The sequence below is a fragment of the Drosophila obscura genome, unplaced genomic scaffold, assembly GCF_018151105.1.
Source record: "Drosophila obscura isolate BZ-5 IFL unplaced genomic scaffold, ASM1815110v1 contig_75, whole genome shotgun sequence".
Lineage (NCBI taxonomy): Eukaryota > Metazoa > Arthropoda > Insecta > Diptera > Drosophilidae > Drosophila > Drosophila obscura.
Window position 1 is genome coordinate 1,195,942 of NW_024542867.1, and position 70,312 is coordinate 1,266,253.

General features: G+C 44.5%; 7 protein-coding genes across 9 annotated transcripts; 2 read left to right on the top strand and 5 right to left on the bottom strand.

Annotated features, from left to right (window-relative positions):
* The first annotated feature begins 12,996 nt into the window (after window positions 1-12,996).
* LOC121405165 (eukaryotic translation initiation factor 4 gamma-like) lies at window positions 12,997-14,031 on the top strand. The gene has a single exon (XM_041595772.1). It carries the CDS (start codon window positions 12,997-12,999, stop codon window positions 14,029-14,031), a length of 1,035 nt encoding a protein of 344 aa, XP_041451706.1.
* A 2,897-nt stretch (window positions 14,032-16,928) lies between these two features.
* LOC121405143 lies at window positions 16,929-18,194 on the bottom strand. Its single transcript, XM_041595750.1, has 2 exons — window positions 18,132-18,194; window positions 16,929-17,852 (listed from the first exon to the last, which is right to left on the bottom strand). Exons 1-2 carry the CDS (start codon window positions 18,182-18,184, stop codon window positions 17,150-17,152), a joined length of 756 nt encoding a protein of 251 aa, XP_041451684.1. The 5' UTR covers window positions 18,185-18,194; the 3' UTR covers window positions 16,929-17,149.
* A 1,379-nt stretch (window positions 18,195-19,573) lies between these two features.
* Window positions 19,574-20,320, bottom strand: LOC121405166. Its single transcript, XM_041595773.1, has one exon. It carries the CDS (start codon window positions 20,318-20,320, stop codon window positions 19,574-19,576), a length of 747 nt encoding a protein of 248 aa, XP_041451707.1.
* A 3,969-nt stretch (window positions 20,321-24,289) lies between these two features.
* Window positions 24,290-26,125, top strand: LOC111081943. Of its 3 annotated transcripts, XM_022378114.2 has the most exons (7): window positions 24,290-24,410; window positions 25,087-25,139; window positions 25,200-25,223; window positions 25,285-25,320; window positions 25,389-25,594; window positions 25,713-25,899; window positions 25,958-26,125. In XM_022378114.2, the coding sequence occupies exons 1-6, from the start codon at window positions 24,391-24,393 to the stop codon at window positions 25,833-25,835; spliced, it is 462 nt and encodes a 153-aa protein (XP_022233806.1). In that variant the 5' UTR covers window positions 24,290-24,390; the 3' UTR covers window positions 25,836-25,899; window positions 25,958-26,125. The 3 variants fall into 3 exon arrangements, with proteins under 3 accessions (XP_022233806.1, XP_022233805.2, XP_022233804.2); XM_022378113.2 differs by lacking the exon at window positions 24,290-24,410 and having other exon boundaries at window positions 24,723-25,139; window positions 25,744-25,899; window positions 25,958-26,124; XM_022378112.2 differs by lacking the exon at window positions 24,290-24,410 and having other exon boundaries at window positions 24,723-25,139; window positions 25,958-26,123.
* A 2,183-nt stretch (window positions 26,126-28,308) lies between these two features.
* Window positions 28,309-34,638, bottom strand: LOC111081942 (polycystic kidney disease 2-like 2 protein). The gene is made up of 8 exons (XM_041595688.1): window positions 34,007-34,638; window positions 30,000-30,909; window positions 29,710-29,941; window positions 29,432-29,659; window positions 29,124-29,366; window positions 28,820-29,067; window positions 28,706-28,759; window positions 28,309-28,631 (listed from the first exon to the last, which is right to left on the bottom strand). Exons 1-8 carry the CDS (start codon window positions 34,452-34,454, stop codon window positions 28,523-28,525), a joined length of 2,472 nt encoding a protein of 823 aa, XP_041451622.1. The 5' UTR covers window positions 34,455-34,638; the 3' UTR covers window positions 28,309-28,522.
* Window positions 34,639-37,471: 2,833 nt separating this feature from the next.
* Window positions 37,472-38,479, bottom strand: LOC121405167. Its single transcript, XM_041595774.1, has one exon. The coding sequence runs from the start codon at window positions 38,477-38,479 to the stop codon at window positions 37,472-37,474; it is 1,008 nt and encodes a 335-aa protein (XP_041451708.1).
* A 29,339-nt stretch (window positions 38,480-67,818) lies between these two features.
* LOC121405168 (vicilin-like seed storage protein At2g18540) lies at window positions 67,819-68,622 on the bottom strand. Its single transcript, XM_041595775.1, has one exon. It carries the CDS (start codon window positions 68,620-68,622, stop codon window positions 67,819-67,821), a length of 804 nt encoding a protein of 267 aa, XP_041451709.1.
* Between the last annotated feature and the right edge of the window lie 1,690 nt (window positions 68,623-70,312).

The following is a 70,312-nucleotide window of genomic DNA, read 5'->3' on the forward strand; positions in this document are numbered from 1 at the left end:
TGCCATTTGTTACGCTTGTGCAACTGTCGCAGGTACTCTGTCCTCCAGCGCGAACAGAGTTGCTGGTTGAGAGCCTTGAGATGTTGCCAGCGGTTTAGGATGGAGGAGGCGCTCGCTTTTATTTCGGGTTCCGCCACGGAGAGAAGCGGCCCACCAATCAGGAAGTGGCCTGGGCTTAAAGCCAGTGGATTAGTTGGATCCTCAGACATTGGAGAGATTGGTCGCGAGTTAAGACAGGCCTCTGGTCCTTCGAGCCGGATCTTCCCCGTCGCCTTCCCTATAAGAAATCCAGCCCTCAGGCATCGGCGCTTCGACATCACCACCAGAGGATCCTAAGATAAGTACAACTTCCGTGTGCCACAAATCCCTTCCATTCGCGATTTGTGTTCCAAAATTCCGAAAAGTCCGAGTTCCGCGATATATGTACATATATATATATTCTTATATATGTACTTATTTCTTCCTTCTGTGCCATCCGTTTTCCGTGTCGCTTCTTTCTTTTCGACACCGCCATATTATCGGCGATTCCGGCCGTTCTCCGTTCCTTCAACTCCAACTACCAGTGCAACGGTAGTTCTTCAATTCCGTTTTTTGTCTGTGCATTAATTGTGAAAGTAGTTAAAAGTAAAAATATTCAGCAAGGTCATTCCAGCTCACAACAACAACTCCGCAGCTGATCTTCAGAATTAATTCCAAATATATACACCCATACCTACGCACATTCCACAAGTGCATTTCATACACAACCCACCCCAATAAACATACACCTTGGCACACTCCGATTGCAAAGAGAATGCAAATAAAGTGTTTTATTTCCATACATGTACATATATATACATTTATTTCCATAGTTGGCGGCAATATATCCCTGCAGTACCAGAAGTGATCGATGACAAATGTCAACTTCGCGTCATTCAGCCGTTTTTCTCTGCCGCTGCGGCCGACGAGCAGAATATGAAGTCGAGTGCGCGATCGACGCGTCGATCGCGTCGTTTTTGGCTAATGCCGTAGCAGAAAAGCAGGCGAAGAGTACGAATAGCGCAGATTCGTTTTGGTGCTTGGTTTTAGTTAAAGTAGTAGAAAAAGCAGCAGAAAAGGCAACAGCAAGTTCCGAAACGAGATCTGCCAAAAGGGACGGTCACGAGCATCGATTTGTGGGGTCGTTAAATTCGCAGTTATTGGTGGGGGAATATGAATTAAGGGAGGAATGAAATTTAGGTTTAAAAATATATGTTTTAAATTCGTTTTAACAATTCCGTAGAATTTTTGTCAAAATTTTCAAGCGAGTTGTCCGACCTAAAGGCCAATGGCCTCACCATTCAAAATAAAACGGTCAGCTATGAAATTCGAGCGGTTGTTTGCGATGCTAATGCTAGAGCATTTGTTACAGGCACACCTGGAAACCAGTCACGGCGGTACCAAATGCTTACAGGTAGCACATAAAGTGGATTCTACATTAACTTAAAGCACTCGTTGTGCAGAGTTAATAAAAGATGAAGCTTTTTCAAACAGAAAGTACCCGAGTCAGCATACAAATGATTTTTTATGGTTCAGTCCGCTTTTGAAAAACTTGGCGTTCGTATGATAACCCAAGTCCTCCTTGATTGCATGCACCTGGTAGAACTGGGTGTAATGCGAAAATTTTTGACCAGAATAAATTATAATAAAGTAGAAAGAAAAATATCGAAGGAAAACAACACGGAAGCCGAGAACATTGTTGGAGCTTCCAAACTGGAAAAGCACTGAGTTTAGGGCATTTTTGTTATACACTGGCATTGTAGCTCTTAAGGATACAATCCATGAAGAGCAGTGTCGCGTCAAGACGCAATGTTTTTATTTGGAGAAAATTTGAAGTCTAGTGTAAGATAGTTTAGGGCGAAGCGGGAGCGCAATAAAGCTCTCTCTCGCTCTTGGCGAATTCGCCCCGCTTCGCCGCCCTAGATAAGTTAGGCTTAAGAATTTTTTATAACGAGAAGGAAAAAAGAGTCGATAAATAGTTTGAATGAGCGCACGTCCCTTTTTTAGTCTCCCTCCGTCTTTCGTTAAATATATAAAATTTGCAGCCACCAAACTCGGTTTTTTTGTTAAAGTTCATTTAGAAAAACTATTCTAAAATTTCATGGCGCCCCCGGGTGGACTCGCAAATTAATATAGCAAAAAAAGGAAGAAAGTGACAGTGACACGAGTGGTGAACAAAATATATGTAAATCATATTGAATATTAAGTGTATATAATATACACCTGCCCGCGTCGCGTGTGTGTGCAAGATCAACCCCCCAAATAACACACCTAAAACTACCGCGACGGACGGCTAACAAACATACAACAAAAATACCTAGCGATCTCAACCACCGAGGGATATCCATTCCAAAAGACATTTGCCACCTGCCAAGGAAAGTGGAATTCCCAGGATCTCTTACATACATACTAGAGGTATTTGTGCAAAAAATTGAAAGCTCGAGCAAAGACAAAATCATTCAAATCTCCTAGTTACTGTCTTGTGCTAAAAGAAGTGCACCTCGCTTTCAATTCTTGGCACATCCGTATGACATAGTAGAGCTAGATTTGCATGTATTTAGTAGAGTTTGTACATATATTACATATATCACATACATCATACCATCTTGGACGCAGAACATATACAGATAATTTATAACTGCAATCACTGTCGCCCCTTTCCCCCTTTCTCGTTTTCGTTGAGCAAATATATAGTTGGGTCATTGGCCAAGTGCACACATACCAACGTAGCAGCTGCAGCGGTGAATTTTCGTTCTCGCTTTTGCTCGTCACCGTTGCTGACCGTCGTTGTTGTTGGTGTGTTCTTGCGTTTGGCGCGTTTAAGGCAAACCGTTCGCCAAGCGACGCGCTACCCTGTAATCGTCGGGTATATAGTTTTGGTGCAAAGGATCCAACTGTCAATTTGTCAAAGCGTGCCTCGAAATTCAATTGGGTGTCTATCGGTCGGTCAGCCAGGCCTAGCATACACAAGCGCCAACACAGCTTAAACACACACACATGTGCATATGTTCACAGCTTCAGCGGTGAATTTTTCGTTTTCGCTTGTCACCGTTGCTGTTTGTTGTTGTTCTTGTGTGTTTTGTGTTGGCACGCCTGCGTAAACAGATCGCCAAGTGCCTCGATACCCTTTAATCGTCGGGTATATCGATTTTTCGCCTCATTTGGCATCGACACCCTAGGTCCGTCTTAAACAGATCGCCAATTGCCTCGATACCCTTTAATCGTCGGGTATATCGATTGTTCGCCTCATTTGGCTTCAACACCCTAGGTCCGTATTTAACCGATCGCTACGTGGTGCGATACCCTCTAGTCGCCGGGTATATTGTTTTCGACCTAATTTGGGTACACCTTCCTGTTTCGACAATTTCCGCCGCAGCAAATAATATTATCGTGAGAAAAGCCCTGATTAGTGATTCACTTAAGTATCGAGAGTCAAGATGAATCCCAAATCAGATCATAAGCCTATTCTTGAAGAGCTAAAAAAGAAGCTCAGCTCCCGTGTCAAAGGCATTCGCCGACTATCGGACCGGCTGGAAGCTGGGGAGATTCCGCTGCAGTTGACAGAGCTCGAGTGCAGACTCGACGTACTGAAAGCAACTATAGCCAAGGCAAGCCAAGTTCAAGAATCAATCGAAGAAATAGATAGTGACGATGACTTTGGAGCCGAGTTGGAAGAACTCTCGATTGTAACCAAGGCAAAGATAATGTCGCTTATCGACGCCTTGAAGACAGCCAGTGATACAATACCTTCAGTATCAGCTTCTGTAGCCCCAACTCGTGCTCGACTTCCGAAGTTAGCCCTGCCAAAGTTCAGCGGAAAATATTCGGAATTCAAAGGCTTCATTACTTTATTTGAGACTCTTGTTCACAATGACGAAAGCATTCCAGTTATCGAAAAGTTTAACCATTTGCTTTCATGCCTCTCTGGTGAAGCGTTGGGCGTTCCAAGTAACCGAGAGCAATTATGAGAAAGCCATGGCTAGCTTAAAACGGGTCTATGATAACGAATGTCTGATCTTTATGAACCATATTGCTGCCCTATTTAGTCTTCCCAAAATGACCCAGCAATCTGCATCGTCCTTAAGGAACCTAATCGATACCACTTCATCGATATATGGTTCCTTGTTGTGTAGCGATGACCAAAAGCTCGAATGCAATGCTTATTCATCTCGTCTGAACAGAGTCGATCCGTGACCAAACAAAAATGGGAAGAACAGCTCGTTTGCAAAACTTAATTGCAGTCAGCCTCGGCCGAAGACCGGCAAACCAAAGCAGGAGCAGAAAGCTGTGCCAAGCAAGCCTCACAATCGGAGCTCATTCGCGTGCTCTACTCGATGCTAAAAACCAACATGTAGTTACTGCAATGCAAAAGACCATTTGTTGACTACTGCAGTCCATTTGCGCGGCTTGAGTGATGCAAAGTTCGAGTGTCAAATCGGCATCGCTCTGCATCACTGCTGCAACGGCCCTGTGTACGATGCAAAGCTGGCAAGTGTCGAGTGTGTGGCCGCCACATCATGCCTTATTGCATAGGTACACAGTTGTGGATAAAAGTTTAGCGTACCATCACCCCCAGGCCTCCCCCCTAGTCAGAGTAACCCTTCCACTTCGCATGCACTCCATGCGACAGCTTGGATAGGTAATTCGGCAACGTCGATCGTAAGCGTCCGAACTAAAATGGAGGTATGTTTGGCCCGAGCACTGCTTGACTTGGGTCACAAACTAACTTCATAACTGAGGACCTGGCACAGCGCTTACAGATCCGTGGGGAGTCGTGCATCAACTTGCTTGGAATTGGAGAATGAATTCCAAGTCAAGAAAAAGTACACACGGTGGTGAAGTCGCGAATCATGGTAGTGAGTTCTCGGTCGATTTCTGGATTCTGAAGTCAATCTCGGGATACCACCCTGATCACGCACTTAATGTGAGTGACTGGAAAATCCGAAGAACCTACCCTGCAGACCCATATTCTCAAGCCACAAAGATAGATATGTTGTAGGTAGAGTCATTTTCGAACTCATCGGTTGGTCAAATTAGACAGGTCCTGATGACTATCCAACTCTGCAGAAAACGCTTCTCGGTTGGATTGTGTCTGGAAGATACAGTCCAAAGGTGACTGTCACCCAGGAAGCGAGGAACTGTCTGAGTGGAGAAGAGTCAGTGGTGTCTATCGACAACACACTACAAAAGTTTTGGTCACTAGAAGAATTGCCATCTTCTAAAAAGCCTTTAACTCCTGAACACAAGTTATGTGAGGAGCATTATAGAAAGACTACTCAAGTCTTGCCTTCAGGTCGGTTTGAAGTACGGCTGCCGTTTAAATCCGATCCAAATTGCTTAGGCAATTCCTTCGAGATTGCTAAACGGCGGTTTTTGTCGCTCGAAAGAAGATTGTCCCGCGACCCTGAGTTGAAGAAAATGTACTTGGAATTCATGGAAGAGTACCTCTCCTTAGGTCATATGTCGCCGACTGACAATACTTTTCCTTCTGCTCCACACTACGTAATTCCACATCAGTGTGTCCTTCGGCCCCAAAGTACGTCCACCAAGCTTCGCGTCGTGTTCGATGCGTCGTCAAAGACGTCCTCTCAGGTGGCCTTGAATGACATTCTGATGGTCGGACCGACTATTCAAGAGGAGTTATACTCAACGCTGCTCCGCTTCCGTCTGAACAGGTTCGCCCTGACTGCCTATGTAAAAAAGATGTATCGCCAAGTGATGGTGAATGAAGCGGACAGGCAGTTTCAGTTGATCGTGTGGAGAAGAGACCCATCTGAGTCCTTGAGAATATACCAGCTCAACACTGTAACATATGGGACTGGACCTGCCCCATTTTTGGCTATTCGGTGTTTGAAAAGGTTGAGTGAGTCTGCAAAGCTCTCATTCCCAAAGGCTGCTAAAGTTATCGGGTCCGACTTTTATGTCGATGATATGTTGACTGGTGCTGGTTGCGTGGAGGAGTTAAAGACAATTAAGTCTGATGTGGCTCAGGTTCTTCAAACGCCAGGGTTTGAGCTGACCAAGTGGTTCTCGAACTCACCTGAAGTCTCAGCATCCGAGAGCACAGTTAAACCGATAACGATCTCGGACTCGGAGTCAACCAATGCGTTGGGAATATTGTGGCTACCGCATGAAGACGTCTTTAGGTTTCAAATTGACAGTTCAGTCATGGGTCTCCGAGCGACAAAACGGAACATATTATCGGTGACATCAAAGCTGTTTGACCCCCTTGGTTTGTTAAGCCCCTTGGTAATCAAGGGAAAGATCCTACTGCAGGAGCTGTGGCTTAACAAACTAGATTGGGATGAGTCAATTCCAATGAATCTGGAAACCTCTTGGAACTTTCTAAAAGAATCCTTGGGTCAGCTGGAGAAGATTGCCATACCTCGCTTTGTGCATACTGATCCCATGTCACCGATACAAGTACATGCCTTTGCCGACGCCTCCATGAGAGCTTATGGAGCATGCGTCTATATCCGTAGTAAGACTGCAGAAGGTTTCAAGGTCTCGTTGTTGACCGCAAAGTCGAAAGTAGCGCCGCTCAAGACGAAAACGCTTCCATGGCTTGAGTAATGTGCCGATCACCTTCTCGCGGATCTCTGTCACCGACTCAAATCGCTACTCGAGGTGCCGATTGAACGAATGGTATGTTGGTCGGATTCGGAAGTGACCCTTCATTGGATCCGATCCCACCCTTCGTCGTTATCAACATTCGTTGCGAACCGAGTAGCTGAGATTCAGGAGTGGTCAGATGATGCTACGTGGCGGCATGTTCCAACTAAACAGAACCCAGCAGACATAGTTTCGAGAGGTTGTGACATTGAGGAGATTTCGCAGTCGATCTGGTTTAGTGGACCAGCGTTTTTGAAGGAAGAAGAAGAGAGCTGGCCCAGAAATCCCCACTTCGAGCTTTCTGAGGAAGAGCTGAAGCTGGAAACCAGGAAGACAGCGGTCGGACTGACCGTGGCCGCTAAATCAATTGATTTTGTGGAGATAATAGAGGGATACTCGTCGCCCCTCAAGAGTGTTCGTTTACGTGTTCCGCTTCATCCGAAAATGTAATGACAAAAGTCTTAAATTTGAAGTCAGTCCGTCACCAGTAGAGTACGATGAGGCTTTTCACAAAATTGTCGAGCTGATCCAAAAAAACGAGTATCAGGAAGAGATCGAAAGGGTTCGTAAAGGCACCAGGTTAGGCCCCAGTCTTCAGCGATTGAATCCCTTCATCAACGAAGAAATGGGGACTTGGTGCTCCTTTTCGTTGTTGCGAGTTGGGGGGCGACTAGTTAACGCTCCTATGTCATACCATGCCAAGTTTCCTTTGCTGTTGACAAAACGCTCGCAGTTTGTGCAGACTGTGAGGAATGATATCCTCACACGCGTGGACCGGACCCTAAGGGGTTAAGGTCTATCCGGGTGTCCGGATAACCGGATAACGGCGAATTGCCTGGGAGAGTCTCGCTCAAGGGAGGGGCAACGGAGAGAGCCGCGATCGGAGGGCGCTACCAGGGAGAGTAAATGAGCGCGGAAGAGAGGCGGGATAGTGGGATCAGGCCGGCAGTGGTCCAGCGCATGACCTTTTATGGACATGCGATCACGCCAACAGCGGGGTCCCGTTGCGAAGCAAGTGGAAGGCAGAAGAGAGGCGGGATAGTGGGATCGGGCCGGCAGTGGTCCAGCGCATGACCATTTATGGCCATGCGATCACGCCCCACGTTGGGCGCCAGTTGTAACGAACCGGTTTTGTCCGCCATGTGTGCGCTTGGCGTACTCAGCGGTCGGTGGGTTCGCTGCAACGAATTTGGGTGTTGCCCGGGGGACAAAGCAGAAAGACTTGGTTGGCTTCTTTATACACGAGTTCTTTATTAGTATCTTAGGAAGTACGCTTAAGGACGACAACTTAGCCTATTCTTTGGTTTAGCACTATGATCACTGTCACGTTTGGTCCTTCTCGCCCACTCGCCGTTCCTCGGAATCCCCAAGCGTGCACTGTCGGCTCTGAGAACTGGTACGACAACGACTCCTAGCGTTAAGCCCAAGTCCGCCGTACTCAGTTCGCACACGACACGTTCGCTCTCACTGGATCCTTCCGTTGCGCGAGCGGTACACCAGGTCCTTTCTCTTGACGCTTTTTGGGTAACTTTCTGACTCTCCTCGATATTCGCTGTCACACGCACTTGCACTCTCCGCACTTGACTGGACTTGACTGGACCTGGTTCAGTGTGGCCTAGCCTTTGGACTGCAGCTGGAAGGTACGCTGTCCGAGATGCGCCGGGCATTCAAAGACTGGGTGGAGAACCATGAAAAATTGCTCCAGGAGGTGAGAACGCGGAAGAAGAGATGGGGAGAACCCTTCAAGGATTATATGGTGGAGAAGCAGACGCTCATCCGGCCATTGAAGTGCCCACCAGAGGAGGAGTTGGAATTAATCCGAGAGAACAGCATGCCGGGCCTAAGGATGTTCATCCGACCACATAGATGCAAGGATCTGGAAACGCTGATGACCCTGGCGGATGAGTTTGAAGCGCTGGAGAGGGATCGGGTGGAATTCCAACGAGAGGACCCGACGAGTCGGGCGAAGGCCAATAACCCATTCACAAAGACGGCCGGGCCGGAGGTATGTCGACGATGCAAGGAAGAGCCAGTGACCAACACCACCAAGTCTGCGGACCGAAACCAACGCCATCAACGGCAGAAGAGCAGGTAAACACCAACGTGGAGGGGGATTCGTAAAGAACCCCGCACAAGCATGTCGGCGTTGTGGGAGTGACGCACATTGGGCGCAAGCATGCTCAGGGCGCCCACTGACATACTGCTGGCGGTACGGCCAGGTCGGCGTGATGACATGGCAATGCTGCAAACGGGCCGGAAACGCCCCGCGACCCAAGCCACGAAGGGCCGTGCCGGGGTCGCAAGAGGAGGCCCCAACAACCTAGTCGGCGGACTCGCCGAGGAGGAAGTGCAGCTATCCGCTGTGGTGGTGATCGCAGGAAATCGCACGATGGATACCGGGGCCACCAGCAGTTTCATTAGCTGCGAATTGGCGGAGCAGCTACGGGGAGTCGGACGCGAGCACGAGACGAAGACACGCGTGCGGCTGGCGGACGGCCACAGTCAAGAGGTGAATACACAACTCGAAGTGGAAATGGCCTTCGGAGACAAGAAGGTGTGGATGTCGCTGCTCGTGCTACCGGGCGTGATCGACGCGTTGGTCCTCGGCTGGGACTTCCTGACCGCAGTCGGCGCAGAGGTGACCTGTGCGGGGCACAGGGTCGTGATCCCTGCGAAAGGCCGACAGGACGGACGGCCGGAGGAGAGGCTATCCGTGGCGGTAGTGGAGGCCATCGCGGCGCCCTCGACAGACGGAGAGGGGGTGACCGAGTCCCCAGAGGAAGGGTCGAGTGAGGAGACGCGGGAGAAGGAAACGGTAGAAGGATTCCTCGATCGGGAATTGGCCGAGTTCAAGGAGATGACGGGGACGGCCAACGTGGCGGTGCACACGATCACAATGAGGGATGCACAGCCCATCAAGCAAAGATACTACCCCAAGAATCCCAAGATGCAGGCCGAGATCGACCAAAAGGTAGACGAGCTAATCGAGCTGGGATGCATTGAGCCATCGCGGAGCCCCTACAGTTCGCCGATCGTGATGGTCAAAAAGAAAACTGGGCAGTGGAGACTGTGTGTCGATTTCCGTCAGGTTAACGCAAAATCGGTCAAGGATGCCTACCCCATGCCAAGGATAGACTTCATCCTGGATCAGTTGAGAGAGGCTCGCTTTATCAGCAGCCTAGATCTGAAGGATGGGTATTGGCAGATTCCCCTGGAAGCGGCCAGCAGACCGATTACCGCCTTCACGGTGCCAGGAAAAGGGCTGTTCCAGTGGAAGGTGATGCCATTTGGACTACACTCCGCATCTGCCACATTTCAGCGCGCACTGGACAGTGTAATTGGACCCGAAATGATGCCCCATGCCTTTGCCTATCAGGACGACATCATAGTCATAGGAAAGACCCAGGAAGAGCACCAGCGGATTAAAGGGGTGTTCAGGCGTCTAAAGAGGCAAATTTGAGGCTGAACATCGGAAAGTGCCAGTTCTTCCGACAGGAGTTGCGATACTTAGGACACCTGGTGACGGGGGAGGGCATCTGCACGGATCCCGAGAAGGTGGCAGCGATAGCCGAACTACAGCCCCCAAGCAGTGTCAAGGAGCTACGTCAGTATCTAGGCGTGGCCTCGTGGTATCGAAGGTTCGTACCCGATTTCGCCACATTGGTACAGCCACTGAGCGCGCTATTGAAGAAGAAGGCGAAGTGGGTGTGGACGGAGGCGCAGCAGCAGGCGTTTGAGGCGGTAAAAGGTCAACTGGTGGCAGACCCAGTGCTGGCCTGTCCAGATTTCAGGAGGAAGTTTGTGCTGCAGACGGATGCCAGTGATTACGGGCTGGGCGCGATCCTTACCCAGGAAACCGAGAGAGGAGAAAGAGTCATCTCGTACGCCAGTAGAACGCTCAAAAGTGCTGAGAGGAATTACTCGGCGACCGAAAAGGAGTGCCTGGCCATTGTATGGGCCATAAGGAAGTTAAAGCCGTACTTAGAGGGATATCACTTCAAGGTGGTCCCCGACCATATGGCGTTGAAGTGGCTTAACAGCATCGAAAGCCCAACAGGAAGAGTCGCCCGGTGGGCCCTAGAACTACAATAGTACGATTTCGAGATTGCGTATAGAAAGGGACAACTCAACGTGGTGGCCGATGCGCTCTCCCGGCAGCCGCTGGTGGAGCGGTGTATGAGAGTGGACGACGAACCAGTCGGGGTCTCTGAAACGGTGGCCCCATGTGCGTGGATAGCGAAAGTGAAGGACCAAATCAAAAAAGAACCCGAGAAGTTCCCCGACTACGTGGAGGAGGCGGGGAAGGTGTATAGGCACATTCCCCACAGAGCCGGAGACGAGGAAGTCGCGGCCTGGAAGATGTGTGTCCCGAGAGACCTACGGGACCAAGGAAAACCACGACACACCGGAGGCGGGACATTCCGGAGGAAGGAAGACCATGGCGCGCGTAGCGGGCGTAGAGACGTGAGGGCCTACGTGAGGAAGTGCGAGGTATGTTTAAGGTTCAAACCAAATCAACAACAAGCCGCCGGAAAGATGCTGACTCAGGTGCCCGAGGAACCCTGGGTGACGGTGTGTGCGGATTTCGTGGGACCACTGCCCAGGTCTAAGCACGGGAATTCAATGCTGCTGGTGCTGGTGGACAGGTTCTCGAAGTGGACAGAGTTAGTGCCACTAAGGAAGGCCACGGCTGAGACACTCACAAAAGCGGTACGAGAACGCATAGTGGCGCGATTCGGAGTGCCGAAGGTGATAATTACGGACAACGGAGTCCAGTTTACAAGCCGGATTTTCAAAAAGTTTCTAGAGCAGATGGGGGTCAGACACCAGTTCACGGCACCATATACGCCCCAGGAGAATCCCACGGAACGCACGAACAGGACGGTAAAAACCATGATTGCGCAATTCTGCGAGGGGGACCAAAGATGCTGGGACGAGAAGTGGCCAGAACTCATGTTGGCAGTGAACTCGGGCGTGTCCGACTCAACAGGGTACTCTCCTGCATTTATTGTCCAAGGCCGGGAACCACGTCTGCCAAAAGCCCTATTCGATGAGGAAACAATAGGGACCGGCCAGGGCACGCTCACGCCGGACGAGAACGCAAGCAAGCTGAGAGAATTGTTTCAGTTGGTGAGGCGGAACCTGGAAAGGGCAGCGCAGGACCAGGCGAGGTTCTACAATCTGAGGAGAAGGCCCTGGAAGCCGAAGATCGGAGAGGTGGTGTGGGCGAAACAACACCATTTATCAAAGGCGGCTGAGGGGTTTGCAGCAAAACTGGCGCCAAAATATGCGGGTCCGTACACGATAATGGATTTCGTGTCACCCGTCATCTGCCGACTGAAGAGCGCCAACGATAATCGGATGAGGACAGCCCACATTAGCGATCTGAAACCGCAACCGAGGGAGGAGGGGACATAAGGCATACCCCTAAAGAAGTTCTACACGAAGGCGAAAAGGAAGAAAGGGAGGAGCCAAGGCCGCGGCGAATAGCAGGATCGGGCGTGAAGATATCTGGAAGAGATGAACGTTAACATCGGAAGGAAAAAAAGAAAGGTCAATGATACCCGACAGGTTTGGAATCGCGGATACGGACGGTGAGGTGCGTCGGAGTACACGGTGATCCCAGATGGGGGTCCGAGGAGGGGCCAATATCCGGATCCACTCCAGGACACCAGGGGCGGTTTTCGAGCGTCGGGAACGATCAGATCGGATGCCGCCCGTACGCAGTCTGCCGGGCGGGGAATCGGATGATCCTCGGGTCCGAGCTGCTGTACGGGGGGACGTCCGGAGTGCGATCGATCCGAAGACGGAAGAAGCTGACCGGGTGGCGGGCCGTCATTCGGCAACCCGGGCGAAAGGCCGGAGGGCCTGTTGTTCGCGGGCTGGGAATGATGGTCAGCATCCTGGGGTGAGTCTGGGGTCGGGCTGGAAAGAGAGGAAAATGAGATGTGGGATCCCAGGAAGCTGGATAGTTACCGTGTACAAAAGCAAATCCACTCGGTGTAGTGATCGAACCACGCTATGGCCGGGAAAAAGGAAGGAAAAAAAAAAACCTAAAACAAAATAAGTCGTGAGATAAAAAAAAAAAAAAAAGGAGAGGTGGACTTATCAGAGACAAGTGTGCCTAACGACCCTGAGACGGCTGTGTAGGGTTAACGCGGCGAATAGGTTGGATAAACGGTACTTGGTCGTCTCTCATTGGTAGAAGAAAGAGAGACTCAGAATAATGAGAGAGAGCGAAGTGAGAGGCTCAGGCAAAGCCCCGTTAGGCGGAACGATGGACACGGACCCCAGGAATATAAAAGGGGAGCGCGTCCGTCACTCGGTTTTTTTCGCGCACGTGTCAGGAAAAAAAAAAAGGTTAAGATGAGGCAGCACATGGCGAGATATTTGGCGGAGCAACAGAGCTTGATGCGACGGGGATATTATGCCTCGTTGTCCCGGAGCCAGCGACGAGCGAATCGGCTCTCGCAGGATGGCGAAGGGCAACGGAGGGAGGCGTCCCCTGAGCTGCAGCTCCTTGCGTCCCCACTGATCTCATCGGAAGGGTCAGTGGGAGCCACAGGGTCGCCGCTGGTGTCTCCTGGGGCCAGCGAAGCCGACAGCGACGTGGTGATGACAAGCTGGGAGCCAGCCCCCAAGAAGGCTCGACCAGTGGCGAAGCGGCCCTCAACAGAGGCGGAGGAGCGACCGACGGTGAGGCGGCCACCGACAGACGCCGAGGAGCGGGAAGCCGAGGCGAAGCGGCCCTCAACAGAGGCGGAGGAGCGACCGACGGTGAGGCGGCCACCGACAGACGCCGAGGAGCGGGAAGCCGAGGAGAAGCGGGTCGCGGAGTGGCGGCGGCGGATCGCGCTAGAAGCAGCAAAGGAGGCGCTGCGACAGCGGCAGGTCTGGGAGGACGCGCGGGCGCTGGCGAAGAGTCTGAAGGCCACGCAGGAGGCGGAGCAAGCGGCCGAGGAGGCCAAGGAAAAGGCCCGGCGGGAGGCGGAGGAGCACCACCGGACGTGTGTGCTGGAAAAGGTGGCGGCCGAATTGCGAGAGAAGGAGCGGCGGAGGGCCGAGGAGAAGAGCCGCGAGGAAGAGGCAAGGCGGGGCGCAGAGGAGGAGGAGAGGCCACGGCAGAAGAAGAGTGGCAGGAGCGACTACGTCGGGCGGAAGAGGAGGAGGAGGGCCTGTGGCAGCCTTCCCCTACGACACCAGAGCCCGAAGACCGTGGCCAGGCCGCGCCGGACGAGGAGGAGGAGGAGCTGTGGCAGCGACGACCGCGGACCGAGGAAGAGGCGAGGTTCCCCGAAGGAGGACGGGGGCCCCAAGCCTCGTCCCAGCAATAGCGGCCGGGAGCGGACGCCTCGTTGCAGCAGCAGCAACACCAGTGGTAGGGACCACAAGGCGCGGTGATCGGGCCGTACGTAACGCAGGAGGTACGTACGGCGGTGCGGGGAGGAATGGTGTGGCACCACCAAATCCTCCACATCACCTGGGCATCGGGGCCGGCACCTAGGGAGCCGGAGGCTCCGGAAGAAGCGCGGGTGTGGGAGGAGACGCCGGCCCGACGGAGCAATGGCCGCGACCCAAGGGGGCGGTCGGCGGCAGCGGAGCCAGCAGCGGAACCGGCAGCGGCGAGCGCGACGGCAGAGTCGGCGGCGGCAGCGGAGCCCACGGTGGAACCAGCAACGACGGCAGAGTCGGCGGCGGCAGCGGAGCCAGCAACGGCGAGCGCGGCGGCAGAGGCGGCGGCGGCAGCGGAACCAGCAACGCCGGGCGCGGCGGCAAAGTCGGCGGCGGCAGCGGAGCCCACGGTGGAACCAGCAGAGGCGAAGGCGGCGGCAGAGTCCGCGGCGGCAGCGGAGCCCACGGCGGAACCAGCAACGCAAAACGCGACGGCAAAGTCGGAGGCGGCAGCGGAGCCCACGGTGGAACCAGCAGAGGCGAAGGCGGCGGCAGAGTCGGCGGCGGCAGCGGAGCCAGCGACGGCGAGCGCCACGGCAGAGTCAGCGACGGCAGCGGAACCAACAGCGCCGGGCGCAGCGGCAGAGTCGGCGGCGGCAGAGGCGACGGCGGCAGCGGAGCCAGCAACGGCGAGCGCAGCGACGACGGCAGCGAAGGCGGTAGCGGAGCCAGCCGCGAGCGCGGCGGGAGTATGCTCACCTGAGCCATGGGAGCGGGGTCCGTGGCAGTGGCCCGCGCCGGAAGCCAGGCGCGCAAATCCAAGGCCGGAGCGGCAGTTGTCGTGTCCGGAGGAGCGGGAGAGACCGCGGGCGCCCATGCAGCGCCAGGCGTCGTGGCCGCAGGCACAGCTAGGGGCGGAGGGCCCACGCTGGCGGCCCGTGAGACGGGAGGAGTGGCCAGGGGCGGTGGAGCGCGTCCTGGCTCGAACGAGGTTCACCTCGAGGCGCATCAAGCGGCTGGTGAACGACGGAGGGGTCCGGTACCGGGTAACGGTGTCCCGGGACCACCAGGAGGTCTTCCGAGAATCTGGGGCTCGGTAAAAACATAATAGAGAGATTGAGAATAAAAAAAAAGAAAAAAGGAAAACACAAACGGAAAGCAGACTTACGGGGAAGGAGGGGAGGCCACCGCGAGACGTGGCAGAGCGGCGGCAGAGGCCGGCAAGCCACGGCCGAGATGAATGGGGCTGCCGATACCGCACGGTGGTCAATGCGCAGGTGAAGGCAAGCGATCCGTGCCGGTGTCTAAAGGATGGAAAGTGAGAGAGATGGTCGATGTAGAAGAGTGTAAAGGCACTTACCATCGTCCATTAACAATTCCTCGTTGCGGAAGTGGAGTACGCACGCGGCCAAGAGAGTGATATCGAGTAGGACAGAAAACCATCCCTACATCATATCGATGGCCTATATGCAGCCCTGTAATAGTCGCACGCGCGTGCGCATTTCACCGATCCGGCAGCACCCCATCAGGTAAGCCCGGCAGGGGGTGTCAGAACGCGCCCGGTCCAGCAGAGGGCGCCAGAACGCGCCTGGGCCGGCAGAGGGCGCCAGAACACGCCCGGTTTAAAGGCGCGGGCGGCCGTTTGAATGTAGAATTTAACGGCCGGGTTTACAAGAGGTCGCCGAAGGGAGATTTTTTCGTTGGGAAAGAAAGGGGGAAGTGTGAGGAATGATATCCTCACACGCGTGGACCCTAAGGGGTTAAGGTCTATCCGGGTGTCCGGATAACCGGATAACGGCGAATTGCCTGGGAGAGTCTCGCTCAAGGGAGGGGCAACGGAGAGAGCCGCGATCGGAGGGCGCTACCAGGGAGAGTAAATGAGCGCGGAAGAGAGGCGGGATAGTAGGATCGGGCCGGCAGTGGTCCAGCGCATGACCATTTATGGCCATGCGATCACGCCACCGGTTGGGTCCCGTTACGAAGCAGGTGGAGAGCATCAGACGAGCCGATGGAAAATACCGCCGACGACTGGAGGAAAGTCCCGTTGTTGCCAGGCAGCAGCGATGCGGCCGTGCGCCAAGGAGGAAATAAAAGGAGGCGCGCGACAGCGGCTCGAGACAGCGAATATCGAGGAGAGTCAGAAAGTTACCCAAAAAGCGTCAAGAGAAAGGACCTGGTGTACCGCTCGCGCAACGGAAGGATCCAGTGAGAGCGAACGTGTCGTGTGCGAACTGAGTACGGCGGACTTGGGCTTAACGCTAGGAGTCGTTGTCGTACCAGTTCTCAGAGCCGACAGTGCCACGCTTGGGGATTCCGAGGAACGGCGAGTGGGCGAGAAGGACCAAACGTGACAGTAATCATAGTGCTAAACCAAAGAATGGGCTAAGTTGTCGTCCTTAAGCGTACTTCCTAAGATACTAATAAAGAACTCGTGTATAAAGAAGCCAACCAAGTCTTTCTGCTTTGTCCCCCGGGCAACACCCAAATTCGTTGCAGCGAACCCACCGGCCGCTGAGTACGCCAAGCGCACACAAGGCGGACAAAACCGGTTCGTTACAAGACCTATGTTCGCAATCTGCATCAAACGAATTTTCATGCCGGCCCACGAGCACTTGTGAGCATCCTTAGGCAGCGTGTTTGGATAGTAAACGCTCAGGAGGTCTGCAGGGCAATGGTCAGGTCGTGCATTCGCTGCTTTAAATGCAAGCCTCGACTCCAGACCCAAATGATGGGAAATCTACCCGCAGACTGGCTCCGTGCTCTCCGACCATTCGCAGTATGTGGCGTTGATTTTTGTGGCCCAGTCTATACGACACTAAAAATTCGTGGTAGGCCCCCTTATAAGACCTATGTTGGAAGCTGCCGAGCTTTTTCGGCAACTCTGACTCCAAATTTACAATAATTTACTCCGTTGGTTAAGTTTACAAATGTTTTTTATTTTCACGACGGGTTACAAAGGTTTTGAGGCCGTGGCCGTGAACTACGACTCGATGCGTTCGACGAATATTTGGACTGCACCGAGAACAGGGCGAAGCAATGCACTATAAGCAGTACTGGCATATGTGCGTGTGTACGGGAGCGTACTGAGAGAGCGATAAGTATAAGCACTATAAGAGATGATGTATGACTATATGATATTAAGAAGAACTATTATCGGCTGCTGCTCCGAACATACTCCCCCCGTTGAAAGACTAGGGCTTTTAACAGGATCCTCAACGGGTAGGACGCACAGCTTGTTGACAGCTCGACGAGTGGTTCCAGACGGTGTTCTCAGGACGGCAACTCGCACAGTGCCATCAGCTCCAGCGATGATGTCGATCACCCGTGCTAATGGCCACTTCAACGGCGGCAAGTTTTCGTCCTTTATACAGACGATGTCGTTGACTTGGATCGATGGCTGCGGTGTGCGCCATTTGGCACGGTGTTGTAGCAGAGTCAAATACTCCTCACTCCAACGCTTCCAAAAGATCTGCTGAGCACAGGCGACTCTTTGCCAGCAATCTAGTCTGTTAAAGTTTAGATTTGTAACATCTGGCTCGGGAAACTCCATCAGCGGACGACCAATTAGAAAATGTCCTGGTGTAAGGACGCCAAGATCTTCAGGGTTTTCTGAAATTGCGAGAAGAGGACGAGAATTTATTACAGCCTGGATTTGGCAGACCAATGTCCGCAGCTCGTCAAAGCCAAAGAGTGACGATCCCAGGGAGCGATATAAATGCTGCTTGGCCATCTTCACTGCTGCCTCCCACAAGCCCCCGAAGTGGGGTGAGCGAGGCGGGATAAACTTCCAATTGAAGCCATTGTTGATGCAATGATTATGAACTGCATCACGATGCTTCTCGCTCATAAACAGCCGCCGAAGGTCCTCCAACTCGTTCCTTGCGCCCACAAAATTGGTGGCATTGTCCGACCAAATGCATCGGGGTATGCCGCGCGTGGCAACGAAGCGTTTGAGGGCACTCAAAAATCCAGCAGTTGTGAGGTCCTTCACTAATTCCAACCAAACGGCCTTTGTTGCAAAACAGATGAAGACGCTGATGTAGCATTTTGTAGGCGCTCGAGTGCGGCCATCTGGCTTGTAATAGAAGGGACCACAGTAATCGATTCCAGTGACGCTGAATGCAGGCGAATCCTGCACTCGATCCTTCGGTAGGTCAGCCATTATGTGTTCCACAAGACAAGGTCTGGACCTGCAGCAGATGATGCATTTCCGCAACGCTCGAGCAACAGTTTTCATGCCGCCGATGGGCCAGAACTGCAAGCGAATGTCCCTCCCCCTGGTGTGCTTCTGAAGTGCTGTGTGGCGACGTCAATGGATGATCCCTGGGCAAAATTATTGGGTGGCATCGAAGCCAAGAGTTGAGTGCCGCAAGCGACCACCAACACGAATCAAACCAACGTCATCTATGAAAGGCGAGAGAGATATAATGCTGCTGGAGGACTCCACACAGTTCCCCTTCCGCAGAGCACGGTACTCGGGATAAAGGTGGGCGCGTTGAATGATGCGACACAACAAGTGCGATCCTTTGCGAAGGTCTTCAGACGAGAGATCAGGTGACCTTTTCTTGCTGACGAACTTATGAACATATCCGAAAATGCGCATCATGACTCCGAATGAGTTAATGTGCTTAAACGAAAGCGAGATGTCGACACGCTCAGATGACAGCAATACTCGATGCCTAATTTCCGGAAGACTGAGTTCGGGCGAACAACGTTCAGGCCAGCTACTTCTTTCGCCTTGCAAGAAAGAAGGTCCATTCATCCACAACCTAGGCTGCAAGAGCTCCTGAGGCGCTGCTCCCTTTGAAAGAATGTCAGCCGGGTTCATTTCAGTTGGTACATAGCGCCAATCCATGCCCCTCGTAAGTTGCTGTATTGCGGAAATCTTGTTAGACACAAACACGTTGAATTTGGATGGTTCCTCTCGCAACCAAGACAGTACCACAGTTGAATCCGACCAGCAATGGATCGGGCAGTCGAAGGTATCGATTTTCCTAATTTCGCGAAGTAAATTGGCTAACAGGAACGCTGCACATAGCTCAAGCTTAGGCACCGTGAGGGTTTTCAATGGTGCAACTCTAGCCTTCGAGCAAAGCAAATGTACCTCATCGGCGGTATCCCTAAACGAACGAGCGTAGATACAAGCCCCATAGGCCTGGAGGCTGGCATCACAAAAGGCATGCAACTCAAACCTTGCCTTAGGTTGAAGTATATAACGCGGAAATGTAGCGTTACCCACAGTAGCGAAGTCCTTGCAAAACTCAGTCCAAGCCGATTCCAGTGGCTGAGGAAGACTTTCATCCCAATGCAGCTTGTCTCTCCACATGCGCTGCATGATGATTTTCGCTCTGGTCAATGTGGGTCCAATCAATCCCATAGGATCATAGCACCGTGCAATGGTTGACAACACCGAACGCTAGTGTGCTTGCCAACACCGATTTGAGGTGCAAAAGTAAACAGGAACTTGTCCCTCTGGGGTTCCCAGATGAGTCCAAGCGCCTTGGTCACATCGCTGCCATCATCGAGCTTCAGAAAACTTTCCCTTTCTGCCTCAGGGACCACGAAGAACATCAGGAGAGTTTGAACACCATTTCCTTAACTGAAAATTGCCACAAGCAAGAAGCTCCGTGGTTTGACGCATAATATCCAGCACTTCCTCGACTGAATTTCCTCCAGAAATCATATCGTCTACGTAGAAGTCCTGTAGAATGGTTTCCGAACCCAATGGATACGAAGACGACTCATCCATGGCCAGCTGATGCATAGCTCGAATAGCTAAAAACGATGCAGGCTTAGTCCCATAGGTGACGGTGTTTAGCTTGAAGATCTTTATATCGTCGTCAACAGAGTCCCTCCACAAGATGCATTGGAGCATGGTATCGGGCATTGAGACACGCACGCACCTATACATCTTACCGATATCGCCTGTAAGAGCAATGGAAAATGTACGAAATCGAAGGAGAGTGTGAAACAGCTTGGATTGAATGGTGGGACCTGACATAAGCAGATCATTCAACGAGAGACCAGATGTGGTAACTGCAGAGCCGTCAAATACGACTCTCAGCTTTGTCGTGGAGCTATCCTCTTTAATGACGCAATGATGCGGCAAGAAATATCTGCACTTGTGTCTATCTTCATTTGGAACCAGAGACATATGATCAAGGGACAGGTACTCCTTCATAAATGCCGAATATTTCGAATATAAAACTGGATTACGCACGAACTTGCTCTCCAAATTTTCCAACCGCCGCTTTGCTTGCAAGTAGGAATCGCCCAAGGACTCCAGACTTCGCTTCATGGGCAAGCTAACAGAATATTCTCCTTAGGGTAATCGAGTGTGATGTTTGACAAAGTGGTCCTCGCAGTGCAGCTCCTCCTTTGTTGCCCTAACGATTGGCTCAAAGATGTGCTCCACTTCCCAAAATTGACGAACCAACTCATCGAGCCGAGTGCTGTGATTGATGTCATCCGAAGATTGGGTTGCGATGAACGACGAGTTATTGAGGGCCGAGTGCCCGCCACCAGAAAGAATCCATCCTAGATGTGTCTTCTGCAGCAACGGTAGTCCAGGCGCCAGCTGAATTTGCCCCACACACAGCAACTCGAAGAAAAGTCCGGCTCCGATGAGCAGGTCAATCCGCTGTGGCTTATGGAACGAAGGGTCAGCAAGCTGGATATTCGACGGTATAGGCCAACTAGCAGTGCTAACTGTGATGCTAGGTTGATGGTCCGTGATCTTCTGGGCAACGACGGCAGTGATGCTAGTGGTGAACTCTGAAATCCGCGATTTCAGAACGAGATCCACCGAGATACCTTCTGTTGGGAAGCTAGCATCTCCTATGCCAGAGACAGCGGTAAGCGATTTGGTTGTTCGAAGTTTTAGCTGATTAGCTAGACGACTAGTTATGAAATGCAATTGCGATCCCGAATCCAAAAATGCGCGACAGGGTACGAAAGTTCCAACGCTGTTTTTTACGAGAACGACGGCAGTGGCTAAAAGCACAGCATCAGATGGACTGTGGGACATAAAGGCTTGAGGCAAGGAGGGCGATACTGCAACCATGGCGTTACGACTTGGTTGTGCTGGTGAGGCTTCAATTGGAGGAACAGATTGGGCAGCCTCTGTTGGACGAATGAAATGCAAAAGAGTGTGGTGCTTTGATCGGCAAGTGCGGCAGGGACCTGATCTACAATCTCTCAATTGATGGCCTTTTCGTAGGCAATTTAGTATTAGGCATAGCAAGAGCCTCTTGGCTTCCAGGCGACGATCATTCGGCGATAGAATTGCAAACCGTTGACAATTGGCAATCATGTGATGAGTACTCTCGCACAGTTCACAAGAAACTGGAGCGTTCGATGCTACAAGCTACGTACTCACGGTTTTTCCGGACTTGCCAACCTGACCATCTTGTCCTTGTCCTTGTCCTTGATCCACATTTTCAAGCGTGCGACATCTTTTTTCCAAGAATCCAGACAGTTTCTCCCAAGATGGCAGCTCTTGATTCGACGAAGACTCCTCCCATCTATTTTGAGAGGCTTTGTCCAGCTTCTGAAGAACAGTCTGCACGATAATGCAATCCGCCACTTCTTCCTTGCTTGCAAGCGACTCCATAGCACGAATATGCGATGTAACTCTGTCGGTCAATTCCCTCAATCTGCCCACCGATGCGTCAGCCTTCTCCAACCCAAATATCCCTCTGATGTGTGCCTGCAAAATAAAACGTTTATTATCAAAGCGTCGCTTCAGAATGTCTAATGCTATGATATAATTAGCTTCATTTATTTCCAACGAGCTGATGGTATTCAGGGCTGCGCCACTCAAGCAGGAACGTAGATGCTGCAGCTTTTCGATAGGGCTCAGCTCAGACTCCTTGTCAATAATCGCGGTGAACATTGAGAAGAAATTGGCCCACTCCGTATAAATTCCACTGAATTTGGGCAGCTCCAGATGAGGTAACCGAGATCGATTAGACATTATGACGATTGACTGCGATTCACTAGAGTTGGCGTTGAATGTGGAACAATGCTTATTGCTCGAGCGACTTCCAAGCTCGCGCTGAAGAATGGTCCTCAACGACAATATCGACGAGTCGAATTTGGCAGGAATTTCACTGGACATTGACTCGAAATCCAAATCCTCCAAACTGGTGTGTGCCACAACAAAATTTGACTTAAGCTCCGTCAATGATTCCAACAGCCCTCGCAAGTCGTATTCATCCATTTGACGCAACTTTTCACTATCCATCTCTGTGCGTATGGACTCTAGCCGATCGAAAATAGCTCTAGCCTTCAGTCTCATGAAGGAAATACGAGATACCGGAACAGGGACTTGGGTGCTGGCTGCATTCGCACTAAAACTTCCGCCCGATGGAGCAGCGCCAAATGTCACAGAATCACTTTCATTGTCCATAGCAAACGATCCACTCTTTCTGCTATTCTTTTTCTTGCCCATGGTTTTGGTTATAGAAAACGGTTGACGCGGAGGGTGCTAGTCGATCACAATTAAATATTATTACGCAACGCGCGAGTTCAAACGAGTTCAAAACGAGTTCAAACGCCTTTGCGTTCACTTTTTTGGCACTTATATATGCGATAGGTATGCACCGGTAAAAGCAACGAAGCGACGACGGAAAACCAACAATTACGCAAAGAGAGATGTACTCTGCTTTCGAGTTCGAATTTCAGAGAGTTATTACTGCAGCCTCTCACAAGAGCTGGCTGAAGCAAACGACCAAAGAGGAAGCGAAGCTAAGGTCGGTCACACCCTTTACGTTAAACCTTTGGATATGTTTTTATAGGCAAGTTGGCAGCAACTCTACTCAATTCGTGTACCGGGTACAGGTTGGCCGTGGCCTGAACTAACTCGATGCGTTCGACGAAATTGCCAGCAACAGGGCGAAGCAAGCACTATAAGCAGTACTGGCATATGTGCGTGTGTACGGGAGCGTACTGAGAGAGCGATAAGTATAAGCAGTATAAGAGATGATGTATGACTATATGATATTAAGAAGAACTATTATCGGCTGCTGCTCCGAACAAACTACATAGCGTTATTTGTCTGTTTTGCGTCCAAGGCGGTTCATCTAGAAATTGTCTCCGATCTAACGACTAACTCCTTCTTATTGGCTTTTCAAAGGTTCGTTGGTCGTCGAGGATGTCCGCTCCGCGTGAACTGCGACAACGCGACAAATTTCGTCGGAGCAAGTCGCCACTTCGACGAACTGAGGAGGACGCTGGAGACGGAAGCGGACTCAATTCGAGAGTTCGCAGCGAGAAGCGGCTGCGAGTTCGCCTTCCTGCCACCTCGAGCTCCGCACATGGGTTGACTGTGGGAAGCAGGAGTGAAGTCGGCCAAAAACCTCCTGCTGAGGTCGGCCGGAAGCGCGCTCTTCACCGCCGAGGAGCTGGAGAGCGTGATGGTGGGCATCGAGGCGGTGCTAAACTCGCGCCCTCTGGGATCAATAAGCCCCGACCCAAGCGACGGAGACGCCCTGACTCCCGGGCACCTGCTGACAGGCGGGCCGCTCATCGCACCCCCAGCACCCCGGACCCCGGACCAGGAGGGTCTGAGTTGCTTAAGGCGATGGCGGCTTTTCTCGTCAGCCAGGCAAATGTTCTGGCAGCGATGGTCCCGGGAGTATGTGCTGGGCTTGCAAATAAGATGCAAGTGGCACCAGGAGCAGCCCAACGTCGATGAAGGCAACCTCGTCATCGTCGCAGAGGACAACCTTCCGCCCCAACAGTGGCTCCTCGGAAGGGTCGTCGCAACACACGCCGGGCAGGACGGAAAGGTCAGGGTGGTCGACCTCAGGACGAGCAGCGGAGCGGTCTACAGGAGGCCGATCCATAAATTGGCGCTTCTGCCGATGTGTTGAAGTCCCACAGGCCTTCAACGAGGCCGGTGTCGCGTCAAGACGCAATGTTTTTATTTGGAGAAAATTTGAAGTCTAGTGTAAGATAGTTTAGGGCGAAGCGGGAGCGCAATAAAGCTCTCTCTCGCTCTTGGCGAATTCGCCCCGCTTCGCCGCCCTAGATAAGTTAGGCTTAAGAATATTTTATAACGAAAAGGAAAAAAGAGTCGATAAATAGTATTGAATTCGAGCGCACGTCCCTTTTTTAGTCTCCCTCCGTCTTTCGTTAAATATATAAAATTTGCAGCCACCAAACTCGGTTTTTTTGTTAAAGTTCATTTAGAAAAACTATTCTAAAATTTCAAGCAGTATTACGTATTTTTATAGCTGCACTGCGCATATAGACTACTCTGCTCGGAAAAGCAACGCGAAATTAATATAGAAAAAGCTCAACAAATGTTGAATCTTTTTGTTGAGAATTTTCCTATTATTTTTGGAAAAAACAGTGTGTCCTACAATGTTCACGGATTACTTCACGTAAGGGAAACTATTAAACAGATCGAAAATCCGATTTGAGGATCGTCTTACGCTTTTGAAAACCATTTGCAAACTCTGAAAAATTTTGTCCATAAGCTAACCCATATCCTAGAGCAAATTTTCAGAAAAACAGTCGAAGATAGGTACGTGGCTCCCGGAAGACAACAAATATTGTTAGTAGGCAGGGTTCTCAAGATTGAGAACTGTACCCTTAAAGGTAGTAAGCTTTTTAAGAGGAGATATTCCTATTCAAATCGAGTCATTTGAAGAGGAATTAGGAAAATTTGTATTATAGGTAGTATGCCAAAATTCGACTCAGTTAGGTATATATTTAGTAAATTTAGAAGTGCCAAATATTCAGAAATAGTTTGCTGTAGAAGATTTTAAACGGAAAGCCGATGCCATGCCATATCAGGGGGAAATAGTTTTAGTTCCATTTTTGCATTTTGATTATGTTTTTGCTATTGTTACTTATTTTAAATTGTATGTGCTATGTTTTTTTGTATTAAAAAAATCAAAAGGAGGTGTTTAGTCCGTAGGCGTAGTTTAATTGCGAATCGTGCATATCTATAGTGCCGGCGCTATAGATATCTTTGGAAGATTCACCGGACTGTTTCGAAAACAAAAACAAAAATAAAATTATATTGTATTAAATGTATTTAAAAAATTTGTTTAGTATGGAAAACGAACAATCCAGCAACATCAAGCGCTTTGAGTTTGCTTCAGAACGTAAGTATACCATTCGTGTGTTTCTTATAATAAATCAGTATTGACCTATTGTTTTTCTAGAACCTCAGCCACAGGAACAGACGTGTAAGTATATGCATTTTTGATGACGTTTTGCATTATTTGTAAAATACAAATTTTATTACAGTGACATCAGAGGAACGCATAATTGCGGCTTTCAAAAGTAAGTTGTAAAACCTTCTGTTCATATATTTTCATTTATTCTAATGTGTTTTAATGTTTAAATTTCAGAAGAAAATAATGAACTCCATAAACAACTCGACTCGCTGGAAAAAAAATTTGACGTAATGGCGGAAGCTTTGGCGGGGGCGGTGGCCATGTTAAAAATTGGGGTAAAGAAATATCCAAAAGCCCCCAAATGCCACTTCCCAATAAAATCTAAAGTTGAATTAGAGGCAATGAACAACGCCATATGTGAGGAGCTCATCGAATTCTATGTAAGTGCTACATTAATACATTAATGGACAACTAAGGGCCATATTGGCCTATGCGTGGCCCCGTGAGGGCCGTCTGGGTTAACCTAACCTAACCTACATTAATATCCTCTAATTGCAGTTTTATTTTGTAAATTTTTGTTGGTTCTTAGACAACGAAGGTGAACAATATTTTGGGAACAGCGCCATCGTTACCAAAATGTTTGAAAAATGTGCTCGACGAGGAGGTCCTACTGGAGTATAATTTAGACGGGCGTCAGGAAAGAGCTCCCTAAAAATTTTAAAAAATTTGTATAAAGCCCTGGAAAGTAAGTCCAAGTATAACCAAAACATAAATAATATATTATTTAATTCATATAATTTCAGTGGCTATGCAGCTGAAGATCCCGAATGAGCCAGCTGAGAAGACACTTCGAAAGGCGGTGCACAATATAAAAAATAGTGCAATCCAGAAGGTATCCATGGCGAAGAAATTTAAGACTCAGGGCCAGCCAGATGATACCCAAATTTAAATTTAATACAAATAAACAAAATTAAATTTTAAAAAATGAAACCCAGCACTTATTTAGCCCTTATTTTATCCTAAAAGTCATTGCTTATTAAGGCCTTACTTTTTAAGGGAAATTCATCGCTTATTAAGGCCTTATTTTTTAGGAAAAGTCATCGCTTATTAAGGCCTTACTTTTCAAGGTAAATTCATCGCTTATTAAGGCCTTACTTTTTAAGGGAAATTCATCGCCTTTTAAGGCCTTATTTTTTAGAAAAATTCATCGCTTATTAAGGCCTTACTTTTCAAGGGAAATTCATCGCTTATTAAGGCCTTACTTTTTAAAGGAAATTCATCGCATATTTAGGCCTTACTCTCGGCTAATTCTCACTTACTATGTCATCGATTATATTCCTAGGACATCCCTGGGTTAAAGTAAACAGTCCATCGTATGGGATGTCATCGCTTATGTCATCGAGCTGCATGACGTTGGCATCGATGTATCGTCGCTTACACATCGATGACCGGTACTGCAGGGTATCCATATTGCCAACTATATACATACATATACACATAACGCACATAAAAAAAATACTACACCACACCCCGTATAAAAATTGGTGTGTCGGGATTTTTTCGGAAATTAGAGGTGGCCTAATCCAAAAACTATTGGTATCGTAAGCGATGCTGGCACTCATCCGAATATAACAAATTACAAAAACTCACCCTCGTCTTACAATTTCCAAACAAACACAAGGACACTACATGATTAAATTTAACTATCCACGACTTTTATTTTTTTTCGACTTTTCCTGAGTTTTTAAAGTCAAAATTTCGTAAAAAATACCGCACAAAAATCATAATTTTTGCATTTCAATGCTTTATATTTCCCAGACGGTAATCACAAAGTGTTTGGGCTTAAATTCTAGCTGTTTTAATTATCTTTTCAAAATAGTAAAGTTCTTTACAACCAGACGCAAGATACTAGAGCTATGTGAAAAAAACAAGCACTACCTCTGAAAAAAGCTTAAAAAAAAATAACAGACTTCAAAAATTCTTCAAAAAAAAGTTCTACCATAAAAAAAAAACCATAATTCTTTAAAAAATTTTAAATCCCCATATCTATCAGAAAAAGTCGGTTTGGATCCTTGAGGAAAAAAAAAGTTCGATTTTGTCGAGTAGTGTAATTTAAACTTTTTCCTTATCTTTTTTGGATGTTTGCTGTTTTCCTTCTGTATTTCTCCCGGTAGTTTTCCACCGCCCAATCCGCAGTTATATTATTGACTGCAACTTCCGGTAACGCTTACGGCGACTTGATTTATCTGTAATTTGTCGATCCAAACCGACACAGTCCATCCGCAATTAACCTATTTCTGCTCACGACTTCGTCAAATAGGTAAACGGAGGAGCACCGCACTAACAATATTTCCAAAATATTGCCACCACCGCTCCTCTCCTCAGCTCGGCACACTCTAAGGGCACTCATTGTTTGGGCACTATCACCTAAAGGTGATCTCAAACAACCCGAGTCGACCTGACTATAGCATTCCAGCTAGCTCGAGGCCTTTTTCCTGCCAGCCTGGGTTTTCAAAACAAATATTTATTTCTTGGCGTCTTTCCGTGTTAATTGTACTTAGATAATTCTTCTGTCCCTCCAAGTCTTCCAAAACCGATTTAGTTCGTAATATGGCAACAGGCCACAAGGACAGCAACAAGCTTTTGCCCGTGCCCTTCAAGCCGATTACGCACCTATTCCGCCTCCGGAACTACGTCGACATAAAAAATCAAGTCACCCCTCACTCCGAGAGCAGCAAGGGCTACCCTGCTGCAAGGACCAAATCGGTTCTATTTCCTTCTCCCGTGACCATCAAGGTTCCAGCTCTGACGAAAAAAGATGCGAAAGGCGCCTTCGTCAGGCGCCTTCGAAGAACTTGGACCCTACACTCTTTTATCTTGGGCTTCTGAACTGTGGGACCCCCTGAGACGCCCTCCTGCTAAAAAAAATGCTGATCAAGAATATATATACGTTATGGGGCCGGAAACGATTCCTTCTCTGCGGGACACACATCCACTTTTACCAAAAATACAATACAATACAATACCCCTTGACTTCTTGAGTACGGGTATAAAAATCAACCGAGCCGATTGGGGGGAATTGTTACAAAAACACCGTGACACAGGACTTTTAGATTTTTTTAGATTGTTATATAAGGTTCTGCGACTGAACACAGCTCACAGTAAAAAATGTGTTGGTATCCTTCAGATTTGGTTACGTTGTTTAATTGATAATATCGCAAGATTGTCGTAACAGCTTTTTTAAGTAATTTATTAGCTGAATACTTCAAGCTAATTTCTCAGGAAATTGGAGTCCATATAATTACTGTTTGATGGCTTCTGCTCAAATATCCAACATTAGCTGAGATACATGACTGTATATATCGAGTTTAGTTTTTTCTTGAGCCTTGCTCTCTCTCGATGCGTTTTAGTACATCATCCATATTTGTAACCAGCTGTTCTATAATTTCTTCAATCAGTGTTACGCGATTCGTCAAACTAAGAGATAGTTAAGAAAACCCAGGTGATTTAAAAATATTAAAAGACACCAATAAAAGTTTCTGAGCTCTTACTGAAATAGCTCCTTGTTTTGGACATCGGGGGGTATCTCTTCAAAGTACCGTGCGCTGAAATAGATATTTAGCTGACATGAAATTGTACTAGTAAGTTTACTCAATTAAATATACTCTGCTTGGGTAATGTTTGTTAGAACTTTAGGCTCTTCGAATTCTACGTTCGTGCCATCCAGATCAGCCTCATTGGCAGCAGCAGTGAGGCGGGCAGGCTGAACACGTCGCTTTCGGCCACAGTGGATGATCCAGTAAAGAGCCCCAGCCAGCTTCTTATAGATATATGAGCCCAATTGACTGCGCCCTTGGGTAATTTCACTCTTTACCGAGTTATAAGTTTCCATGATTATGGCCAGGAACATGTTCTAGTGAAATCAAATTTATGGCAACTGACAAAACATATTTAGCGTTCGAAGTTTACCAGCAATATAAAGAATACAAGTAGAATATAGGTAAGGAAGTAAATGGGACCCAGCACTCGATTTGCCTGCTCAATGAGATTATACTGAAAGTCGCCCAAGATCATGCGGATCATGGTCAAGACTGAAGTGAGGAAGTTATGAAAATCTGGATGCTTGGTTCCGAAAAGAAGGAGACCCAGTTGAGCGTAGGCCAAGAAAACAATGCCAAACATAAGACTGAAGCCAGCCAAATCTTTGGAGCACTAAAAGTTTTCAAAAAATTCATTAAATATTACATCCATTCAAATTTAAAAATTAAAATATGTACCCTTCGTAATGTAGTTGTAAACTGAACAAGAGTTTTGTTGAAACTGATAAACTTGAATATTTTTATCCATACAAGAAACGCTAAAATGGCCATCATATCCACATAGATGATGTTCACGAAGCAAAGAACATCGATACTTTGATAACCTTCTTCCATCTCGGCCTTGGATGTAAGGGATTGAACTTGGAAGGTATGCCAGACGTTGTAGACCAAGGCCAGGTAGCAAAGCTAGGAATGGAAATGTAGATCGGGAAACGATCATTAAAGATAATATTTACCACTAATACAATACTGTCAAGAACATTTAGCAACGATTTGTAGTAAATTTTACACCCCGACTTGCGTAATCCATTAATCTCATAGATAGTATAGTAAGCGACCATGATATACCAAAATATATACACCACAGTCATAGTCAGACTGCGATCGGTGAAGAAAGAATACTGCTTAACAGTTTGCATATGCGTCTGTGGTATCACACCTCCCGTGGGGGGGATTTCGGCTAAAAGTCTGGTTATAGAAGAAGCTTTAAATACACTGAAATTTAAAAATGGAAGCTGAACCCTACTTGACGCTCTGAAAGATGTCCGTATTCTCGTTGTACAGATTAAACTCCACCAAACACAGCCTTGAGCCGCGATCCAGCCAATTATCGTCGCTCAGTTTATTTATCTTTTTTAGACTGTCATCCTTATCATAGGTAAGATCAGCAATGTACCCACCAGTACGATAGAATGCCAGCACTGTCCAAATCGGAGTGGCGTCCAGTTCGCCCATCGTATGGTATTGTGTACCTTTGTGCAACCCGGTTTTCTCCTCGATTCCCGCTGAATAGGCGGCGTAGCAGGTGTTAAAGTGTCGCACGAAGTCTTCGTTCACATGGCAACTCTCCTTTCGAACTCGAATCTGCCGAAGGCGCGGGGGACCGAGCAAAAGGTTCTCCAGCAGAAATACACGACCCTGAAGATGGGAGACCTTTTGGGAGCTGTTTCCACCCCATCCTCCACCACTGGAAGAGCCACCCGAACCACCCGGACCCCTTTTGGTGTCGACAGCTTGTTCGCTAAGGTCGAGGTTTTCAGGCTTGGCGACCCCACCGATATCTTCAAACACGACATCATGCAGCCGTGGTTCGAAATCCTGGTTCTGTTTGTGGGATTGATCATCATCATCGCGGTCTACATATCCATCCTCCACATTCCAGTGAGCCTCGCTGGCCCGTCTCAACGATTCAGCGTTGTTTCTACTGGTTTTAGTTTCATTTGGCTCCATGTTATTATCTGGATTAGTTTGAGTCATATCTCCGTGCAATGTTTTTATAAAGTTGTATACCAAATAGTCCCACCAATCGGGGACTGTGAGAATCTTCTCAAAAGAGACTGTCACTGATGGAGCCACAACCATTTCGCGGGTGGTAAACAGTTTCTTTATTGTATCGTTAAAGTAGAACATGTGAGGGTGACGAACAGACAGAGTTACTGGAATACAAATTTTTTTCTTAACAGGGATTGAGGTAAGCAAATGGCTGAAAATTTTTGTTATCTGGCTTTTAAGATTTTAGAGTTGGTATTGTTTTCAATATTTTCCGAGGTCTCACGTTTTCGACCCCATAAAGTATATATATTGTTGATCAGTATCAATAGCCGAGTCAATATAGCCATGTCTGTCTGTCTGTCTGTCTGTCTGGTTTGTCGCCTAGCTCTCAGATTTGGCATTTCGGCCTCTAATTGCATAATAATAATTTTGTTTTACTTTATGGAGTGATGAGAGTTATTAATCTATAAAGTAAAACAAATCTATTAAATGGTCAGACATTGAAGTTGCATCAAAAATACATAAACTGTCAAGCCCGCTGCCACGCTTGGTGGTCCCAAAGAACAAAAAATTAAGAAAGAAAGTCAAAAGTCTTTCAATACAGCAAGAAGGCATAAAACAAGTGGCAAGTGGAAAAAGGCAGTGAGAATTGCCAAAAAAAACCAGTTATGCCCGCAAATTAACTGATATCAACATCAAGTCAAACAGTGTGAACGTTGCTCGCGCACTGAACGCGGCAGAGTGTGCGAGCGAGAAAGATAATAAGTGGCGGGTCTCTAGCTGTCGGAGGCGGGAAAGCAACTGAAAATTAATTTCTTAATTCTGGCTATAATTATGATCCGATCTGATTCAGATTCAGCAAACTGGTAGACATGGTCAGTCTCTACGATACTAAATTTTTAGTTTTATCGTATCTTTAAAATTGTGCCTGCCACAGATTCTCGTCTTTTGTGGAGGCGGAAGTGGGCGGGGCGAAATTTTGAAATACAATTGTAACAGTGTGATATCACATGAATCTGGAAACCAAATTTGGTTGCTCTAGTTCTTATAGACTCTGAGATCCAGGCGCTCATCAAGACGGGCAGACGGTCAGACGGACATGGCAATATCGACTCGGCTATTAATGCTGATCAAGAATATATACACTTTACGGGGTCGGAAACGTTTCCTTCTCTGCATTGCAAACATCCACTTTCACTACAAATACAATATACCCCTTAACTCTATTTGAGTACGGGTATAAAAACAAACTTGAAGAGTACATAAACGAAAAGAACACACTGCTACGAGTATATAGGTATATGCATACCGAAAAAAAAATATTCGGCGTCAATGTGTATAAATTATGTAATAAATGTAATTGCGTTGCAACGCATAAAACTACGTAAACCTAAACTTTCTAAAAATATAAATAGAAAACGAGAAGATTCCTAAAATGTACACTGACTTGCTTATGAGCTTTTGTGAGACTTTTAAAAATGGGAGATGCTGTGGAAGTGGTGCAGGGCGGAATACCCCAAAGCTCGTGTTTTTCCGCATTGTTGTTTAACATATGCACAAAAAGATTACATCAGATTGGTGATGTAAAAACGAAAATTGTACAATTTGCCAATGATTTGATTATAATTACTCATTGTTAAAACTTATCTGCGTGTGTCACAAATCTACAAAGTAAATTGGGAGATTTTAATCTCCTATATAAAGGTCTCGGCTTTAGTTTCAATCCGTGTGAGTCAGCTGTAATGTGCATGGGCAGGGGAAGCGGGAAAACGCCAATATAGTTGTGGAAAACGTTCAAATACCAAATGAAAAACACATAACATTTCTGCGGAGAACCAGCTTTTGCTGATATGGGAGAGGGGGCTAGGATAATTCAAGCTTTTATAGGCTCTAACAAATAGGTGACAAACAAGACGGAGAGTAGTACAAACGGACGGACGGACAGACGGACACGGCTATACCGACTCGGCTATTGATGCTGATCAAGAATGTATATATGTATATATGTTTGTCGGAGATGTATAATGAAAATGTATGAGAAATTAAAAAAAATGTTATCAGAAATGTATAGAACTAAGAAACAATATCAATAAGGGAGAACAGAAACTACGCAGTAATTTATCCATTGTTCCTTTTATTCGCATTGTTGCTGAGAGCGAGGATTGAGAACGAGGGAGTGTCGTCGAGTGTGGCGCGGTTGTATGTAGGTTACCTCTTAGAGAGAGTGGGATCGAAAGGGAATTGCTAAGGAGAGCAATTGGATAATGCAATACGGTGTTATGTATTACGTGAGCGAAAAGAAGATGACAAGAAGTTTGCTCATAGATTTGAAAGAGAAAAGACATAACCGCGACTCATTGCGTTCAAGTGCCTCAACGCAGGAAGGAGAAGAGCACCCAGGCCCTCTGCCCCCGACATATACTTTATGGGGTCGGAAGCGTTTCCTTCTTTGCGTTACACACATCCAATTGAAACACAAATCTAATATTCATCTTAACTTTTCGAGTACAAGTATAAATGAGAACGAACGTGTGAGTCGCTTCTGGGGACGCGACTACTTTTATACCCGTACTCAGTCAGTATATACATTTTGTGCGAGCCACAGATTTTCGTCCTTTTTGTCTGTGGAAGGGAGCGGGGCGAAATTTTGGAATATACTTGTAGCAGTGTGATAACACATGAGTCTGGAAAACAAAATTGGTTTGCCCTACCTCTAAAAGTCTCTGAGATCTAGGCGCTCATCGAGACAGACAGACGGACAGACAGACATAGCTCTATCTACTCGGCTATTGATGCTGATCAAGGGTCGGAAACGTTTCCCTCTCTGCGTTGCACACATCCACTTTTACCACAAATACAATATACCCCTTAACTCTTTTTGAGCATACAAATTTGGTTTGCTTCAAAGTGGAAAAAATGGTGTTGAGCAGTGTTATTCCTGTACTCAAACAGTTTCATAACATAAAGAACCGTGTCTTCCGAATTGCTGAATCTGAATCATTATTATATCCAAAATTAACACTCATTTGCCGTGGTTAAAATACCCATCCCAGCGCTTACCCACTCTCTCTTCTTAAATTCAAAATATATCATAAGCTTACATATATACTGCCAAAGTATAAAAGAAGAGCCATAGCAATTGCAGCGGCTCAAAACGTTTCTGCTGTCATGTATCAGAATAATGAGTCGAGTCGATCTAGCAGCCATACCATGGATGTAAACATTTGCTTGGCAAATCTCTAATTTGAAACCGCTACTCACCCAACGATGTAAGGACAAGAAAGATAATGAACACCCCAAACTCTAGTAGAGCATCGCGTACTTCCTCATCTGTGGTATAGAGAATGCGCGTAGTCTTCCCTTTTTGGTTTTGGGAAATTTGGGCGTCGCGTCCTAATCCATGCGGAGCTGTAGCACTTTTCGGGCTCGCACCCAGTGTCCTCTTCTTTCGTCCGAATAAGCCGCGTCTTTCCTCTTTTGGCGTCTCCCCAGCTTGTCTAGAAGCTGACTTCTGAGCTGGAGCAGGATCTGCATCGGGTGTCCGATTGGACAGCTGGGCACGTGTGGGAGCCTGACCACGGCTCGTGGCTGGTTTCTCGGAAAATGCCGTGTCCCTGGTAGTAGGCGGCTGCCACACTCCACGTGCCAACCTTGGAGGCGGACTAGGACGTTGAGATTGACCATCCGGTCTTTGACCATGTGACGACATTTTAGTACGAACTTTCTGAGATCCTTTTTTGTTTAAAGTTTTACACAAACTTTTTTGTGCAAATCGGAATATGACTAGAATAAATCTTGAAGTTTAAGTAAAGCTTGCTCGGATCTCAGGTACCACTACTCAACAAAATTTATGTTTTTATTTACGCTTCGAACCAAACATACTTTTCCTGATTGACTTAGAACTTAAATTTTTTTTTTAAAACTATGTTTTTTTTTCTATGACAGAACTCTTCTTTAAAAAATTTAAAATATGATATGTTTTAAAAATTGATATTTTTGTATTCCTTTAGTCAGAGATATCGCTTCTTTTTTTCACATAACAAGTAATGTTCTTTGCCAATTTAAAAGGCTGAATAATGCAGCTATTAAGTGGATCTGAACGTTTTGAAGATTTAGCTTATCTTCTAAAAAATATGAAGCTTTCAAATTCAAAATTAATGATTTTTGTGAGGTATTTTTTGTGTATAGGTGCATTAAGGTGTCGCAAAGTGGGGTGTGGCCTCAGCCGCAAAGAGGTGGCAAGTGTCAATTAATTTTTTGAACGCTTTGGATAAATCCATCTTTTAGGTAGAATAAAAAGTAAACTTGGTGAGATATCATTCTGCTTTTGGTATCTTTTACTAGGTGTATTTATTTTTATCAATATTCAATGAAATGGTCCGTTGCATAGACAGTTCTAGAGAAAAACATATTTTCCAAAACCATCTAGTTTTTGGGTTGTTTTGACGCTACCTCGCACGAAAAACGGCAAAAAAAATGGGCTGTCGCAGCTCTAATTCCCATACAAAATTGTTTTTCGTGCGAGGCAGCGTCACTGTTATCGATGTAGAAGCCAAACAGGTCCACTGCCCATATATGGACTATATTTTCAAGGTAAAAAAAAATATTTAAATTGCACGTATAAAAAAAAATTCGGGAATAGAAAAATATACTCTTATTGCGCCACGCCCAGCCTACCAAGCCGAGGTAAATATCCTGACCCTGGAGTGTCCGGTATCGGCCAGCCTACTTCGCTACACGGCAGCATGGTTCCCCAAATGGCGTATCTTTAAGCAACTCCATTATTACTCAGGCCAAACAAAACGTAAGCTAATAGGGAATACGAAAAACACGATTTTGTGCCAGAATAGGTGAGCCATCGAGAGAGACATATGTATATACTTAAAATATTTATATAACTATAAGGATATAAGTATAAATAGGTGTGATTACATACACTTCGAAACAGTGCGATATAAATTAATTATATTTCCCTGAATAGAAAATATAAAATTAAAGGGCATTATATGGACGTAAGTCGAACGACTTAAGCCAACAACATCGGGCATCAGATATTATTGCATGCAAGTAGTCAAATCAACTGTGGTTATTTTAAAAGTTTGAGGTCAACGACCCACGAACAGCGCAAGCAAAAGAGAAGCTTTTGGCTGCGATCGCGGAGTTTGCATACGCAGCAGAGAACGGCAATGAGTATGGTCGAGCCTGTTCGATACCCCTTCAAAAAATTGTTTTCAACTCAACTTCGAGCAGGTTCGAACTAGGGTTGTCAAAAGTATATCAAAATATCAATATATCGATATTTTCCCAAAATAAAAATATATTTATATCGGGATATTTTTTTTGGCAAAATATCAATATATATTTTTATTTTTGATATATTTCGATATTTTTTATTCTGTCACACTCAACCAACGGTAAAAGTTCGACATGTCTTCAGCACGTAATTATTTTTCAGATTTTACTGAAAAAACGGGAAAGTGCACTATATGCAGCCGAACTATCAAAACTAGTGGAAATTCGACCAATTTAATGTCGCATTTGAAAAACAAGCATAATTATGCATACATTAAGTGTTCAAAAAAGGTAAAGAAGGCGGGTGTGGTGTGGTGTGTATGCACATGTAATTGCGTTTGCAAAACGGTGCACGGAACTAAATTTCTCGCGAAATCTGCGTGTTGGAGCACATACACCTGAAACACACACACACAGCGATATAACGATTTTTCAAAAACAAAAACAAAATTTCGCGTTGTGAAATAAAAAAGGCAGGCGGTTTGCTGTGATCTGCAAACACACTTTTGCTAAAATTTGGAGCCATTCCGTTATAGTCGTACTCCACTAAAAACTGTAGTGGAGAAAAGCATTACGTTCGAGCGAGAGAGAAATATGATGTAGCAGATTTTCATACTTTTTACAAGCCTGTGTTTTTAAACAAAAAAACCACAAACACACAAATGTATCGTTGTATGTGTGTTTTAGTCTAGGTGTATGTGCTCCGGTCGAAGATTTAGCGCGAAAACTTTTTTTTTGTTATTGGCTTACATATGTACATATATATGTATGTAGATTATAATATGTAGGTACATACATATGGGCTAATCCGATTATTTGTAAACCAAAGGCAGAAATTTAAAGTTGTCCAAAATCCAAATGTTTGTTAATGGAATAATAGGATACATATTCAAGCTTCAAAAGATATGAGCAATATGGTTTTACGGTGGTTTGTTGGTTCTTGGCTGAGGCTAACCTACAGGTACCTCTTGCTTTCAAGTATTCTTGTAAAAAGAAGGATGTTTGGCTATTAAGAGTTTTTAATAGCCGTTGAAAATCGTTTGACTTAAAGAAAAAGGTCTAGCGTTTCAATGAGAAATGTACAATTATTTTTATTGGGAATTAAAGTAGGCGTTAGTATGAGCGATATAATAAAGCGATGCGATTGATACGAAGATTATCTCTCTACTGGCTACAAGGGCACATGGGCCGACTTGCCAGCGCCCTATGCAGCAAGTGTTAAAGAGAGCGAAAACGAGCGATGAAAGGAGAGCAGATCGGGGCAGATGCTAAGCCGCGCACGAACGTCATATGGAACGCGAGAGACCAGCTTAGATGCTGCAACTCCAACAACAAAGCGAAGAAGGCGAGATAAAATGAAAGAGCGGCCGCTGCCGTGCATATCAGAAGCTGATTAACAGTGATTGGTACAGTGCAAATAATGAACATAATTATTTAGGCTGCTTGACCCGACATACTCCCCCCGTTGGAAGCCTGACTTTCAACAGCATCTTTAAGGGGAAGCAGACACAGCTTGTTAACGGCTCGCTTGGTGATTCCAGTTGCAGTCCTCAGCACAGCGACTCGGGCGACGCCATCTCTTCCAGGTAGTAGTTCGACCACCCTCGCTAGTGGCCACTTCATGGGAGGTAGATTTTCATCCTTGACGAGGACCAGGTCTTTGACTGCTAAACTCGTCTTCTGAGTTCGCCACTTTGAGCGCTGCTGCAGTGACGTGATGTACTCCTCCCTCCACCGGGACCAAAAGAGCTGTTGAAGGTAAGAAACGCGCTGCCAGGCGTCAAGGCGATCGAAGTTTAGCTTCGTGACATCAGGCTCAGCGAATGAAGCAGGAGGGCCGCCATTCAAGAAATGTGCTGGAGTTAAGACGTCAAGATCGGCAGGACTCTCTGAAATGGGAACTAAAGGTCTTGAATTAATGACTGCCGTGATGTGGCATAACAGCGTCCGCAGCTCGTCAAATCCAAGAACCGAATTGGCTATTGCTCGATAGAAGTGGTACTTGGCCGTCTTCACTGCGGCTTCCCATAGGCCACCAAAGTGAGGCGAGCGCGGCGGGATGAAGTGCCAATCAATGGACTCAACCAAACAGAAATCCAGAACCGCCTTCTGATGATCGTCGCTGAGAAACAGGCGTCTTAGCTCCACGAGCTCGTTCCTTGCACCGACAAAATTGGTTGCGTTGTCTGACCAAATTTGCCGTGGCTTTCGTCTGGTGCATATAAAGCGCTTTAGGCCGTGGAGAAAAGAGACTGTCGATAGATCCTTGATCAGCTCCAGATGAACGGCCTTGGTCGCGAAACAAATGAGGACGCAGACGTAGCACTTGATTGGAGCCTTGTTGCGTGCCTCCGGCTTGTAGAAAAACGGGCCACAAAAGTCTACGCCTGTGATCTCAAAGGCGAGAGAACCGTCTAGGCGCTCTTTTGGAAGATCCGCCATGATGTGCTCCAAATTTCTAGGTTTCGTTCGAAAACATCTCACGCACTTGTTTACGGCCTTGTTAACTGTCTTTCTCCCCCCAATAGGCCAATATTGGGATCGAATTAATCCCAGTAGAGCTCGAGGACCGGCGTGTAGATTCCGCTCATGAAAGTGAGAGATTATTGCGAGAGTAAGCGGATGGCTGCTGGGCAAGATGATGGGATGACGGCCATCAAAATCCAACGAAGAATTCTTCAGCCGACCATCAACTCTGAGGAGTCCAAAATTATCCATGAAAGGGCACAATGATGAAAGTGAGCTGGATGAGGCGACCACTCCCCTAGAGCGCAGTGACTTCATGTCTTCCCAGAGCTGCGTACGCTGGACCAGCCGCACCAATAGCTGGGTTCCACGTTCAATGTCAGAGACGGTGAGTCCAGGGCGCCGAATCCGGTTGCAAAATTTGTGAATGTAGCCAAAAACGCGTTGCAAAGAAGCGAATGAGTTCGCATACTTGGATTTGGCTACAATGTCCAAGTAAGGTGATTTGGCTAAGAAAACCTTACGACGCAGCTCCAGGGTTGGCTTATCAGGCAACACCGTAGCTGGCCAGTCATCTGAAGAGCCGCAAAGAAAGGGAGGTCCATGAGCCCAAAGGGGTGACTCACTCATCTCGATTGGTAGAGCTCCTCGTGAAAGAATGTCGGCCGGGTTCAAATCTGTGGGATCATGTTCCATTCCATTTTTTCAGTCAGTTCCTGTATCGTTGCCACTCTGTTTGCGACAAATATATTGAATCGGGATGGCTCGTCCCGAATCCAAGAGAGCGCAACAGCCGAATCACACCAACAGTAGCACCTTCCTTTGAAGACACTCATTCCTGCTACCTCAGATATGAGCCTAGCTAGCAATTCCGCTCCACAAAGCTCCAGCTTTGGTATGGTTAGTGTTTTCAATGGAGCAACACGAGATTTTGCGCAAAGTAAGTGACTGCTGGATCGCTGACCCTTCGACACAACATAAATACAGGCACCATAAGCCTCTATACTCGCGTCGCAAAATCCATGAATTTCTAACTCAGAGTTCGGAATGAGCACAAGCCGAGGAAATTCATAACGCCGTATCTGGCCAAAACTACTGCATATTTCCTGCCACGAGGTGTTGAGTACGGATGGCAAGCTTTCATCCCAGGATAACTTCTCTTTACACAACTGCTGGAGAAAGATTTTTGATTTTGTAATGACAGGCCCAGCTAATCCGAGGGGATCGTAGAACCGAGCTATTGTTGACAAAACGGAACGCCTGCAGGGACGCGAAGATGACTGTAGGGCCGAAAACGAGAATAAAAGCTGATCAGAAACCGGATCCCAGGCAAGTCCTAAAGTTTTGGTGAAATTGCTGCCATCGTCGAACTTTAAAAAGGTTTCCTTGTCCTGTTCCGGAACTCCATCGAGCACAGCAGGCACGTTCGAACACCATTTCCTCAACCGGAACTGACCTCTCGACAAAATTCCAGTGGTTTGCTCACGAATGTGGATAGCCTCATCCTGAGATCTGGCTCCAGATATCAAGTCATCGACGTAAAAGTCCCGGCAAAGAATCTCAGCCCCAACAGGAAACGCTACCTGCTCATCCATTGCCAGCTGATGCATCGCCCGCACTGATAAATATGAGGCAGGCTTCGTCCCATAAGTAACGGTGTCAAGCTTAAACACACGCAAATCCTTTTGCATAGAATTCCTCCACAGAATACACTGCAAGTTACTATCCTCGGGTGAGACCCTTACACACCGGTACATCTTGCAAATATCTCCCGTTATCGCAACTGCATAAGACCGAAATCGAGTGAGAATATGGAAAAGCTTGGGTTGGATTACAGGACCGGCCATTAAGACGTCGTTCAGGGAATAACCGGATGAAGTTGCTGCGGATCCATCGAAAACGACCCTCAGCTTGGTTGTCGAGCTATCTTCCTTTCTGATGCAATGATGAGGCAAAAAGTAGCGGCAGCAGCTGATTGACTCGGCAGGAACCAAAGACATATGACCTAGATCAAGGTACTCTTTTATGAAAGCAGCATACTGAGATTTCACATCAGGGCGACGATCTAACCTCCGCTCAAGAGATAAGAATCTACGTTGAGCTTGTTGATAAGATTCTCCCAAGAGATCCAAGTTATATTTAGCTGGCAGCCGAACACAATAATCGCCAGTTTGTAATCGCTGGAAATGTTGAACAAAGTGAGCCTCACAATCTAGCTCTTCTTTCGTAGACTTTACAAGGGGCTCCCTCCATTTTCTCCCCCTCCCCCCCCCCGGAACCCTCCTTCTTCCTCAATAATCGGGCTCCATGCAAGGTTTTCTTTCCTCCCCCGCGTGGCTACAACAGACCGTCGAGCGAGAGTGCAGGCTAATGTTGACCGAAAATCCATCCGTGACGAATTTTGAATCACCTATTCCAGATACTGCAGTCGATGATTTTATTTTTCGAAGCTGAAGCTGATTTGCAAAACGAGAGGTTATTAGGTGCAGCTGAGAGCCGGAATCAAGCAAAGCTCGGCAGGGAACGAGGACTCCTGAACGATTTTTAACCAAGACTGTTGCCGTGGCTAACAGAACAACATCATTACTGAAACCTTGGGCAATAAGAGCAGCAGAGGTAGACGACGAAGTAGACGGTGCAGTGGCATTATGAGACAACGTGGGTGCTGAAGTAGATGTTTGAGTGCTGACATTAGACGGCACAGACGGAGATAGAGTTTCAAGTGCCACTGATTGAGTTTGGACTGCAGTAGCTTCAGGATTACCGAAGTGCAAAAGAGTGTGGTGCCTGCGCCCGCAGATACGACAGCTGCTCGAGCTGCATGTAGTCACCCGATGACCTGCTTTGAGGCAGTTTAAGCATAGACAGAGTCTCCTGACTTCCTTAAGGCGATTCGCAGGGGACAGGGCCTTGAACTTCGAGCAATAATGGATTTCGTGAGCAGTTTCACTACAAGGAGCGCATCCCGATGAGCTGTGACTTGTGGCAACAAGTGCGGATCTAGAAGGGTTAGTTTTTGTACTTCTTCCCACCTGACTGCTCGGCGCATAAGTTGCCATAGTGAAATCCACGGTTTCCAATGTCCTGCATCGTTGTTCCAAGAACGAGGCCATAGATTCCCACGAAGGAATGAGATTGACAAAGGCTGTTGTATCTTCTAAAGTTTCCTCCCACTTTGCTTGACTTGCTGGATCCAGTTTCCGTAGAAGCACCTGCACGATTATGCATCCAGCGATCTGCTCAGGAGTACCCAAAGTCTGCAACGCCCGCATATGAGCGTTGAACTTGTCCGAAATCTCCCGAAGCATAGCCACTGACCCATTCTCCACAGCCTGGAGCCCCAGGATCTCAGTAATGTGTGCCTGAAAGACCAACCGTCGATTATTAAATCTCTTTTCCAATAATTCTAATGCCATGTTATAGTTGCCATCCGAGAGTTCTAACGATCGAATTGTCTCCAACGCCGAATCACGCAAGCAAGATCGCAGATGCTGAAACTTTTCAATATTGGATAGGTCCGGATGATTGTCAATAATGGTAACAAACATAGAATAAAAATCTGACCAGTTTGCATACCCTCCGCCAAACGTTGGCAATTGCAAAGGCGGCAGGGAGTGTCCACGGCGAGGTGGAGGCTGCGAACAGGCAAATCCAGCAGTTGCATTTGTTCCAGCCAACGTGGAATGAGAAGGCATCTGATCGCTAGTCCTGGCAATTTCACGACAAATTGACGGCTTCAACTCTCGGAAAAGTGTTTGAAACTTGTCGCGCAATCCACTGCTAAATTCTCGACAATCCAATTCTTCGAGCTCGTTCTGCACGGTTTTGAACGTGCCCTGCAGCTCCTCGATCTCCTCCAACCTTACCACGAGCATATAGTAGTCGCAAGCCGACAATTCATTCTCCCAAGTGGCACTCAGTCTTTTGAGGCCTTCGCACAATTTCCGATGCCTTCCGCTTCAGAAAAATCACCCCGTTTTCCGCAGCGGTAGTTATACTGCCGTTTGAACCATCCAACTCCATAGCAGCGACGGCGTTAGAAAAACGTTTCTAGCGGGAAGATGAACAACAAAGAGTACCGCGCAAGTGACGGGAACGAGCACCGCAAACAAAACGTATATGCTTATATGCAAGAACGGCTGGTGTATATATATGTGGTCGATGACACGCACTTGAAGCCGCGGGCAAACGACAATAACGAACAACCGGCAATATATGGCAATGTTTGAATGTTTAATTGTAGTTTGTGATTGCACGAATATATTAACTAATGCACAATCACGTCGGGGTCACCAAATGTTTGGCTATTAAGAGTTTTTAATAGCCGTTGAAAATCGTTTGACTTAAAGAAAAAGGTCTAGCGTTTCAATGAGAAATGTACAATTCATTTTTATTGGGAATTAAAGTAGGCGTTAGTATGAGCGATATAATAAAGCGATGCGATTGATACGAAGATTATCTCTCTACTGGCTACAAGGGCACATGGGCCGACTTGCCAGCGCCCTATGCAGCAAGTGTTAAAGAGAGCGAAAACGAGCGATGAAAGGAGAGCAGATCGGGGCAGATGCTAAGCCGCGCACGAACGTCATATGGAACGCGAGAGACCAGCTTAGATGCTGCAACTGCAACAACAAAGCGAAGAAGGCGAGATAAAATGAAAGAGCGGCCGCTGCCGTGCATATCAGAGGCTGATTAACAGTGATTGGTACAGTGCAAATAATGAACATAATTATTTAGGCTGCTTGACCCGACAAAGGATATTTTCCATGGTCAAAAAAGTGGGCAAAACAGTCTTTACAGTATTTAGCGCTTAGCCAATCTTAAACTTGTTTTATTTTCTATTATTTAAGATACAAATCATATTTGTAAATTATATAATATATATGAAAAAATTTGAAATAAAAATGGGCACACTGTGTGTAACGTCCGTAACGGAAAAAAGGTTTTTATACCCGTACTCAAAAAAGGAGTTAAGGGGTATATTAGATATGTGGTAAAAGTGGATGTGTGTAACGCAGAGAAGGAAACGTTTCCGACCCCATAGAGTATATATATTCTTGATCAGCATCAATGGCCGAGTCGATATAGCCATGTCTGTCTGTCCGTCTGTCTGTCTGTCCATCTTGTTTAGCGCCTAGATCTCAGAGACTATAAAAGCTGGGGCAATCAAATTTGGTTTCCAGACTCATGTGATATCACACTGATACAAGTGTATTTCAAAATTTCGCCCCGCCCCCTTCCGCCCACGCAAAGAACGAAAATCTGTGGCAGGCACATTTTTAAGGATACTATAAAACTAAAAACGCATTATCGTAGAGAATGCCCATATCTACCAGACTGCCGAATCTGAATCAGATCGGATCATAATTATAGCCAGAATGAAGAAATTAATTTTTAGTTGTTTCCTCCCGCCCCCTCCGACAACCGACAACGCAACTCATTTTCCTTCTCGCTCGCACACTCTGCCGCGTTCAGTGCGCGAGCAACCCCTAGCGGAGGAGATGTAGAATCTACATGTTAGATGTATAATATACATTGTATATGTATATGTAGATAACAGATGTAGCAAAAAAATGTAAAATGTAAAATTTTTTTTTTTTCTAAAACTCTAAAAAATCATAAGCTCAACAATGTATATACTGACTGAGTACGGGTATAAGTAGAGTCGCGTCAGCAGAAGCTACTCACACGTTCCTTCTCGTTTTATTTTAACAGAATGAATTTGAACAATTTTGTTTTCCAAACAAGCTTTATAAACAGAGTTTTTTATGCACTTTAATCTAATGAAAAAAGAAAATACCTTTATTACACATTATTTTGAAAAATACTAATGGCAAAGTATGTAACGTCCGTAACGGCATGAACATTAAAAAATTGTATTTTAATATTATTAGGTGAAAGTAGGTGTTTATAATGGATTTCACCTGCTGAATATGAATCTGGGCTTCAAATTCGTCTAGGTTGCCGAAAATCCGAAAAACTTAACCTCAAAGTAACAAAAAGTGTGTTTAAATAACATGCGATCCCCCAATCTGCAATGCTCGGTGCACCCATGCTTGCACATGTAAATAACCGTTTGAAAGCTGCATCTGTTTTTAGAATTAGCAGCTTTGTGTTTTCGTGAACATATTGCAAGCAAAGAAGGCTGTACCCCAAGGGGGTCAGACAAGCGCAGCTTAAATAAAGATGAAATGAAAATTCTTCTCAAATCTAAAATGATTCCTAAAAATTAATAATAAGTAATTAATTACAAATTTGTAACCCCCACAACCCCCCTGCAAATATTCGGTGGTACACCCATGCATGCAATGTTTACTTACTGCATTTTCCGTTAGAAAGCTTTTAGAAGTTCTTGCTTTGATCTCATAGTTTTGCCAAACTCATTTAAATTATAAACGTGCGTGGTGACAAGTATACAATATTCGTATTACGTATTTAAAATGAGTTCAAATGCAGACAGAGCAAAAAAATTTCGCGCAGATTTAAAAAATAATAATGAAAAACTTTTGGAGTATAAAATTAAAGAGGCAGAAAGAAAGCGAGCATATCGTAAAAAAATAAAAGAGCAGTTAAAACATAGTGTGTCACTGGCAAAAAAACATAAAACCGAGAATAGACAACGCGTGGCCAAATTTAGAGAGGCACATAAGCAAAAGGCAACAACAAAAGCAAACAATGACGAGCCTTATAATTCCGCCCAGACTTTGGCCAAAGCTGTGAAAAGGGTGGATATTGCGCTACTCAAAAGTATCAATAAGAATCGCGCTGGAGCTAATCAGCTTCCAGTTTCCAAGCGATATATGCTACTCACTTGATTCAGGCGTATGACCTGTTTCAACATGAGTTTCCGGATGAACATATTTCTCGAACCAAGTTTTCGAAAACCGTCCAATATCAGTTGAGCTGACTGAAAAAATACCTCATTTCATGTGCGTGTGTCAATATCACGCAAACATAGCTGTCTTATTAGAAAGTTTTGTTAAGATAGTTCCAACGTTTCCATCAAACTTTGATAATTTTTTAAAGGAAACTTTCTGTAACGTTGACAGTGAAATCTGTATGACCAGCGAGTGTGAAAAATGTGTGATTAACATTGTAGATATTGTACCATTGCTGTATGTTAATCGCATGGACAAAACTGCCGCTTGGAAGCATTGGAGAATGGTAAACAACAGGATGGTACTATGCAACACCGAAGGATCGGTAAAAGAATTAATGTATGAGCTTAACGCAAAGCTTCCTGCCTTTAAGCTGCATTCATACATTAAACGTTCGCAGCAAAGCTATTTTAATGCCTCAAAGATGCAAATACAACCTAATGATATAATATTGCAAGTTGACTTTGCAGAAAATTACAGAATTTTGTCGCAAAATGAGGTTCAATCTGCTCATTTCAGTTACTCACAAGTATCTTTGTTTACATGCTTTGCTTGGTTCAACAATTGCGCCAAGTCCTATTGCATTGTAAGTGATGAGCTGTCGCACAATAAAAATTCTGTTTTACTGCTTTATTTAATTATTAATTAAAAAAATCAGAAAGCTTCATTCTTTCAATAGAATAAAGATATTTTCTGATGGCTGCAGAAGTCAATTTAAAAACGAGAAGGAACGTGTGAGTCGTTTCTGGGGACACGACTCTACTTATACCCGTACTCAGTCAGTATATACATACACTTTGAGCTTATGATTTTTTAGAATTTTAGAAAAAAAATAAAAATTTTAAATTTTACATTTTTTTGCTCATATTATCTACACTACATATAAAATGTCATTATACATCTAACATGTAGTTGTACATGTCTTCATTTCTACATCTCCTCCCTGGGGTTGCTCGCGCACTGAACGCGGCAGGTGTGCGAGGGAAGGAAAATGGTTGTGTTGTCTCAGCGGGAGGGGGAGGGGAAGCAACTGAAAATTAATTTCTTCATTCTGGCTATAATTATGATCCGATCTGATTCAGTTCGGCAGTCTGGTGTATGGTCATTCTCTCGATACTGCTTTTAGTTTTATCGTTTCTTTAAAATTGTGCCTCCACAGATTTTCTCCTTTGTGGGGGCGGAAGGAGGCGGGGCGAATTTGAATCACTTAGCAGTGTGATATCACATGAGTCTGGAAACCAAATTTGGTTGCCCTAGCTCTTATAGCTTGAGTCTAGGCGCCATCAGCAGCAGACAGCAGCGGACAGACGGACAGACGCAGACAGCATGGCTATATCGCTCGGCTATTGATGCTGATCAGATATATATCTTTATGGGGTCGGAAACGTTTCCTTCTCTGCGTTACACACATCCACTTTACCACAAATCTAATATACCCCTTAACTCTTTTTTGAGTACGGGTATAATAAGTACATTTTGAGAAACATTCCACAATTCTTAAAAGAATTTGATGTGAGTTGTTTCGAATGGAATTTTTTCGCTACTTCTCATGGAAAAGGAGCGGTGGATGGTGTTGGCGCAGTTGTTAAGCGAAAAGTTTGGCAACTAGTAAAAGCCGAAAATCTTATTTTAAAAAATGCTTTAGATTTTCACAATTAGCGAAAAAAAATATTAGTGGCGTTTCCCTAATTTACGTTGGCAAAAATTATGTCAAAACTACATCTGAAAAAATATCAAAAACATGGATATATTAATATATATATTAAAATTGATAAATATATATTATATATATTATTCCATCTATTAATTCATATCATTATTTTTCTGCTTATTGCAATGACAATACTTTAAAAGTAGCTCGAACAGCTGGATCTAAAAAGTATAAAATACCATGTTAAAATAATACTCTGTAATACATATAAGAGTAATGAAATATTGTATAATTATTTTTTAGGTAAAATTTAAGTAAAAACAAGGTTAAAAAGCTGTTTAAATACATAAATATTTTCCATTTACAAAATTTGACTTGATGGAAAAAGTGTAACGTCCGTAACGTAACGTCCTTAACAGACAAATACGCCGGCTCAGCTATCGCTGGTTATTGGTCTACCCCTTGTATGTGACTTGGTTATGAAACGCTAAAATCAGGCGCCCGTCGCCCGTAACGTCCGTAACGGCTGCCATCAACGAACCACTAAGTTAAAAGAACGGGCAAAGAACTGCATTTCGTAAAAATTTCATTAAAATATAACAATGTGAACGCCAGCTGTGTCAATTTGAACAAGTAAGTTTGCGTACGAATGTAACGTAATAGCAGATGTAGCAAAAAAATGTAAAATGTAAAATTTTTTTTTTTTTTTCTAAAATCCTAAAAAATCATAAGCTGTATATACTGACTGAGTACGGGTATAAGTAGAGTCGTGTCCCCAGAAACGACTCGCACGTTTCTTCTCGTTTTTTATAGATTTATTCAATTTGTTGTCCTATATATATATATAATAATTTCCATATTTAATTCAGTCACATACAGCCGAATATATTTGCAACTTATTAGAAAACGCTTGTGACGAGTTCGGCATAGAAAGGTTTAAGTGGAGAAGTCTCACTACTGATAATGCCAATAATATGAAGGCAGCATCCAGATTATTTGTTGGTGATGGGAAACATGTTCCGTGCTTTGCGCATACCTTAAATTTGGTAGTAGATGATGTAGTGAAAAACATTGATTCGTTTTCGAAGTTACTGAAAAAAGTTAAGCGTATCGTAAAATATTTTAAGCAATGTCCCTCATCCATGGACGCATTGCGAAAACTGCAAGCGGATGAAGGAGTGCCAGAAGGTCGAATAAAGACATTGATACAAAATGTTGATACTCGATGGAACTCATGCTTAGACATGTTAGTGTCCTTCCTAGACCTATCAAATAAAGTTGACATCGTATTGATCCAGTTCGGTTAAGGCTCTACCCGAAATGGTCTCCATGAATGATCTACAAACTTGCCGAGATTTCTGCAATTTATTAAAGCCTTTCAAAGATGCAACTGAAAAAATAAGCGGAGAAAACTACGTTACCGTCAGTTTGGTAATTCCTCTGATTTCCATTCTTATGAAAAAGCTAAAAAATTTTAAAGTTGAATCGGATGATGGTTTAGTTACAAAAGATGCACTGTTGAAAATTTCGGAATCTCGCTTTTATTCACTGAATATGAATAAAACTCTTGTGAAGTCAACTTTATTGGATCCTCGATTTAAAAAAATTTACATTCAATCGCCAATGTGCGTAGTGGATGCAACCCAAGACATTATTTTAGAAATGAAGAGCCATGAAGAAATTGTACGTAACTTAAATACAGTATTGTATTTTTTTTTGATTAAGAGTGTACAGATATATTTTCTTTAAGAATGTATTAGCTATTAAAAAAGATAGTATTAATGAAGATTACTAATTAATTTTTATATAAATTCTTTCAGCACTCATTAGATCCACAGTTGAAGAGCGAAGTTACAAAAGAAGATGTCAATGAAAGCTTCCTTGACACACATAATCGCTCAATTTCAATCCAAAAACCTGTGGAAAACCCGGCTCAAAAGGAATTGTCCTTATTCCTAAGCTTGCCGCTTACCCATTGGCAGAGCGATCCCTTAACATTTTGGTTATCCCAAAAAGAAACCTTTCCGAATCTTTTCAAGGTAGCTCTCAGTCACTTGGTTACACCTGGTAGCTCAGTGCCATCAGAGAGAATGGCCTCAGCGATCAAGTGAGTTGTCTGTGATACTCGCAGTCGCATGACAGACAGCCATATAAAAGAAAGGGTATTTTTAAAATCCTTAAGCAAAGAATTTTGGATGCTTCCTTGAATAAATAATACCTATGTATAATTTGAAAAATTGTTGTGTTTTCTGTATGGTAATTCAATTTCAGGAATTGCTGTTTTTTTTTTTTGATTAGATCATCGCATGGATGACTGGATTTTGATCGCAGCTACGTAGCCGCATTGATCAGGTACTTGTTGTCGAGTTACATGTGCAAGACATGTTCTCATGTAAATTTCTTCGATTTTTTTTTTTTAACTTGTTAACCGAAATTTTGCTTTTGTCCAGAACGTTTATTACAGTCTTGTATCTTTTTTTTTTTATAAATTCTCGAAATTTTGCTTTTATCCAGAAAGTTTATTCCAGTCTTGTCTCTTTTGTTTTTTGTAAATTTGTTTTTATAAATTCTCATAAATCGAGAATTTGATTGATATTGTGCGTTTTCTTTTTAACCATCGAGCATGGCTTACAAAAAAAAAAAAACAAAAAGGGTCCCTGTGAGCGAGCTTGACAGGTAGTGTATTATCTGATCATAAAATGCTATTTGATCTTTTATTTACTCTACGTTTACTTTAAAAAGTGATACAAGTTTATAACTAGAAGTCGAAGTTAGCCTTATTTATGAAGATAGCCAGTTCTCTTAGATGTAAAGGCTTTTTTTGTTTAAGTAATTCTCTTAGGCTTTTGTAATATTTGAAAATACGAAACTTACCCCTGAGGTTGGCGAAACGTTGGCATTCGAATATTAAATGTTCAGCATGTTCTACTATTTTGCATTCCTCACACATATCGGAGTCTATCGCTTTGATTTATAACAAAAAGGGTTTGTCATAAGTGTGTCGAGTCATTAGTCTGTTAATTGTTTTAATACTTTTCGCCTTCCACTTACACTTGTGGTGCCATGAATTTTTGGGTATTTCCGGGAAATAATCAGCTAAAATAGTACCCTTACTTCTACAGTTTTGCTTGTAATCTTCGTTCCACATATTTACTATTTCATTTTTTGTTTCTCTTAGAGCTTCTTTTATACTAAAAAGTGTGTATATCATTTCCCCTTCTGTAGTAGCTCTTTTTGCTATTTTGTCAGCTTTTTCATTTAACTTAAACCCTTTGTGTCCTGGTACCCAAATAATGTCTAGTTTTTGAACCTCTGATATGTCTATTATGTTATGTATTTCACTAACTATGTAAGAGTCAGTTAGCTTATGATTAATTAACTTAATTGCACCAAGCCCGTCACAAAATATCACAGCTTTTCGATATTTGTTTCTCAAACATATCTCACTAGCCTTCTTGATTCCAATCAGCTCAGCCCCCACTGATGAGAGCCTAGTTTCCGTTCTGTACTACTGATGCATCCGTTGACAGAATTTTCCAACCTTCTTTGATATATTTGTCCTGTATTTCTGCATAAATCGCTCTTATCTCTTCTTCCGAGTATTCCTCTTTTTTTTTAACTAGGACCTTTTCTACTATATTTATTTTAGGACAAGGCTTGAAGTTGTCGCAAATGCGTGTATTATCAAAGAAACTTTTGAATTCTTTTAAAGTTTTGGTATAACTAGTTTCTGCTTTTGACAATGTTAGTTCTTCAAACATCCTTGGATTTATATTCTTAATTTTAAAGAGTTCTTTAACAGTCAGCCATTTTGCCCTGAAACTAGGGGGCATCACTCCCGCTAATGCAAAAATTTCATGCTTGCTGGTATCAGGTGGTACTCCGACACATCTTCTTAAAACTCTGGCTTGAGCAATCTCCATGTTTTTCCTTGCTCCCACTCCCATATCTGCAAAGCTTGTGATCGCATATTCTTGCTTAGATCTTACAAATGATTTAAAAATGTTAACACTTATTTTAGGTTTTAGTCCTGCCTTGATCGTTGTAGCCATCTGCAGAATCCTACAGCTTTTTTTTGTATCAACTTTAACCATTTTCACATGGCTAGTGCATGACATATTGACATTAATAAATCTGCCTAGAAACTTTATACATTTTTTATTTGGTATTTGAACATTGTCTATTGCAATGTTTATTGTATTGTTCCTCTCTCTTCCCATGTACAAGACCGCCGACTTGCTTGGGTTAAAACTGAAACCAAGATCACCGCAAAGTAGATTAAAGTCTGCTAGCTTGTTCTGCAAGTTGGTAACAGCTGCCATAAAATTTTGGCAATGGGAAATAATGACAAAGTCATCTGCAAATTGTATTATTTGTGTTTTGGAATCATTTATTTGGTGTAGTCTTTTTGTGTAAATATTGAATAACAGTGGTGATAGGCAGGACCCCTGTGGTAGGCCGCCCTGCACCACCTCCACGCATCCTCCTTTTAATAGCCTTATTGCTAAAAAACTTATGATTCAGTCTATATAAGTTCTGGGAAGCCTTCACTTCCATCAACATTTTTAGGGAGTTAAGGTTAACACAGTTGTACGCGTTATTCAGATCCACTGACGCTAATATTACATGTTCCTTGTTTTTTTTCCTGGAGGCAATAATATTTATTACATCATTGATGCACATTGAGGCCGATTTGTTTTCTGGTATGCGTAAGATCTATACGGTATTATACCATTTTCACTTGTGTAACCTTCTATTTTGTTTTTTATAATACCGTTTACAGTTTTTGCCATGACTGATATCAATGATATAGGCCTGAAATTTCTTATATTTGTAAGGTCTTTGTCTCTTTTCGGTATTGGAGTTATTTTTATAGTTCTCCACTCCACTGGAAAATTTACTAACTCTGTCTTTGCCTCGCTGTTCAAAGCGTTTAACATCTCGTACGTAATTTGGTCTAAGCCTCCAGCTGTTTTCCTGTTTCTACCTAGCACCTTTTCAAGGTCTTCTATGGTAAACTCTGGACTTTCGTTGTTCTTGAGCGCGTACATAGTATCGTCTATAATTCTGGCCTCAACAGGTATTTGCTCTTTTAGGAATTGCAAAAACTCCCCCGCTTTCTCTGGATCAAATTTTTCTAGTGTATCTGTATTGCAATTTTTTAAATTGTTTAGAAACCTCCACGCTTCTCTACTGTTAGATTTTATGTTGATTTCTGTTATTTTGCGAGCATAGCTTGTTTTTTTTGCTATTCTCACTGCTTTTTTCCATTTTCCTTTTAAATCAACAGCTCTGCAGTAATTTTGAAAAGACGGTTCTTCGTTAGCTTTTTTTTGAGCCTCAGCAAAGCCACCAAATAGTTTGGCTAGACTTTCGTCCCACCATAACTTTGGCCTTTTTTCCCCTATTACATACGTTGCTGCTTTTATTTCGCTACTTATGTTTTTAGCTAAACTCTCAATTTTACCGTTTGTAACAATCTGCCCTATTTTTTTTAATAATTTATTCTTTGCTAAAAACTTTTTTGGCTTTACTTGTCTGCCAGTAATTTCAAAACATATAGGATGGTGATGGCTACCCCCTAGAAAAAATTTCTCGCACTTCCAACTTTCAATTTTTATTCCCTTCACAAAAGTTAAGTCCAACACCGATCCTGTATTGCTGTCAATATTTCTCTTAAACGTAATGCTGCTGTCATTTGCAAGCATATATCCCGCATCGTGCATTGCCTGTCTTAAAAAGGTCCCTTTTCTGCTGCTTACCAAGTCACCGAAGCCAGTGTGTCTTGCATTAAAATCACCTGCAATGATGCAACTATCAAAAGGGTCAAGCCTGTCCAACAGATTATCTATAGTTTGCTTAAAATTTATAAGCGATGTCATAGGTTCAAAATACACAGAAGAGATGACCATGTTTTGCCCATCTCCACTAGTTCTTGCTAAAACTATGTCATGTTCAGTCTGATATTTCATTCTTATAAGCTTTACGTCCCTTTTGTGAGCAATGGCTACCCCTCCGTAGCCATCTTGTCTATGTTTCTCTATTAAATTATAGTTTGCTAAATTTCTAAAGTTTAGGTCATGTGAGAAGACCTCCGCCAGAATAGCGATGCTAAAGTTACCATTGTTTAGATAGAATTCTAAGTCATTTTTGTTTGCCTTAATGGATTGAATGTTATGTTGTAGCACTTTCATATTTATTTTAATGTTTTAAGGTGTTTTGTCTTCTTATGTTTTTTAGTAATGTCCTGTCTTCTGCATTTATTTCAGCGTTTTCCTCTTTACTTGTCCTATTCTTAGATATTATATTCATGTCACTCATGTTACTAAAATGCATAAACATGTTGAACATCTGTTGGAAAATAACTCTACACTCTTCTGTTGTTTTGTTTTCAAAAAAAGGAATATGGTCACTGGTATCATTAGTATATGGTTCTAGATTGAAATGTGGTTTTTGTGGAGGGGCTATTGGTCTATATATTACCCTGCTGGCATAGCTGTGCTTTTTCAATACCTCATTTGCTTTACTGTTCTTATCTTGAATGTTTTCGTTTGTCTTATTTAATTTTGGGTAGTTTACATCGTAATTTTCTGTGTGCGAGTAATTTTGATGCACCGAGTACGTATTTAGTACTTCCTTCCTCGCTATTTTTTTAATTGTCATAATTTTGTTTATATCCATCTCCTTTTCCCATGCTGGGCATGAGTTTCTATCCCTTGCTGTGTGGTCTTTTCCATTGCACAGTATGCATTTAAGCACCGTACAATTTCCATTGCAGTCATTTACCCACACTTGTTGCATCTTCTTGCCGACTTGCACCTGGCAGAAGTATGCCCAAGCCTACCGCAGTTGTAGCATTGGCGTACCTTTGGTACGTATTGATGCACTTTCATGCAGCACATTCCAAAAAGAGTAATTTTCTCCGGGATATCTGCCCCCTCAAAACCTATTTTTACTGTTTCAGTTGTTATCAAGTTGAAATTGGAGCCATTCTCTTCATTTGTAATCTTCTCCCTTCTTGAAAGCCTTTCTATTGATTTAATTGTAATGTTCGAGCTTATGTTTTCACTAATTTCTTTGTCTGAGAAGCTTCGCGGCACTCCTTTTATAATTCCGAAAGACTCTACATAGTTGCGCGGTATAAACGCAACTATGTTCATATTTTTTAGTTCCTCATTTACAACCAAGGCGTTAGCATCTTCAAACTTATAAAAATATATTTAATATAATGTGGCTGCCAAGGACACAATCTCTTTAATCCCTTTAATTTTGATATGTCTTATTTTTTCAAAAAGAAAAAGTCCGTTTTTGAAATTTTTATTTTCAAACAGAGAAGAGTTTTTTGTTGATATTAGAACTGCAGCATCGCCACTGTGGCTATTACCATATAGAATGGTCTCTCGTTCCATTCCATCTTTTGATGTATTGACTTTTGGGTTAGTATTAGTATTTAATTGTATTTTGAAAACACTAGTATTTCCTACTTTGGCATTTTGGTGAACAAGTGCACTGTCATGCTGTCACTCGTCACGTCAGCACTTTTGTTGCTGTATTTGTCTGTCAACTTTTTTCCGTCTATGTTCGTATTTGTTTCGGCACTTGTCTCTTCTTCTCATATATCTACACCGTTTGCGTACATGTTGGTGTTCCCGCTTGTCCCTTTTTTTTGCCGACGATGCGTCGTTAGTCAAATGGTCAAAGACATCCTCCTTTATGCTATTGCTCAAAGAATTAATTTTTTTCTCCATATCTACCTTATTTTGTCTTTTGTAGTTGCTGCTCGAAGCCATTTCGTGTTTTATTTTCACAGACGCCGAGTGACCGGCGTCCGCCATTGCTGCTGGTTTTACCAGCCTGCCCACGATTCGCCCCCTCTCAGGGAAAGACCTCGGTAATTCTGCTTGATGAAGTAATTGAAAATATATTTATTTTTAATTTCACAAAAAACACACTTCACTTATAATTCGTGTCTCTATCACTTTTTTTTTGGTTATGTGACTCGGCACAAAACACCACTAAGCACAGCTAAGAAAAACCACTACCGGTCTCACTCACTGTTGGAAAGGAAGTGATATTTTTGTTTTTCAACATAATTAACAGCAATTCCCCTCCTCTTCCTTCCAACAGTGAGTGAGACCGGTAGTGGTTTTTCTTAGCTGTGTTAGTGGTGTTTTGTGCCGAGTCACATAACCAAAAAAAACGAGAAGGAACGTGTGAGTCGCTTCTGGGGACGCGACTCTACTTATACCCGTACTCAGTCAGCATATACATTTTTGAGCATATAATTATATAGAATTAAAAAAAAAAAAAAAAATTTTACATTTTACATATTTTTGCTACATCTGTTATCTACATCTACATATACTATGTATATTCTACATCTCCCCCGCTAGGGGTTGCTCGCGCACTGAACGCGGCAGAGTGTGCGAGCGACAAGGAAAATGAGTTGCGATGTTGTGGGCAGGAGGGGGCACGGGAAGCAACAGAAAATTAATTTCTTCATTCTGGCTATAATTATGATCCGATATAGTTCAGATTTGGCAATCTGGTAGATATGGGCATTCTCTACGATACTGCGTTTTTAGTATTAACGTATCTTTAAAATTGTGCCTGCCACAGATTTTCGTTATTTGTGGGGGCGAAAGGGGGCGGGTCGAAATTCTGAAATACACTTGTAGCAGTGTGATATCACATAAGTCTGGAAACCAAATTTGGTTTCGCTATCTTTTATAGTCTCTGAGATCCAGGCGCTCATCGAGACGGACAGACGGACAGACGGACGGACGGACGGACGGACAGACAGCAGACATGGCTATATCGACTCGGCTATTGATGCTGATCAAGAATATATATACTTTATGGGGTCGGAAACGTTTCCCTCGCTGCGTAACACACATCCACTTTTACCACAAATCTAATATACCCCTTAACTCTTTTTTGAGTACGGGTATAAAAAAAAAAAAAGTGATAGAGACACGAATTATAAGCGAAGTGTGTTTTTTGTGAAATTAAAAATATATATATATTTTCAATTACTTCATCAAGCAGAATTACCGAGGTCTTTCCTTGAGAGGGGGCGAATCGTGGGCAGGCTGGTAAAACCAGCAGCATGGCGGACGCCGGTCACTCGGCGTCTGTGAAAATAAAACACGAAATGGCTTCGAGCAGCAACTACAAAAGACAAAATAAGGTAGATATGGAGAAAAAAATTAATTCTTTGAGCAATAGCATAAAGGAGGATGTCTTTGACCATTTGACTAACGACGCATCGTCGGCAAAAAAAAAGCGGACAAGCGGGAACACCAACATGTACGCAAACGGTGTAGAATATATGGAAGAAGAAGAGACAAGTGCCGAAACAAATACGAACATAGACGGAAAAAAGTTGACAGACAAATACAGCAACAAAAGTGCTGACGTGACGAGTGACAGCATGACAGTGCACTTGTTACACCAAAATGCCAAAGTAGGAAATACTAGTGTTTTCAAAATACAATTAAATACTAATACTAACCCAAAAGTCAATACATCAAAAGATGGAATGGAACGAGAGACCATTCTATATGGTAATAGCCACAGTGGCGATGCTGCAGTTCTAATATCAACAAAAAACTCTTCTCTGTTTGAAAATAAAAATTTCAAAAACGGACTTTTTCTTTTTGAAAAAATAAGACATATCAAAATTAAAGGGATTAAAGAATTGTGTCCTTGGCAGCCACATTATATTAAATATATTTTTATAAGTTTGAAGATGCTAACGCCTTGGTTGTAAATGAGGAACTAAAAAATATGAAACATAGTTGCGTTTATACCCGCAACTATGTAGAGTCTTTCGGAATTATAAAAGGAGTGCCGCGAAGCTTCTCAGACAAAGAAATTAGTGAAACATAAGCTCGAACATTACAATTAAATCAATAGAAAGGCTTTCAAGAAGGGAGAAGATTACAAATGAAGAGAATGGCTCCAATTTCAACTTGATAACAACTGAAACAGTAAAAATAGGTTTTGAGGGGGCAGATATCCCGAGAAAATTACTCTTTTTGGAATGTGCTGCATGAAAGTGCATCAATACGTACCAAAGGTACGCCAATGTACAACTGCGTAGGCTGGGCATACTTCTGCCAGGTGCAAGTCGGCAAGAAGATGCAACAAGTGTGGGTAAATGACTGCAATGGAAATTGTACGGTGCTTAAATGCATACTTGCAATGGAAAAGACCACACAGCAAGGATAGAAACTCATGCCCAGCATGGGAAAAGGAGATGGATATAAACAAAATTATGACAATTAAAAAAATAGCGAGGAAGGAAGTACTAAATACGTACTCGGTGCATCAAAATTACTCGCACACAGAAAATTACGATGTAAACTACCCAAAATTAAATAAGACAAACGAAAACATTCAAGATAAGAACAGTAAAGCAAATGAGGTATTGAAAAAGCACAGCTATGCCAGCAGGGTAATATATAGACCAATAGCCCCTCCACAAAAACCACATTTCAATCTAGAACCATATACTAATTATACCAGTGACCATATTCCTTTTTTTGAAAACAAAACAACAGAAGAGTGTAGAGTTATTTTCCAACAGATGTTCAACATGTTTATGCATTTTAGTAACATGAGTGACATGAATATAATATCTAAGAATAGGACAAGTAAAGAGGAAAACGCTGAAATAAATGCAGAAGACAGGACATTACTAAAAAACATAAGAAGACAAAACACCTTAAAACATTAAAATAAATATGAAAGTGCTACAACATAACATTCAATCCATTAAGGCAAACAAAAATGACTTAGAATTCTATCTAAACAATGGTAACTTTAGCATCGCTATTCTGGCGGAGGTCTTCTCACATGACCTAAACTTTAGAAATTTAGCAAACTATAATTTATAGAGAACATAGACAAGATGGCTACGGAGGGGTAGCCATTGCTCACAAAAGGGACGTAAAGCTTATAAGAATGAAATATCAGACTGAACATGACATAGTTTTAGCAAGAACTAGTGGAGATGGGCAAAACATGGTCATCTCTTCTGTGTATTTTGAACCTATGACATCGCTTATAAATTTTAAGCAAACTATAGATAATCTGTTGGACAGGCTTGACCCTTTTGATAGTTGCATCATTGCAGGTGATTTTATGCAAGACACACTGGCTTCGGTGACTTGGTAAGCAGCAGAAAAGGGACCTTTTTAAGACAGGCATGCACGATGCGGGATATATGCTTGCAAATGACAGCAGCATTACGTTTAAGAAATTATTGACAGCAATACAGGATCGGTGTTGGACTTAACTTTTGTGAAGGGAATAAAAATTGAAAGTTGGAAGTGCGAGAAATTTTTTCTAGGGGGTAGACATCACCATCCTATATGTTTTGAAATTACTGGCGACAAGTAAAGCCAAAAAAGTTTTTAGCAAAGAATAAATTATTAAAAAAAATAGGGCAGATTGTTACAAACGGTAAAATTGAGAGTTTAGCTAAAAACATAAGTAGCGAAATAAAAGCAGCAACGTATGTAATAGGGGAAAAAAGGCCAAAGTTATGGTGGGACGAAAGTCTAGCCAAACTATTTGGTGGCTTTGCTGAGGCTCGAAAAAAAGCTAACGAAGAACCGTCTTTTCAAAATTACTGCAGAGCTGTTGATTTAAAAGGAAATGGAAAAAAGCAGTGAGAATAGCAAAAAAAACAAGCTATGCTCGCAAAATAACAGAAATCAACATAAAATCTAACAGTAGAGAAGCGTGGAGGTTTCTAAACAATTTAAAAAATTGCAATACAGATACACTAGAAAAATTTGATCCAGAGAAGCGGGGGAGTTTTTCATTCCTAAAAGAGCAAATACCTGTTGAGGCCAGAATTATAGACAATACTGTACGCGCTCAAGAACAACGAAAGTCCAGAGTTTACCATAGAAGACCTTGAAAAGGTGCTAGGTAGAAAACAGGAAAACAGCTGGAGGCTTAGACCAAATTACGTACGAGATGTTAAACGCTTTGAACAGCGAGGCAAAGACAGAGTTAGTAAATTTTCCATGGAATGAAAAACTATAAAAATAACTCAAATCAAAAGAGACAAAGACCTTAAGAAATTTCAGGCCTATATCATTGATATCAGTCATGGCAAAAACTGTAAACGGTATTATAAAAAACAAAATAGAAGGTTACACAAGTGAAAATGGTATAATACCGTATAGATCTTACGCATACCAGAAAACAAATCGGCCTCAATGTGCATCAATGATGATAAATATTATTCCTCCAGGAAAAAAAACAAGGAACATTAATATTAGCGTCAGTGGATCTGAATAACGCGTACAACTGTGTTAACCTTAACTCCCTAAAAATGTTGATGGAAAGTGAAGGACTTCCCAGAACTTTTTTAGCAATAAGGCTATTAAAAATGGAGGATGCGGTGGAGGTGCGCAGGGCGGCCTACCCTATCACCACTGTTATTCAATATTTACACAAAAAGACTACACCAAATAAATGATTCCAAAACACAAAAATCAATTTGCAGATGACTTTGTCATTATTTCCAAAATTTTATGGCAGCTGTTACCAACTTGCAGAACAAGCTACAGACTTCAATCTACTTTGCGGTGATCTTGGTTTCAGTTTAACCCAAGCAAGTCGGCGGTCTTGTACATGGAAGAGAGGAACAATACAATAAAAAAAAATGTATAAAGTTTCTAGGCAGATTTATTAATGTCAATATGTCATGCACTAGCCATGTGAAAATGGTTAAAGATGATACAAAAAAGAGCTGTAGGATTCTGCAGATGGCTACAACGATCAAGGCAGGACTAAAACCTAAAATAAGTGTTAACATTTTTAAATCATTTGTAAGATCTAACAAGAAAATGCGATCACAAGCTTTGCAGATATGGGAGTGGGAGCAAGGAAAAACATGGAGATTGCTCAAGCCAGAGTTTTAAGAAGATGTGTCGGAGTACCACCTGATACCAGCAAGCATGAAATTTTTGCATTAGCGGGAGTGATGCCCCCTAGTTTCAGGGAAAATGGCTGACTGTTAAAGAACTCTTTAAAATTAAGAATATAAATCCAAGGATGTTTGAAGAACTAACATTGTCAAAAGCAGAAACTAGTTATACCAAAACTTTAAAAGAATTCAAAAGTTTCTTTGATAATACACGCATTTGCGACAACTTCAAGCCTTGTCTAAAATAAATATAGTAGAAAAGGTCCTAGTTAAAAAAAAGAGGAATACCGGAAGAAGATAAGAGCGTTTTATGCAGAAATACAGGACAAATATATCAAAGAAGGTTGGAAAATTTGTCAGACGGTTGCATCAGAGCAACAATAGTACAGAACGGAAACTAGGCTCTCATCAGTGGGGGCTGAGCTGATTGGAATCAAGAAGGCTAGTGAGATATGTTTGAGAAACAAATATCGAAAAGCTGTGATATTTTGTGACGGGCTTGGTGCAATTAAGTTAATTAATCATAAGCTAACTGACTCTTACATAGTTAGTGAAATACATAACATAATAGACATATCAGAGGTTCAAAAACTAGACATTATTTGGGTACCAGGACACAAAGGGTTTAAGTTAAATGAAAAAGCTGACAATATAGCAAAAAGAGCTACTACAGAAGGGGAAATGATATACACACTTTTTAGTATAAAAGAAGCTCTAAAGAGAAACAAAAAATGAAATAGTAAATATGTGGAACGAAGATTACAAGCAAAACTGTAGAATTAAGGGTACTATTTTAGCTGATTACACTAGCAACACTTTTCCCAAGGAACAAAACCAACTTATAAAGGGTTAGAAAGGTTTGAGATGCGAACGAAATGAAAGGTATAAAGCTTCAGAGGTAGCGATAGTTTTTTCACATAACTAGACTTACCTGGTTATAAAGAACTGCTATTTGAAAAGGTAAAACCCTAGTTAAAAAGCCCAAAATTTGTGATTTCAGCTTATCTGGGAATGAAACATTGAAATGCAAAAATTATGATTATGCGGATTTTACAAAACTAAAAATCAGAAAAGCAAAAATTTATATCTTAGAACTCCTCAATTTTTCAAAAGGGTAAGTTAATTGTCATTTTGGAGAACCTTCAAAAAGCTAAAATCATTAACTAAACCTAAAAAATGGAAAAAATGAACAAAAAATACCTTTTAGAAGGCAAGCCCAACTGCCCTTCAAAAAGCACGACAGGCCCTGTAACCCCTTCGTTTCTTTGTTCCCAATTTAACACTAAAACCAAAAACAAACACATTCACAGCTACCTTCAAGTAGCAAAGTTCTTTACCTGTCGAGTTGAAAGCTTTAAAAAAAAAAGCGCACTCAAGTTCATAGAAATCAAATTCTAAAAATTTATGAGAATTTAAAAAATCAAATTTGACAAAAAACAAAAGAGTTATTTCCCGGACTGGAATAAACTTTCTGGATAAAAGCAAAATTTCGAGAATTTATAAAAAACAAAAGATACAAGACTGTAATAAACGTTCTGGGCAAAAGCAAGATTTCGGTTAACAAGTTAAAAAAATCGAAGAAATTTACATGAGAACATGTCTTGCACATGTAACTCGACATCAAGTACCTGATCAATGCGGCTACGTAGCTGCGATCAAAATCCAGTCATCCATGCGATGATCTAATCAAAAAAAAAAAACAAAAATATCAAAAATATCGAATATGTCGATATTTTTTCTGTGATATATTTCATATCATTTTGATATTTTTTCAAAAAAGAATATATCACCGATATGATATTTTTTAAATATCTGGCAACCCTAGTTCGAACACACAATGAATTTTCGGGTATTTTCCGTTCACCTGTTCGATGTGTTTTCGTTCACAGGCCTGAACCCAAACCTTCGGGTTTGGGACGCATGTATGAGTGTTACCGAAGTGGACGAAGTCCCGAAAAGAGCAAGAACATTTTTGACTTCGTGTTCCTTGCACATGAATTTACTGGGAGTGAAGCCAAAACTCTCGAGTTGATTGAAAAAAAAATAGATTTAAAATGGGAATGCAGTTAGAAAATAAACATTTTATTTCATTTATATTATAAAACGAGAAGGAACGTGTGAGTCGCTTCTGGGGACGCGACTCTACTTATACCCGTACTCAGTCAGTATATATGTACAGTTTTGAGCATATGATTTTTTAGAATTGAAAAATTAAAAAAAAAATTTTTACATTTTACATTTTTTTGCTACATCTGTTATCTACATCTACAATGTATATTCTACATCTAACATGTAGATTGTACATGTACCATTTAGATTCTACATCACCTCCGCTAGGGGTTGCTCGCGCACTGAACGAGGCAGAGTGTGCAAGCGAGGAAGAGAATCAGTAGCGTCAGCAGCGTTGGAGAAGGAGAGGGAACCAACAGAAAATTAATTTCTTCATTTTGGCTATAATTATGATCCGATCTAGTTCAGAGTCGGCAATCTGGTAGATATGGGCATTCTCTACGATACTGCGTTTTTAGTTTTATCGTATCTTTAAAAATGTGCCTGCCACAGATTTTCGTTATTTGTGGGGGCGGAAGGGGGCGGGGCGAAATTTTGAAATACACTTGTAGCAGTGTGATATCACATGAGGCTGGAAACCAAATTTGGTTTCTCTAGCTCTTATAGTCTCTCAGATCTAGGCGCTCATCAAGACGGACAGACGGACGGACGGACAGACGGACATGGCTATATCGACTCGGCTATTGATGCTGATCAAGAATATATATACTTTATGGGGTCGGAAACGTTTCCTTCTCTGCGTTGCACACATCCACTTTTACCACATACCCCTTAACTCTTTTTTGAGCACGGGTATAAAAATTCCTTCTTTTTATGAGATCAAATATGATAGATATATATAAAAATGTAAATTATATATGTACATTTAGGTATTAAAATTTTTAAGAAAGGAATTTAAGAAAAGTAAGCTGTCAACCGAGGCTGGACCTAGCGTATTACGTTTTTCTGTTATAATGTTTCCCGCCAAAGAAAACGAGCGCTCAGCCGCTGCACTGCTAGCTGGTATTTCTTTTGATTGTTTTGCAACCACTCCATCAAATTATAATTTGCGTTTATATCAACTTTTTCCTTGCAATATCCCTCTCTATTTCCTATTCACGCATTTCTATGATTTTTGAAACAGATCGATTTATTAAATTTTCAAAAAAGAAAGCATAATTTTCTTTATCAGATGATACTTGGCCGCTTAAATCAAAAATACTTTGACCGAAAAGGTCACTACTCGAATCAAAAGAAACCTGTCATGCCGCAGCAAATGAAGGTGAACTTAAAGATTCCCTTTCTTTAGTATTTGCTAAGTTAATATTATCTAGAATATGAGAAATGCAAAAGTTTTTAATTTCCTCCATTTCATTTGGCTGCACATTTAAAGCTGGTGGACATACAAAAAATGCAGCTTTATGCCACAAACTTAAGTTAGCTATCCATATATCCTCAATGTTTTGAAGAATAGTTTCCTTTAAAATTGATATTGTAGGTATATCTTCAGTGTTTGGCAAACAAAGGCTTTTAATTTTTAGAATAGACGGCAAAACAAAGCACAGCGATGGCGAACTACAAAGTTGCAATTTCTTAAAAATAATATCAAAATTCTCGCACAAGCGAGACACACATACAGTCGTCGCGACTCGACTCGGCTGTCGCAGCTGCAGAGAACCAACTTCGTGTGCCTTCGTATGCTGTATGCATACAAGAGAGCGGCTGGCTCTAGAGCGCTCTCTCTCTCTAAAAAATTTCAAGAGAGCCTGGATCCAGCTCTAAAGCCAGCCTGCAAAATTCGTGTGCAAAAGTTTCGTATGGCGTTATGTATCTTATTCTTAAATTGTCTTTGCTTACAGTGTGTTGGATTGCTTGTTTGCTCCCGCGCCGAAAGATCTTTTGTAGCTGGGGTGTCTCTGTGTGTGTGAGATTATGACGCTTTTATCTGAAAAACCAAAAACAAATATGCGCACCTGGTGCTGCATGGCGGAAGCTCTCTAATACGAAAGTATTGCGTGAACGCTTTTAAGCTCCAACTTTTAAAGCCACTTTCAAAATAATTATAATTTTGTTTTTTTTTTTTGGGCTTTGGGTTTGACTTTACATTACACTTGTCGTACCCAAGAGAACCAAAAAGAATTACTGCGAGGGTCAAAGGAATGCAGGCCGCGATCATGGCAGGCGGCTGTCCAAAAGAGTCTTTAGAATAGGCAGGTGTCACTAAGGGTCATCAGGAGGTTAGGTTCGTACGTGGTCCAAGGGTGCCACCTTACATGCAAATTTTCGAGGGTTCGGACTTAACCTGATCACAACGGTCTATTGAGAATGACTATTCTTTTGACCAGGTTCAAAAACACAGAAAACGGCTAACAAGCCAATTCGCCGAGCTACGCCAGAGCTGACGTCTGTCTTCGACACGCACAGCAAAAGTTCACTGCCAGTACATCTGTGGATCAGCTGGTTGTTGGTGGGGGCTTAAAGCTTTGGTTCCAGCTGTTTTCCTTTTGCTGCGACTTGGCCAGTTAAAAGGGCGTTTATTTAAACTCCAAACTATGTGCCGATTCTAATTTTTGATTTAAAATATGGAAATTGAAAATATGGATAAGTTTTTGGGGTGCAAGCCAACTATGACTGGCGAAGACAGGTACTCACTTATATGCTTAGAAAAGTATTAGTTATATTGGGTAATTTTCACTGTACTTTGTAACTTTTCTTCAAACACTTTTGAATTTCACGGCAAGTTTTCTCTCACCACAACTTAATGCTTCGAAGGCCACGAGGAGAAAGAAAAACTGGGTCTAGTCTACCGACTGAAAAAACTGGGCTCTCCGGATCTTCCTTTGACCGATCCTTCGCCATTCACCCTGAACGGTTGGTTAGAGCAGTGTTCCGCAAGGCGTGTGCCGCGGCACACTGGTGTACCGTGGTCATCGGCTGGTGTGCCGCGGAAAAAATATTAAATAGGAATACAGAGAATATAGTTAATTTATTATTCAACCAGTCAATCACAACTCTTGTACGAATGGTAACTAACCGTTAATTTGAATACAAATTATATTAAGAACATGACTTTAAAAAAGAACAATTTTTATTAGGGTATTCATGTCAATAAGTAATGATATTTGAAATACATACGTATTCAAGCATGCATAAGTATGCATGTATGTATGTGTGCTCAGCAAACGAGCTGCCTGATATTTTGATTACCGAAACTAGCGTTGGGGCACGAAAATACTTTTGGTATCTAAGCTGTTATTTAATATTTAAAGCCTAGTACTCAGATCGAAAAAAACACCTCGCGAACAGAATCAGGGTTGATATTCGTATGAAACCGATATGAAATGTTTTAAGCCTAGTACTCAGACGCGCTAAATTTTCCGTCGACCGAAAAAAGGGATGATATTCGTATGAAACCGATAAGAAATCATCCCTGTTTTTCGGTCGACCGAAAATTTCGTAGCAGGCGTTTCGCAGACCGGTACTCAGTTCCGAGAAAAAGCCATTCGATACATACTAGAAAAGCAACCGATGGTATTTTCCCTCGATCGGAACATTGAAAATTTTCAATTTCCGTCGTCTAATGACATGACACAAAAACACACACAACACACACACATTAAATATGGAAGGAAACAATAATGAAGATAAATTAAATTTAATTAGGGAGTTATTATTATTATTTATTATTATTATTATTATTTATTAATTTAATACCCGGTACTCATTTTAATCTTTAAAAAGGAGATTAAAAACCATGTTGATTGCATATCTTTCCTGCAGGATCGGATTTATTCAATAGTGCCGTGTGCATTATCGCCCTCCAGCTCCACAGCGCCCACAAATAAGACATTTCTGCTTACTTTAGCAGAACATTTGAAATTTAAACAGATTTCTGTTTGTAAACAAACACCAAACAGTGTAACCGTAGAGCATACATTTTGCCAACTTAGGTCACACTAGGAACCGAGCGGAATATATAGCACTTTCGGTCGACTGAAAATTTACTAGGCGGAGCCGGCGCCCGGCCGGCTCTCACTCTCTTGTGAATTCGCCGTGAATTCTCGTCTTAACCCTTACTTGGTTCCCTTGTGAGGAAACTCCATTCCTCACACTTCCCCCTTTCTTTACCAGAGGAAAACTCCCTTCGTTTTCCTTCCGGCCACCTTCCCATTTGAATTCAAGCGTGAGCGCGGGCGCGCACTCACGCTGGTTCCGGACTGGTTCCTCCATTGCCCGATCGGTTCGCCACCTATCGGATCGGGTCTGCCGATGTAGTTCCGGAACCAGCCCCGTGCATGATTCTCCCGATAGGTGCGCGCTTTGCGTGCACGATAGGTGCGCGCATCGTGTGAACGATATGTGCGCCTCTGATCGTGCTGCCAGACCCTCTTCACGTGTTGCTTCCGCTTGCGGTATCTATTGTATAAACTGGCCGGCCGCGTTTTCGCGTAAGTTTTTATGTTACTGCCCTCGTGGGCTCTGTGTACCTCGCGTGTTAACCCCACGACTAGCCCGACATCAAGCTGCCATGCCCCGGGGTAAGTTGTACTTCATTCTTTATTCTTTGATTCATTTCATTCACAAATTTTTCCCTCCCCCCCTTTCATACCTCGACCGACACCTCGACCTGGTTTGCCGACGCCGATACCCGGTACCGCACCCCGCGCACCCTCACGAGACGCTTTACGCGTCGGCCGATCCGGCGTGTGCCTTCCACTGCCCGAGCCACTGCCTCCGGCCATTCTTCGATGTCCACGTGTCGCCAGCGGACATTCTCCCCCGTCGGCTCCTCCACCGACTGCTGTCTCTGCAGCTGCGGCCGGGCGACCTCAGCCCTGTGATCTGGGCACGATGATTGCCGCATTAGGACAGGCCTAGCCTTGGCCTTCGCAGGTGAGGGCCACACCCACGGACCGCGCTCCCACCTCTCACCTTCCGTGTCCGCTGCCGGTTCTTTCGGCGCCGTCGCTAGCGCTGCCGTTTCCTCCGTCGCCGTCGCCGTCGCTGGCGCTGCCGGTTCCTCCGTCATCGTCGCTGCCGGTACCTCCGTCGCCGTCGCTGGCGCTGCCGCTGCCGGTATTTCCGTCGCCGTCGCTGGCGCTGGCGCTGCCGCCTCTTCCGTCGCTGCCGCTGTCGGTGCCTCTGTCGCTGCCGCCCCATCCGTCGCTGCCGCTGTCGGTGCCCCTGTCGCCGTCGCAGCCGGTGCCTTCGCTGCTGCTTGTGTTCCCGCTGCCGCTGCCGCTGGCTCCCGCGCCTCCGACGCCGTCTCCTCTGCCATCCTGGCCTCTGCCTGCCTCCGGTGCTGCCGTGGATCACGCGCGTTGCTTCGCGGGGCTGGTTCCTCCTCCCATACCTTCCGTTCTTCCTGCGCCTCCGATGGTGCGGGTCCCGACGCCCACGTTATGTGTATAACTTGGTGGTGCCGTATCATGCCATTCCTTACCGCCGTGTGCACGTTTTGCGACACAAATGGCCCGCACACCGCGTTCTCCGGACCACCCCACTGGGGCGGCTGTGCCTCTTCCTGTGGCGGCTCCTTCGGTGCCTCCTCCTGTCGTGACGACGACTGTTGTGGCGGTGAGTTCGGCGGTGGCTCGGGATGCCGGCGTTCCCATAAGGGTGCCTCCTCACCCTGTTGGGGTTGCTGCTGCCCCGCCGGTCCGCTAAACAGACCCGTCTTCACCTTGAGGAACCTCTCGTGAGCTTCGGCTTCATGCCGCGCGGCCTCCATCTGCCGTTGCAGGGCGGCCTGTGCTTCCCGCATTATGGCCTTGTTCAGCGCCGCCTCCTATTGTGCCTTCTCCGCTGCCTTGCTTCGGGCCTCCTCCTCATGTCGTCGCTCTTCCTCGCGTCGCCGCTCCTCCTCGCGTCGCCGCCCCTCTTCGCGTCGCCGCTCCTCCTCGCGTCGCGCCTCTGCTGCTGCTCGCCGGTTGCGCTGCTGCTCCATATGGCTTCTCCGTATGGCCTCGGTTGTTGGCCGCGCTGCTGGCGTCGCTGTCGGCCGCGCTATCCGTTGCAGCGGTACCTCTGCCGTCCGTCTCGGTACCTCTGCCGTCCGTCTCTGCTGCGCTGCTGGCCTCCTTGTTGGCCTTGCCGTCGGCTGCGATGGCGTCGGCCTGAGTGTCGTAGGCTGCCGCGGCTTCCGTTGCCCTGCAGCTTCGCGCTTCCTCTCACGCAAATAGCGTTCCGCCGATCGGATGGCGATGCCGAGGAATGCTGCGTCGCGCCGCAGCTCCTGCTCCCGTTCCCGCTTCTCCTCCTCGTTGAGCTGCATGCTCCTGAGCTCGGCTCTCCTTGGAGCCGGCTCGACGGAGACTACCACCACGTCGCTGTCTTCGCTGTCCTCCTCCTCCGTTGCTCCTGGCGACACTTCCGGCTCCCGTCTGCTTCGAGGAGACGCCCACGAGGACCACTCGCTCCTTGGGGATGCCATGGGACTTGTAAATGGGGACGCCATGAGCTCCAACTCTGGAGTCTCGCTCCGCCGATCGCACCGCTCACCTCGCGAGGGCTCCGCCCGTCGCTGGCGTTGGATCTCGGGATTGCGGCTCCCCACACTTCTGGCTTGTTCCTCCAAGTAAATTTTTAACATGGCGATTTTTTCCTTCTTTTTTTTTCCTCTTTTTAAATCCGCGCTTGCGTCTGTGTCTACCTCTGGCTCGTGACTGATCGACAGCTCCAGCCTCTGCCGCCGTCGAGCCCTTGCTGTTTTTCCCGTCGTTCCATCGTACGGTAGTTGGGCATTCCTTCTCCCGCTCTCTCGAAGGTTCCTGCCTCTCAGCACTGGGGCTCTTCGCCGCGTTAACCCTTCCGCGGCCGGTGGGGGTCTGCTCGCACCCGATCATACCTGATCCCACCCCCTTTTGTTTGAAGAAACTTTAAATATATATATTTTCCTTTCCACATTTATTATATTTATTTTTTTCCCCTTTTTTTTCTTAGGCCTTGCCGCCCGGCTTCCCCTCTCCCCCGAACTGATCGAACCCCCCTTCGGCCCATGTGAGTACTGTGAATGTGCGCTATCCTTTACTGACTTTGGCTTCTTTTCCAGCCCATCCTGCATCCTTGGTCCGTGATGCCAATCGTCATACCTGCCCCTGACTAACAGGTCCTCCAACCTTTCGCCCGGCTGCATCAAGACGATCGGCCCTGGCTTGTCACCTCATTGCCGCCTTCGGTTTGGCCTTTGGCGTGACCTCTGCCCCATGCAGCTGCTTCGGACCCGAGGATCATCCGACTCCTCGCCCGTCAGCAACGCGTGGGTAGTGTCTTCTGCCCGGCCAAGCCCGACGGTTGTAGATGACCCAGGCACCCTGGACCCCAGGAACTGGATTATCACTCCCACTTCACTGGACCCCCGAGGGTATCAGCCTACCGCCTTTGGCTTCTGGATCTCTCCGCCCGTTTCTGATTCCTTATTTTCCTTCGTCGTTTGCCTGTGGCTTTAGATCCCCAATATGTGCCGTCCGTGTATGCCTATCGCTGTCTCTACGCAGCTTGCATATCACCGGTGACACGAAATCAGTGATCTGGTAGGGCCCGGCATACCTTGGGGCCAATTTTGCTGCGAACCCCTCGGCTGCGTTAGACAGGTGGTGCTGTTTAACCCACACCTTTTCACCGACCTTGGGCTTCCAAGCTCTCTTTCGCAAGTTGTAATATCTTGCCTGATCCTGGGCTGCTCTTTCCAAATTCCGCCTCACCAGCTGAAAAAGTTCTTTCAGCTTTACCGCGTGTTCGTCCGGAGTGTTTATCTCCTGACCCGTGCCGAGTGTTTCCTCATCGTACAACGCCTTCGGCAGCCTGGGCTCTCTCCCTTGCACTATGAATGCTGGTGCGAATCCAGTGGACTCAGTGACCCCAGAGTTCACGGCCAGCATTAACTCGGGCCACTTCTCGTCCCAGCATCTCTGGTCCCCTTCGGTGAACTGCGCGATCATGGTTTTCACCGTTCTGTTGGTGCGTTCCGTCGGGTTTTCTTGCGGCGTGTACGGTGCCGTAAACTGGTGTCGAACTCCCATCTGATCCAGAAACTTTTTAAACGCCCGACTGGTGAATTGTACCCCATTGTCGGTGATCATCACCTTGGGTACGCCGAACCGGGCCAATATTCGTTCTCTGAAAGCCTTTATAAGGGCTTCTGCCGTGGCCTTTCTCATTGGCACCAGCTCGGTCCATTTTGAAAACTGGTCCACCAGCACCAATAGCATGGCGTTGCCATGTTTTGATCTATGCAATGGTCCCACAAAATCCGCGCACACCGTCGCCCATGGTTCCTCTGG

Bases quoted from the DNA above. Each gene is read 5' to 3' on its own strand.
- LOC121405165 (XM_041595772.1), top strand. From the start codon at position 12,997: ATGAGGCAGCACATGGCGAGATATTTGGCGGAGCAACAGAGCTTGATG.
- LOC121405166 (XM_041595773.1), bottom strand. From the start codon at position 20,320: ATGAAGCGAAGTCTGGAGTCCTTGGGCGATTCCTACTTGCAAGCAAAG.
- LOC121405143 (XM_041595750.1), bottom strand. From the start codon at position 18,184: ATGGCTGACCTACCGAAGGATCGAGTGCAGGATTCGCCTGCATTCAGC. The intron at 17,853-18,131 runs TGGAATCGATTA...CGAGAAGCATCG, and splicing joins TCGCCTGCATTCAGCGTCAC to TGATGCAGTTCATAATCATT.
- LOC111081943 (XM_022378113.2), top strand. From the start codon at position 25,064: ATGTATTTAAAAAATTTGTTTAGTATGGAAAACGAACAATCCAGCAAC. The intron at 25,140-25,199 runs GTAAGTATACCA...TTGTTTTTCTAG, and splicing joins CTTTGAGTTTGCTTCAGAAC to AACCTCAGCCACAGGAACAG. The intron at 25,595-25,743 runs GTAAGTGCTACA...GTTGGTTCTTAG, and splicing joins AGGAGCTCATCGAATTCTAT to ACAACGAAGGTGAACAATAT.
- LOC121405167 (XM_041595774.1), bottom strand. From the start codon at position 38,479: ATGGCGGATCTTCCAAAAGAGCGCCTAGACGGTTCTCTCGCCTTTGAG.
- LOC111081942 (XM_041595688.1), bottom strand. From the start codon at position 34,454: ATGTCGTCACATGGTCAAAGACCGGATGGTCAATCTCAACGTCCTAGT. The intron at 29,942-29,999 runs GTAGGGTTCAGC...TTCTATAACCAG, and splicing joins GACATCTTTCAGAGCGTCAA to ACTTTTAGCCGAAATCCCCC. The intron at 29,367-29,431 runs GTACATATTTTA...GAAAACTTTTAG, and splicing joins TTACAACTACATTACGAAGG to TGCTCCAAAGATTTGGCTGG.
- LOC121405168 (XM_041595775.1), bottom strand. From the start codon at position 68,622: ATGTTAAAAATTTACTTGGAGGAACAAGCCAGAAGTGTGGGGAGCCGC.